The sequence below is a fragment of the Rosa chinensis genome, chromosome 4 (genome assembly GCF_002994745.2).
Source record: "Rosa chinensis cultivar Old Blush chromosome 4, RchiOBHm-V2, whole genome shotgun sequence".
Classification (NCBI taxonomy): Eukaryota; Viridiplantae; Streptophyta; class Magnoliopsida; order Rosales; family Rosaceae; genus Rosa; species Rosa chinensis.
Window position 1 is genome coordinate 29649996 of NC_037091.1, and position 72089 is coordinate 29722084.

General features: G+C 39.0%; 3 protein-coding genes across 4 annotated transcripts; 1 reads left to right on the forward strand and 2 right to left on the reverse strand.

The window, feature by feature from the left end:
- Positions 1-11466: 11466 nt before the first annotated feature.
- On the reverse strand, positions 11467-12108 carry LOC112199082. Its single transcript, XM_024340142.1, has one exon. The coding sequence runs from the start codon at positions 12106-12108 to the stop codon at positions 11467-11469; it is 642 nt and encodes a 213-aa protein (XP_024195910.1).
- A 9310-nt stretch (positions 12109-21418) lies between these two features.
- Positions 21419-27484, forward strand: LOC112198175 (PTI1-like tyrosine-protein kinase 3). 2 transcript variants are annotated; one of them, XM_024339245.2, is made up of 9 exons: positions 21421-21578; positions 21941-21965; positions 22744-22918; positions 23885-24138; positions 24243-24369; positions 24459-24732; positions 26560-26692; positions 26784-26870; positions 26995-27484. In XM_024339245.2, the coding sequence occupies exons 3-9, from the start codon at positions 22828-22830 to the stop codon at positions 27112-27114; spliced, it is 1086 nt and encodes a 361-aa protein (XP_024195013.1). In that variant the 5' UTR covers positions 21421-21578; positions 21941-21965; positions 22744-22827; the 3' UTR covers positions 27115-27484. The 2 variants fall into 2 exon arrangements, with proteins under 2 accessions (XP_024195012.1, XP_024195013.1); XM_024339244.2 differs by lacking the exon at positions 21941-21965 and having other exon boundaries at positions 21419-21578.
- Positions 27485-33204: 5720 nt separating this feature from the next.
- On the reverse strand, positions 33205-42038 carry LOC112200853. Its single transcript, XM_040518711.1, has 8 exons — positions 39869-42038; positions 39379-39495; positions 38130-38253; positions 34518-34819; positions 34373-34408; positions 34189-34239; positions 33910-33984; positions 33205-33519 (listed from the first exon to the last, which is right to left on the reverse strand). The coding sequence occupies exons 3-8, from the start codon at positions 38230-38232 to the stop codon at positions 33205-33207; spliced, it is 882 nt and encodes a 293-aa protein (XP_040374645.1). The 5' UTR covers positions 38233-38253; positions 39379-39495; positions 39869-42038.
- Positions 42039-72089: the final 30051 nt, after the last annotated feature.

A 72089-nucleotide genomic window follows, 5' to 3' on the forward strand; every position in this document is an offset into this window, starting at 1 on the left:
AGACTTCAAGCCTTCTTGGTTGAGCTCAAAGCAGCCTCGTCGATCGATCCTTGGTGGTTGTTTGGATCGATTCACGTGAAACCTTGTTCAACTCAGTTGGGATTACTGTTCACGGCTTGTGAGGTAGTTTTCGATCCCTTAAGCTTGTTTTCTGACTTCGAGCCAGTTATGAAAGTTCACAAGCATGTTTAGATGAAGCTTTTTGATGTTGGGAGTTTTGTGAGATAATGAGTTTTTGGCCGGCGGCGGTACACCACCGTCGGTGGTGGCGTTCCGGCGGTGTTCCAGCCACTTAAGGAACTGTTTTTGGTATTATATATGTTCTACTCGTTGATACGAGCGTTTTGATATATAATATGCAAATTTTGGAGTTCGTATGGAATTGTTATGATTTTTGCAGTTTCATACCGATCGATTATTCTATCCGTGACGATTTGAGCGTCCGATCGACTTGTGGTTTGGTCACATCGATCGTGGATGTATTCCAGAGACTTTGGGAGGTCTCGGATGTGGTTTCGCCTCGATTGGCGCCACTTTGGGGGATTTTAGTTCAAAACAGGGGTTTCAGACTTAAATTGGTTGTGAATCGTTACTGATTTGAGATCATTGGTGAATAGGTGCTTCTAAAAGGTGAATTGGACGAGTTGTTGGTGATAGTATTAGTTCGGTTTTGTATAGAAGACGCAGCGGGATTCTGAGGTGAGTAATCTCATGAAGTTCATTCACAAACGGGCTTACCTTTATCATTTTGAGAGTTATTTAGTTAACTGCAAACTATAGTTGATATTAGTAGGCATTCCTGAGCGGATGACTACATATAGATATATATTTACGTGAAATATATATGTTTTGGGTGGTTTGTGGATTTATGAAAACAATATGCATGAAATGATGCTTTTTATTGTTTTGGGGTGTGGCTTTTGGAAAACAAATAATTTGTGGAAATGATTGATTTCGATTTGTTTTGAAAAGCGTTGAGATTTGAGAAAAGCGTTGAGATTTGGGTATGAAAACAATATCCATGAATTGATGCTTTTTATTGTTTTGTGTTATGGCTTTTTCGGAAAACAATGATTATGGAAATGTTGATTTCGATTGTTTTCAAAAAACGTTGTGATTTGTGTAACATTTTGGGTCCAGTGCGACTCCTTTGATATTTTGCTCCAAGGGGCAGTGCGGCCCGAGGATCGAAGGTCTAAGACCTTGGGCAGAATCTCAGGTGACCACGTCTTTGGCCGGACGAGTGGTTACGTTTTCAGTTAGAGCTCTAGTCCGTCTGCCATATAGGTAATTCATGGGGTAACGGGAATTGGTTATTAATAACTCATGACATTACGTATTTTTAGGGAACAAGGTGTGAGTTGCTTCCTTATTAATGGTTTTTAAGGGGACAAGGTGTGAGTTATTTTCCTTATTAACGTTTCGATAGAAATCAAAGTGTGAGTTGCTTTCTATGGTACGCTTATGGTACAACTGATAGAATTCAAGGTGTGAGTTGTTTTCTATGTTTTATTGATAGAAATCAAGGTGTGAGTTGCTTTCTATGGTACGCTTATGGTACAACTGATAGAATTCAAGGTGTGAGTTGTTTTCTATGTTTTATTGATAGAAATCAAGGTGTGAGTTGCTTTCTATGGTACGCTTATGGTACAACCGATAGAATTCAAGGTGTGAGTTGTTTTCTATGTTTTAACTGATAGAATTCAAGTGTGGGTTGTTTTCTATGGTACGATTTTGGTACAAATGATAGGAACCAAGGAGTGAGTTGTTTTCTATGTTTCGATTTGAAAGGAAATTAAAGTGTGAGTTATTCTCCTTTATTTCGTGTTTTAAGGAATCAAAGTTTGAGTTGTTTTCCTCTTTTTGGCGTGAGTTGTGCATGTGTGTTTTGAGTTACTCATACGGGCTTGCAAAAGCTTACCGGGTTTGTTGTGTGGCAACCCGGTACACTATTCAAACGGTGTAGGGGTTAATCCTGCAGGTTAGGATAATCGAGGTTGAGGCAGCGAGCTAGCAGCTTTACGGTAGGAAACCATCTTTGTGACTTTACCGTTATTTGGACTTCCGTTGTAGTGAGCTCTGAGGAGCATTTACGTTTTATCTTGTTGTTGACAATTTAATTCGTAAGCTTGTGTAATATATAACTCTTTGGGGTGAGTGTATATTAACTTGAAAGTTTAGGGCATCAATATGTGTGTAAGTTAAGGGAAAAAGATTTCAGGTATTTTGTATTGGTGACTGAACGTCCACGCATGTATAATTATGAGATTATATATATCGATTTTCATGTGTAAAATCAGGGGTGTGACACTAATGGAGCTCCCGTGCTTTTTTTCCCCTGAAAGCCTATACATTCCATCCAGACTTTCAGACGGCCGAAACAAAGGGTTGCCTGAGATTACGCCATAAGGCCTAACCCAGGCTTGAGATTATACCATAAAGCCTAAAATTTAGAGGCTAAAGGCCATTTCATGAGGGGAAGATTTATGAAGAAGGAGAAAGAGAAGCAAGGACTGAAAGGCCATTTCTTGAATATTTCAGAAGATTTGTTGTGAGTATTCCCTGCCCCAAATACAACTATTATAGGGACTTCAGGCAAATCCCCACCCTTGGATGAAGCTCAATTTCAAAACCGATGTCAGTAAATTGAGATTAGTGATTCCAAATCTCAGGAAAAAGGGACTAAGTAGCATGTGAGGAGACCGAGCGGTTTTTGAGGAGTTAGCTATTATTAAGGGATTAGTAGCACGTGAGAAGACCGAACGGTTTTCGAGGAGGGTAGTCTATTTTTTGCGCAAACACGCCAAAGAAACTACTACTACTATACAAGGCTACAGAGGTTGGCCCGCGAAGCTCAATTTCAAGCAAAGTTCCTCTATGCGAAGGTTCGCCGCAATGGCACTAGCTTCGGCCTGAGTGACCGTTCTCTGACACGGGCCAGATTGCGGCCTATTTCTTCATAAGCAGCTAAAGGTTCATCGAGTTGGGCTTCTTCTGCAGCAATTGCATTATGAACAGAAGCTAAACGGGCTTGGAGGTCCTTGATCCGAAGTTTGAAGTCGGACCTTTGGATTTGTAGTTCCCGTAGGCTGATGTCTCGCTCATTTAAAATACCACACGGGAGATGTCCTACCAAGCTCATTCAGCAAAACGTTAATGGCACTAAATTGCCGCAGGGTCAATGCCTTCTCTTGGCAAAGATACCTTAGGGCTTCCAAGACTCGCGGGAGGACACCAAGCTCCAATACCTGAGGACCTAAATGTTAGTGAAGCACCATCTTAGCCTCATCCACAGCAAAAGAAGGAGTTACCTCCAACACCCTCATCATTCTCTCAAATCTGGTGGGAGGAGGAGGAGGCGGCGAAGGCGCCACAGGATCACGAACCACCAATGCAAAAGGGTGGACAACTTCCTCAGTTTCTTTATCTTCAACAAGTTGGTCTGTCCCTTCAGCCGCGGGAGAATCTGGGAACTCAACTCGCGGCTCACCATGGGCAAGTGGAGCAGATTCAAGCACAGAGCCCTCAGCTTCGACGGCTGTCTCATTTGTTCGCGAGACTCTGGGGGCACCACCACCGTCCGCATCATTTTCCATCTCTGGGGCGACTATCCTGCCGATAGGACCCTCAGCATTTGCAGCCACCTCCTCGGTACAAACAGAATCCTGGTCAGGTTCAGAAATGTCAAAGAGCGGGTTTGGATCTAAAGGGAAATGGAAAGCATTGGCCAACAGTGGCTTACCTCTCGAGTTGTCGGGTCAATATCTGGTACATGGTCACCAAGAGGAAGAGGCCCTGCTTCATTCACCTCTTGGACCTCTAGTACCTCGAGAATCTCTGTCGTCATCAGTTCCTCATAAAAGGCAGAAGCCTCATAGTGGCTTTCCACGCTTTCATGCTCCGGGGAGTCGTCATCGGAGATCGTTATTAGAATGGTAGAACCTTGCAGATACTCTATAGATGTGGGAGATGGAAGAGGCGCCACGAGGTTAGTTGATGCTTGAACTAGCAAGAGAGTTGGCTCTTCTATTGCGGCTGAAGATCCAGCTTCGCTTAGGTGAGAGGGATCAGTGGTTCTCTGACAGACCTGTCAAAAGATACATAGTGAAGATCCTGCCCATATTCTAAAATTTAAATAGGATAAGACGGGGCCAGAGTTTACCAATCGCATTCCCAGAGGTTCGTCATCTTCAAAACTCTCTTCGACGAATTGAGCTCAATCGCGTTTGCAAGCGAAGACAACAGTGGCCTGTACAAGAGAAGAATCATAACTCAAAAAGGGGGAAGCACCAAATATACAAGTTTGGGATCGTTCTTAACCAGATTACCTCAACGGAATCTTCATTATGAGAAGACTCTCCCTCAGGAGTCTCCTCTGCTATTACCTTTTGTTTCCAGGCCTGAACAGAGGTTGTCCCACTCCGGGTAGTTTGCTGCAAAACACACTCAGGAATAAGAGCGGGAAAATCAAGACAAGGAAAAGGAATGGTGAAGAAAGACAAAAACTTATTGTTGCCCTAGGCTCATGGACACGATGAGCGAGAAGGTAGAATAGGTCACGAGGGTTGTGCTGTAGGGTTGGAAAAGCGCACAAAAATCTCGCGGTCCTCTAGACTAGGACTACTCATGCCACGAAAGATCAGGATGAAGAGTTCGTCATGTGGCAGGTCCCAACAGTTCACGGACACCTCTTTCCACCATTCAGCATAATCATCGTCGACATCGTTAAGGGGGTACAACACTCTGACCCAAAGGGGAATCACTATCAAAGTAAACTGATTCTGAGAGGGGACAGACCAAGGCGGAGCTAATCTCCGCCAAGAGGTGTAGTAATTGGAAGAATCAACCAAAGGCCAGGGTACCAACTGGGCCAACCCAAATTGGCGAGCAAAGTGGTTAGGGGCATAGAACTTGTAACTTATGCAGTCAGTGGCAAGACGAATATCCAAGCAGGAGATGGCGCAACGAAAGGCCAGGAGGGCTCTTTCACTATGATCTCGTCTACTGGGCAGAAAGCCATCATCAAGGGGAGGAGGGAATCGCCTAGAAAGGACCATTTTTGGGTCCGGCATCTCTTTCAGCAAGTACAAGTAAATAAAACACTCGGAGTGGGGTGAAGCTCGATACCTTACGTTGCGGCAAAGCCATTTCCCCAAAAGGGAATCAACTGGAGGTTCCCTTGGAATATCACCTCAACAGAAGTAAGGGAAATAAATCTGCAGCCAAAACGCAAGGATCCAGAAAGGGCCACTAATGTCGGTATTGAAGGGGCGCATTAAGGCTCTATAAAGGGAGTGATATAATGCACCCAATACAGGTTGCCCAAGGCCAACGCAAATACCATTGTAGAGAGTAGTGGCCAGAGAATTCCAGGGCCCAGTAGGTTTGTTGGAAGAAGTGCAAAAGATAAATTTGGAAAGCCAGAATTCCAGGAATGCGATACCTCCTGTATGGTCACGCTGGGTGCAGTAACAGTTGCACCAGAATGAGTAGGATTTGCTGTGATGCCAACGACCAGCCATATCCATTCTCAAAGGAAATTGAATGCCATCAAACTGATCATGCACATAGGGGTCAAAGTCAATAGGCAACCCTGTGATGGTAAGAACATCCAGCAGAGTTATGCTCATCTGCCCAAACCGGAAATCGAATGTATTGCTGGAGGTGTTCCAGAAGCAAAGAGCGGCGGCTAGCGGTGCAGGGCTAGTATTATGGGGAAGACAGAAGCATAGATCGATGATTTGGGTAATACCCACCGCATCCCATCGGGCCAAATGTCTCGCTCGGACCTCCTGATACCAAACATTTTCCTCGGGAGTGATGGTAGGCCAGAGGCCCACTTTCCTCCTTAGTCCCCAACTGCTAAAATCACCGGGCACCTACCGAAGAGCCGCTATGGGACGGCGGATGGGAAGCCCATAATAGGCCATAGCATCATCTGGCAAACAATCGCGAGGTGTGGGTCCCAGACTCACTTGACTATCACCTCCACCAAAGCCCATCAGTCGACTTCTCTCCTCTCCGGTCTGACTTCTGCATAGAACACCCATGTTAGTCCGCCAGGTGAATGTAGCTTTCTCAATGATTTCATCTGCCTAATCGATAACGAATGGTTTCTTGGATGCCATTTCTAGGTCGCAGGGAACACTTCTCCATTACACCTTAATTTATAGCTCAGATATTTTTGGAGATTAATTTATTAGCTGGGCCAATGAATGGCTCTAGTTCACAATTAATTAATCATTAATTGCATCTGAGGCGGCAATGAAGAGATGGCATTGCACCTTTCCCTACAACCACAAGGCCAGCATAGTGGCCTGATGTTTTTTTTTTTTTAAACATGATTAAAACCCATGCGGTTTTAGATGTTAAAGTTGCAGCAAGTATGGTGGTTTCACTTGGTCACATATCATGATGTCGATAGCCATGATCCGATCATCCTCTTCAGCATAAGACTCGCGAAGGATTAAATGACAGCAAACAGTTTGCTATTCTGCATCTTATTTCACCAAGTACTGTAGGCCTTGATCAAACTTGATCTAGCCAGCGAAGCGGCTCCAACACCTACATTTGAGAAAATCAATAGAGTGCCAGCGAACAAGGCAGATACTTGCTGCTATACACATGGCGAAGCTACCACCAAGGAAGCGAAGGATCCTCATTCGTGACCAAAAGTAGTCTCCTTCGCATGGAGGGCACGCTAAAGTTCTAATCTCCTACAACTTGCCCAAGTTTCGCCAATTCATTGCATACCAGATATCAGATACATGGGGGGCAATAAAGTTGGCAAAGAAAGCGTCATTTCATGACAAAGGCAATTCAGATTGTGGCATTCAAGCTTTACGGCCTATTTAGAGGCCTATATGAAATCAGTCAAGTAATTTCAGTCAAGCCAATAAAAGTGGCTTTGGAGCAACAATATTATAAGAGCAGTGCTAATTCAAGACCTCTTTAGTCAAGATGAAGACTTTTGACTTCGAGGTCTGGGGGGCAATGTTTGAACCAAAAACGAGCATTTTGGCCTGACAAGGTGTGTCTTGGAGAAATTGAGCCAATATCAGTGGCTCAAGCTATATATATTGTCGACAAGTTCGAAATATATTATTTAGAGGCTAAATAAAGCCTACTTGCTGAATTATGGAAGATTATGCGAGCTGCAAGAAAATGAAATGATGGAAGCATGGAAATGAAAAGTCAACTTTAGCAAATTTTCCTACTTTGGCTAGGAGAAACCGAGCTAAACAAAGAAGGAAGGCGGCAGACTAACCAAACGAAATCGAAATGAGCTAAAACTCTCCAGATTAATTCTGGATATCCCAAGGATCATTTCTTATGAAGAGTGCTAGAGCTAGTTTTGAGTGGAAAGCCTTCAAACAATCAGTCCAATTTTCTGCATAAGCAAAACTGGAAAACTGGACCTGTAAGGAGTCCAGCAGCGTTTCCGGCCCAACCACATGGAATTAAGTTCTGAAATTTCACCACAATGATCTAAACTCATTATGGATCATTTGATATGAAGAAGTCGAAGGCCCATTCTGATTTCTTGGTGGAGATATAACTGAAGGAATAAAGGAGCAGAAAGTGACTCAAACCTAACAAATTCCATTAGTGTTTGAGCACTCAAACCTAACAAATTCCATTAGTGTTTAAGTGCTTAAACCTAACAATTCCATTAGTGTTTAAGCTATATCATTCCATTATGATATATTGGTGGCTCAAGCTATATATATTGTTTATGCAATGATATAGCTTGGTCAACACTAATGGAATGATATAGCTTAAACACTAATGGAATTATTAGGTTTAAGCACTTAAACACTAATGGAATTTGTTAGGTTTGAGTGCTCAAACACTAATGGAATTTGTTAGGCTTGAGTCACTTTCTGCTCCTTTATTCCTTCAGTTATAGCTCCACCAAGAAATCAGAATGGGCCTTCGACTTCTTCATATCAAATGATCCATAATGAGTGTAGATCATTGTGGTGAAATTTCAGAGCTTAATTCCATGTGGTTGGGCCGGAAACGCTGTTGGACTCCTTACAGGTCCAGTTTTTCAGTTTTGCTTATGTAGAAAATTGGACTGATTGTTTGAAGGCTTTCCACTCAGAACTAGCTCTGGCACTCTTCATAAGAAATGATCCTTGGGATGTCTGGAATTAATCTGGGTTTGTGGTCCCACAGGGCGTGCCAAAATGTTTGGCTCCAATTTTGCTGCAGCTTAGTTAACAGTCTCTTTTCTGCGCGGGCGTGCCAACACAGTTCGAGTGCGGTCGTTGGGGGTGTCCCTTGACCTGACTTCTTTTGAGCGACTGTAGACGAGGAGAGCACCAACCTCGTCGTGGGGGTCTTCTGTGCCTCGTGGTGGGGACTTTGTCTTGTGTCACCAAGTCGATACTCAACGTTGTAGGTTAAGCTGAGCGAAATCACCGGGAAGTAGTTGCCAAAGCATGACTTTAGCTTAGCTGGTTTGCGAGGGTGTTACCCTTGCTTAGCTGGTTCGGTAACCATTGTGGTCGCGGTACTACAGTAGGCTCCCGAGGAGACTAGGACTGAAGCAAGTTGACAGAGGGTTTGGTGATTGACACTGACAGTCGGCTTTTGAGAAGACTAGGACTGGAGTGTGATCACCGGTAAGAGAAAGAGAGGAGTTTCTCTTAGAGAGGGGTTGCTCTAGAGAGGCTTGGATAATCTTAGAGATTGTTGTTGAATTGTGTTTTTCTTATTACTTGTTGTAACCTCTATATATAGGCTACCAAGCCATAGTGGTTGGCCTTAAACAAATCATGATGGGTTAGATTTGAGCACTTAAACACTAATGAAATTTTTAGGTTTAAGCACTTAAACACTAATGGAATTTGTTAGGTTTGAGTGCTCAAACACTAATGGAATTTGTTAGGTTTGAGTCACTTTCTGCTCCTTTATTCCTTCAGTTAGATCTCCACCAAAAAATCAGAATGGGCCTTCGACTTCTTCATATCAAATGATCCATAATGAGTGTAGATCATTTTGGTAAAATTTCAGAGCTTAATTCCATGTGGTTGGGCCGGAAACGCTGCTGGACTCCTTACAGGTCCAGTTTTCCAGTTTTGCTTCTACAGAAAATTGGACTGATTGTTTGAAGGCTTTCCGCTCAAAACTAGCTCTGGCACTCTTCATAAGAAATGATCCTTGGGATGTCTAGCATTAATCTGGATAGTTTTAGCTCATTTGGATTTCATTTGGTTAGTCTTCCGCCCTTCCTGATTTGTTTAGCTCGGTTTCTCCTAGCCGAATTAGGAAAACGTGCTAAAGTTGACTTTTCATTTCCATGCTTCCATCATTTCATTTTTTTGCTGCTCGCATAATCTTCCATAATTCTGTAAGTAGGCTTTATTTAGCCTCTAAATAATATATTTCGAACTTGTCGACAATATATATAGCTTGAGCCACTGATATTGGCTTAATTTCTCCAAGACACGCCTTGTCAGGCCAAAATGCTCATTTTTGGTTCAAACAGTTATTCCTACCCCGAGGGAGACTTAAAATCAATACTGAAGGGGCATTTTGTCCCAACAGAGGCTGTGGTGGCGTTAGAGTTATTGTACGTGATGAGAGGGGTAGTTTCAAGGGTGCTTGGTCGAGATTTATACCTCATATGGAATTGGCTTATCAGGGGAAGCAGAGGCCTGCAGAGTAGGCTTACTATTAGTTGTTCACCAATGATGGAAGCATGTTGAAATTGAGAGCGACTGTGCGGTCTTGGTTGCTAACCATAATGGGGAGGATAACTCAGAGGTGAGTCAAATTCTTGATGATTGTAAGGACTATCTGCAGTTTTTTTATTCTTTTCGAATTCGACACATATATAGAGAAGCAAATAATGTAGCTCATAAGTTAGCTCTAGTCTAGATCATATTATGGATCTATCTTTATGTGAGGCCCCAGATGTTCTTCAGGATGTACTGTAACGCAACTATGCTTGCTCGGGGTTCAGGTACTACATCCCCCCAATGCAACAAAATATAAGTAATAATAATATGGGTGTGAGGATGAGCCTCCCAGCCTGACTAGGTTCCAAACCCTTTTTATCAAAAAAATAAATAAATAAATAATTGTACTAATAAATAATAAATATTAAAAAATAATACTATATAAAGAGAAAGAGAACAGAATTATTTTTCAAATTTCTCAATGAACAAAGAGAAACCTAAGGGGTCTCAATTTTTTTTTTTTTTAATTTTTGATCTTGAGGGAGGCTCCGTGGGGCAGGGAGGGTGGTTTGTTTAATTTAGGGTCTTATCCACACTTGTGGAAAGAAATAGCATCGAATCAACTTGATCTTGGTTTAAGGTCTCAAATTTAGCTAGTTGATGGATTTGCATGTCAAGTCTGGCTACACCATTTTGACGTGAATGAGTCTGTCTCCTTTAGGTGTAGTATGGTTTCTTACCTGGTTTGGGATGAATTGGTGTCTTTGAGTATTGTTTTGATCAATCTTGGTGAGCTATTGGTCTTTGTTTCCAACAAAATGATTGGGGTACCACTTTGGTAGATCGGTGTACCTAAATCTGGCGGGTTTTAGGGTCTGGTTCATAGACTTGTTTGGATTGGTTGTGGAGCTGTGTTCGACATCTTCCTTAAGGTGCGTGGGTAGATTGTAGCGCAAGGTTGGGCTGAGGCATGGTTAACTTTCTTTAACTTTTACTTACAACTTACTCTGTTTTGACTTACCAATCTGATACAGACAAAGTTGTTCTTATCGGCTCATGGTGGGCTGGAAAGGGAAGTAACTAAAAAGAGGAGTCATGCTATTGACGTAGATGGCGTTGTTGGTGGTGAAGGGGTAAACAAAATTTCGGCCTAATTGGATTTGGGCCATTACACCTGGGTTTATGGTCTAGGGGTATTTCCTTAACTATATTACCTTCTTTTGTTGTTTGGACTTTTAGTGTAGGCGTCTTGCCATATCACATGTATGCTCAAAGCCGATTCGGCCTAAGTTTTGGACCTTCTTGGGCCATTGGTGTTAAAAATTATATATTAATATCCAATTAAATATAAATAAAAATATAATTAATTATGACTTTTCAAATGAAAATGGTACTTGTCTTATTTCTAATATGTGTCTTTAGCAACAAGTGTGTTTGTCAAGAAAATAAGTTAACAGACAAAATTGGTTCACTTGGTGTTCTATATAAACTCATATTTATATCTCCTCAAAAACTAAGAAATCTAGACCTTCTTAAAGTTCCACAATAATGATAAATGAAGTAAAGTCGACAAGTCTTTTATATAAATTCAGTAGAAAAGACAAATCAAAATAAAAACTGAAAGAAGTTGCATTGGGTTTAAGATTAAATAGTTGCACCACACTAAGGAAACAAGAGAAATGCATATTGCTAACATGCTTAAGGATTTAAGTCACAATCGAGAATAAGGTTATTGCAATTTTTTTTTTTTTAAAAAAAAAACAAAACTTTCATTGAATTAGTGATGAATATCGCTTAAGATGACATCCCTTATAAATTCGAGAGCATACAAGAACCAAGAATGAGAGAGCTCTGAATGAAGAGTCGCACAAGCAAGATTATGAGACACATTGTTTGCTCGACACTTAACATGAGCTAGAGAAAACATAGGATAATTGCTAAACATTGCTCTGACTTCATCTACAACATAACCACAGATTGAAGCATCTTCATCCTCCGCATTGATAGTTTGGACCAGTTGTAAACAATCAAATTCAAACTGTACCTGTTCATGGTGCAGTGATATAGCGAACTGGACTGCACCTTGTAAGGCTAAAAGCTCAACCTGGAACGCGGAATTGGCATTATGTACCACCTTCATCAGAGCAGCCCGAAAGTCTCCCTTATGATCACGAAGGACACATGCCACTCCATCTTTCCTCTGATGATAACTATAGCTCCCATCAATATTGCATTTCAAAACATGCTTAGCCGGACTAGTCCACCTTTGAATCACCTTCATTCCTAGAATAGATGAGGCGTGTACAAGTTTGTATTCATTGAACCATCCCATCGTGGCAATCGCTATATCTGTTGGCAATCGTGGTTTCTCCTCCCACAAAGCCGCATTTCTATTAGTCCACAAGGCCCATAAGAACATCATGAACTTCTCAAATTGCTCCAATGATACTCAGTTAACACATTCCAACATCCATTCCTTGAAGATGAATATTGGTGTCACAGGACAAGCAATTTAGAGAGAAACCTCACCCAACAATGCCCGAGCTGTCTGACAATCTACTAGGACATGCCCTACTGATTCCAAAGGACAATCACACAATAAATACCCAGTTTCACCCTCATATCCCTTTGTTAATAATCTTTCTCGAGTCGGAAGAATGTTCTAGGAAGATCTCCAAACTCCAACAGCAACTTTCTTGGGAACTTTAGCCTTCTAGATTGTTTTCCATAAAGTTTGGAACTCATCCACCGGAGGGGGATAATTAACTCTATTATAGGCAATGTCTCGACCTACATAATATGCTGAATTTGTGGTGAAAATTCCTTTCTTATGTTGATGCCAGGCCACTTTATCTCTAGGAAGATGACTACTTATAGGAATAGATTTAATAAGGAGAGCTTCTGAAGGAGAAAAGAGCTCATCAATTAATCTATCATTCCATGCAACTGTCTGGTGGTCAATAAGCTCTAAGACAAAAATGTTAGGTCCATAATTACCTAGTAATTATTCCCCTAATCTTGCACTTTGGTTCAACCTTTATGTTTATTTATATAGATTTATTATGTTTTCCTTATCATGCTAGGAAAAGGTTGGAAATGCCCTAAAAACTCAACTTTAGCACATTTTCCTACTCCGTCTAGGAAAAACTGAGCTAGGCAAGGAATGAGGAGGGGCAGACTAACCAAATGAACTCTGAATAAGCTGAAACTATGTAGATCCATTCTAGAAATCCTGAAGATCATTTCTTATGGAGAGTGTAAGAGTTATTTCGGAGTGGAAGGCCCTCAAAAGATCGGTCCAATTTTTTTACTAAAGACGAAAACTGCAAAACCGGACCTGTATTGATTCCGGCAGCATTTCCGGCCAAACCACTATGAACTAAGCTCTGAAAATTTACCTGGATAATCTACACTCATGGATGAACATTTGGTATGAAGAAGAAAAAGGCCAATTCCGAACTCTCGGTGGAGATTCAATTGAAGGAAGAAAGGAAAAGAAAGTGCGCAAACAGACAAAAAAGAAGTCAACGGAGGTCAACGCCAGATTCCGGATATTTCCGGCCAAGTTGACCGACGAAGAAAATGTGTGGAGGACAAGGAAGAGCTGACTAGGGTTATAGACTTTAGGTGAGAAGACTTTAGGTCTAAGTTATTTTGAAATTCAAAATTTTGAAAGATGACAAGTGATCTCATTCTTACACCTTTGTCTCCCATTTATTACCTTGTTCCCTTACACAATGACCCTTCTACCTTACTTTTTCTCCTCCACCAAAATAGCTATAGGCTTTCTAGGTCATTTCTATGTGGAGTCAATAATTAGATCCACATTTTGTGCTTACAAATTTGTCCATCACATCTCACCATTGATTCCTTTTGATCTCCACCCTTGATTTGAATTTCCTTGGCCTTTAAATAGCCCATTCTCTCTCCCTAAAACCGTGCATCCCCTTGGCTCCCTCATTTTGGAGCATCAAAATCTCTCTTTTATTTAGTTTTAGGTTAGTTTTTCATACCTTGTACATAGTTCTTTGAGTTTTGTGTAAGAGAAAGGTGTGTAGCCACTTGGGTTTCACCAAAACCGAAGTTTCTACAAAATTTGATCAATCACTTCTCTTGTTTCTCACACATTCAAGCATTGTTCTTACTTTTTTCTTGAGATTTTGTGGATTTGTATAGTGATTTGGGTTCTAGAAACTAAAATCCCTATACTTTGAAGCATTTCTCTTCTCATGTAACATCTAGGAGGCAAGAGAGACATCTTGTGCTCATGGGTATATCACTTGTTCTCCACTCTTTGCTCTCTTTTATTTGTTATTTATGATGTTTGTGGCTTGTAATTGTGTAAATATGAGTTGTGAGTAGTTGAATTTGGGGCTAGGACTGTGCATAAAACAATGTAATCTTTATGTTCTTTGATGTTTATGCATGTTTTGAATCTTTTGGCTACTATACTTTCATGTATCTTTTGGCTACTATACTTTCATGTATCCTAAGAATTATCACCTAGAAGCATATTTTAAGAATTAATGAATCGGAAACATGAACTTGATAAACTCTTGATTCCGTGAACATGTGTAGCTAAATAGGTGGTGGCTTAGCTTATTCCTACGAGAAGAACTAAGTTGCTTCAATTTCTTACCTTGAAATTAAAGCATGATGTTGTGAGTTTAGGTTCCGGAAGAATTTAGGCTTACGGCACCATAGGCTATTTAGGATCCGAAAGATTTGAATGGTATAAAGGTTGTGTAATTTAGCTTTGCTTCAAAAGAGATTGTTAAATTGCATGACTAGTTGGTTTCTTGGTAGCTTCACCAAAGCACTAAGGGGAAATTTATCAAAGCATGTTGTTACATTAATTTGGGGTTATATTATGTGAGTGAGTAAGGTTAGGTGTGATGCTTAAGTCTCTATTTCTCTCTTATATCAAAGTCTCTATTTTTATTTGCTTACTTTATTTTTGTGCAACTTAATTTACTTCTTAATAATTAAAATCAACAAAGCCGATTCACCACTTTACCATTGTAAATATCATTATTGATAGTTTTGGCTTCCAAAGGGCCGAGACTATTAATTTGTAAAAAAATAGACTCGTATGTGTTTTCTAGGTTTTATTTTCGCGGTAGTCTAGCTTAGGGTAGAGTTATTCAATCTCTTGGGTACGATACTCTTACTTTTCCCCATTACTAAAACTTGACCTCCTAATCTTGGGAGTAGGGAACATCATCCATAAATTTGCATACACATTCATACTCAAGGATCTCCCCAACAAAAAACCTGTCCATGCAAGGGAGGTTGTGACCATGGTTGAAGGGAATACCTATCTGCCGGTAGCCATCGATGCTCTCATATTCGAATATTTTCCCCATTATCAACCATCCATCTTGTACCAACCTGTAAAACTGAACGCGCTTCAACAATACTGTGCCATGGAAAGGACAGCTGCTAACCTAGCTCTGATCCCAAAACTAGCCTTCTGGAAAGTACAAAGCCTTATAAATTTGAGCAATAAGTGATGTTGGATTTTTAAGTATCATCCACCCCTGTTTGGCAAGCATAGCCAAATTGAAAAGGTGTAAATCTTTAAATCCCATACCACCTTCATTCTTTGGGGTACAATCTCTCCCGAGACTGCTAATGTATCTTTTTTTGTGTATCAGAGTCGCCCCACCAAAACTGTGCACACAATTGATGGAGATCGTAGCACATGCTCTACGGAAGTAGGTAGCAATTCATAACATACATGGGAACTGCCTGTACCACTCAACAGTTTAGTACGCCAACTCACTACTTTCTTGGACAACTTTTCTTTCAGATACTCAAAAGCTTTCGTCTTTGATCTTCCCACATGAGTTGGAAGACCTAAATATCTTTCATGTTTATCCACTCATTCCACACCTAACACACTAGCTAATTGTTCTTGCCCCTGCATTTTGACATTCTAGGAAAAAGACACATTATTCTTGTTTAAATTCACCTGTTGGCCGGAAGTTGCTTCATATGTATGCAATATGTTTCGGACCTGCTGACATTCCTCCATGGTAGCCATTCCAAACAGAAAAGAATCATCTGTGATTCTGCGAACAATAAATGGTGTAATCTAGGCGCCGTGGGGGCTAGCAACACACATTGCAACCAATTCTATAGCACAAAATGTGAAATCAAAGAAGATAGCCCTTCTGCGCATAGAATAAACAAGTATGGGGATAGGGGATCTCCCTGGCGGATACCCCGGGAAGGCACCACATATCCCCGAGGCTCCCCATTAAAATTAAAAGAGTACCTGACTGTAGTAAGGCATGACATTACCAACTCCACCCATCTACTTGCAAACCCTAACTTAAGCAACATGAACTTGAGAAAATCCTATTCCAAACGATCATACTCTTTGCTAATATCCAGCTTCAAAGCAAAAGTACCTCACCTGCCCTTCGGTTAATATTCATCTAATGTGCCACCTCATTTGCTACCAAAGTGTTATCAAAGATCAACCTCCCCAGTACAAAGGCACTCTGTAAAGGTGAAATAATCTCACCCAATATTTTCTTCAACCTGTTTGCTAGAACTTTAGAACAAATACGATAAATGACATTACATAACACAATTGGCCTCACTGTGTCATATCCATTGGATTTTCAACCTTTGGAATAAGTGTAACATGTGTATAATTAATCTCACGAAGCACTGAACCTGACTGCAGAGCCTCCTTGACTGCAAGACACACATCCGGGCCTACTGTTTGCCAATAGTGTTGGTAAAAGAAGGGTGACATCCCATCCGAGCCAGTGCCTTAGATGGGTGCATCTGAAAAATTGCTTTCCGTATTTCTTCATCTGTATATGATGCTAGCAGCCATCTATTCATGACTTCTATTACCTTCGAGGAGACTGTATCCAGAATAATATTCATGGCAGCTTCATTTACCCCATGGGAGGTGAAGAGAATATTATAGTAGCTTGTAATCACTTCCTCAACTTCCTGTGGACTAGTCACCCACTGCCCGGACTCAGTATGTAATCCCTGGATAGCGTTACGGTGCTTTCTATTAGAAGCTCGTCGATGGAAATAAGTTGTGTTTCTATCCCTATCACTCAACCAATCAACTTTACTCCACTGTCTCCAATACATATCCTCCATGGTTTGCATTTCTTGAAACCTTGCCTGACATGTTTTCTTCTCTTCCACTTGTGCCACTGAAAAAGGCGCAGTAATTAAGAATTGCAACCTTTGCTGAATGGCCTGTAATTCTTCTCTACGATGGCAAAAAACTCCCTGTTGCCAAGCATGTAAGAACTTACTAGTATAGTTGATCTTAAGACACACTTGCTTCATAGGGTCATCCGTAACTGGATTCGCCCACCCCTTTGTAACAATAGCTACAGATGAATGGTTCTAGAAAAGGGAAACATAGTTTGTAAAGAGGCTGACCATAGACTTCTATCCAATTTCTCCTTAGTCTGATGATCCCACCATGTAAAAGGGCCACCCCAAAAACCCATGTTCATCAATGAACAATCATCCACAGCTGCACAAAACTCATTCATCTACGAAACCCTTCTTGAAGCCCTCCCAGTCTTTTCTCTGGAGTGTAAGATTTCGTTAAAATCTCCCACAATAATCCATGGTATATCCAATTCCGAGTGCAGCTGTCGCATCAAATTCCATGTAATATTGTGGCGAGTTGTAGAAGCATACCCATAGATTCCAGTAAATCTCCACCGATCCGGTGCACCTGGTGCTCCAATCCACGCATCAATGTGACGCGTAGAATAGTGATGGATATGAACTGGAACGTCATTCATCCATAACAACGCAAGACCTTGACTAAATTGTCCTTTCTCTCTCACCAAAGCATGATCAAACCCTATCTTCACTTTCAAGGTATCGATCTACTTTTTTTATCACACAAAACTTCTGCCAAAAAGACGAGTCGAGGCCTCTCATTTCGTATTACATCTAACAGATTCCGACGAGTAACCGAGTTAAAAATCCCATTACAATTCCAAACAAGGATCCGGTGAGCCATGCCAGCAGATCTAATCACACAGAGTGCCTCAAGACGAGGCTAAGGCACCACACGAAGGCCAGAGCGTCAGGTGGCGCTCTGCTAGATAGTAAGTGGTGGACTGCTAGATATTACAATTGACATTCAACCCAACCAACAATAGCAACTGAACAAAGGTGAACAAATTAAATGAGAATGCAATTATACGAAAGGATTAAGGAGAATACATAGCACCCAGCTCAGTCCCGAAATCCTCCTCAATCCTCGTGTACAATATCTGTAAAACCAATTGCAGTAGGGGTGAGCTTTCGTCATCGCTACTCAAACATCAACCTAAGGGTCATCATTTGGCCCGTGAGCCTAAAAGCCCATGGGCGCCCGCCAGGCCCAGTGGGCAAAAGCTCCGCCCGGCCCGTTATATGCCCATTAAAGCCCGCCCGAAAGCCCATTCAATTTTTGTATTAATATATTTTTATGTAGTTATATTGAACTAATTATTGCATTAGGCCATATGTTTTTTAATTTTGTATTTTATTTTGTTCAATCATTAACATATCATCATTTTTTCATAGCTTTTTATATTTTTTTAACAAAATAATATGACATATAAATATAATGGGCTCGGCCCTGCCCACCCAAAAAAGCCCGTAAGGCCCTGGGCCCATGGGCGGCCCTAGGCCCATGGGCGGCCCTGGGCCTTGATTTTTAAGAGAAGCCCGGCCCTGCCCGGCCTGAAAAATAAAAAAAAATATGTTTTGGCCCTGCCCGACCCGGCCCGAGACCATTAATTTTGGGCAGGGCAGGCGACCCCTACATCTACCCTACGTTTGAAAACAAGATAGTAATTGGTGCCATTTGAGTAAAATGAGTTAATAAAATAGAAAATATTTCTCAATGCGAAACCAAATACAAATGATAAGAGTACCTGGCTAAAATACCAAACCTGATGATCGATCTATATACTAGCCAACTACTACCTCACCGAAGATTTAAATCTTCAACAAAGGGTGAACAGTAGTGAGAGTGTCCATTTACACCATACCACCTAGATCTAGTGTCACACCTCAAATAATATCAGACACTATCCCATTTGTACAAACTTCCAGAGATTTATGGCACGTTTACTTACTTAGAATGAAAAATAATCATGAATCAGAGACAAGTGGAATGAGAGAAGAAATGAATCAGTATTGGTTTCGGAGTATTGATTCATAAACCCATCTCCTCCATTCGTAATCAAATTCCTGAATATTCAGGAATCGATTCCTGATAAATAGGTGGGACCTACACCTATTCTGATTCCTTCATGTGTTAGTAAACACAGGAAGTCTTTTACCCGGAATCATTTCGATTCCTTTATGCATGTGTTAGTAAACATAGGATCGTGTTTTTACTCCGTAATCATTTCATTCCATTCCAAGTAAGTAAACGTGCCCTTAGGGGATAGAAACTTAAGGAAATCGCTATGTCCCCTTCACTCTCAGGTCATCTCATTAAGTCAAGTGTTAAAATCACAAAACCATTTTCAATCATAAAAGAAATGCGGAAACCACTAACTAGGGTGAAGCCTCCATACCTCAATCATCTAGTAATGACGAACTCATTGATGTACATATCATATCACCTCCATTATCGGTCCTTCAGTGATAGGAGTTCAGAGCTTGCCCAGCGTCCTAATTACTAAATTTCGCAAATTATCAATCTCAAGATCCATTTTCTTGTAACCATTTCAAGGGTCTAAATGGTCGAAGCGTTTTGAAGAGTAGCAGTGATCATATCAAGAACTGAGATGAGATTGATATGAGTACTATAGAGTTACGTTCTAGATCTTTAAGAACTGATTGGACAAAACTAAAACTGATTTAGAGTTAATCAGAAGCTGAAACAGAAGGAACAGGGCAGGTTTGAAAAATTATATAAAATTCATCTCGAGTCCATTGCTCTCGAAATTTTCCAGAATCAAACTTAACATGCTATGGTACAACATGCTGAACTTTCATGCAAAACAGAGTTCGGGAAGTAGGAGAAAAATTGGACGCAAACAGACTGAATTGCTAGCTTTTTAAAATTCCAGTAGCGTGGATTCTCTTAAAACTCTCACCAAAGCTTAGTTTGAAGTCCAAATTATATGAAATCACTCTTAAGTCTTAACACAACCTTTTGGATGTCCAATTTGAAATAGTATCAACACAGATCAAATAGAAAACAGTTTGTGAGTAATTTATAAAAGAAAGATCCATAAGGTCAGTTTTCATAACTCAAATGAACTTTATCAATAACATTAACAATGTAAGAATATGTGTCCCGCTAGGAAACAAATAAGAGTATGAGATAACATCAGTTCAAAGGGTATGTATGATTCACAAGATTGATGAACTAAAAACTAATATGGAGATTGAACAAAGACAATGTGATATTGCATGAGATAAGCCAGCATACCGATAATCATTTTTGGCTCAAGATGAAAGATAATGCTCCGTGGGATTCAATATCAGTAGAAAAGCAATGGCCAATGCAAAAGAAAGCTGAATTTGAGAGAAACAAGAACATGCAAATAATATGGAAAGAGAATTTCTGTATGAACAGCCTTGGTTTTACCTTCATTGATAAACATCTAACCGTTGGATTTTCATGAAATTCAAGCACAGTATAGAAAACACAATTCCAAACAACTTTCATGAAGAAGTCGTGCTGAACTGAACATCAGAAGTTGCAGCTTCTAAGCCTCGAAGTTGGCTGACGGGAACAAGTTCTGTCAAAATTTCATCTTGTAACTCTCTCAATTTAGGTTTAATGGACCAGAAATTCAGCTGAGTTCTACCAAATCTTTCACTGAGTTTCTCAAGAGCTTTAACAGAGATAAGCAGGTCTGACATTGCAAGACAAGTGTGGTTCTGATGTCGACTCAGGTTTTCAAAGTGAACATGTGTTCAATGCGGTGGCTTCTTCTCCTCCACTTGATTTAACTAGTCTGCCTGATCCGACGCTCCAAAACACTCTTTAAGTTTCCATTCTTTACTTTATTTATATATTTATTTTTAGAATCCTACAAATTTACGATTGATACTAACGATAATCTATTTAAATTTGTCTAAAAGACACCTCTAATTCTGCGTGTAAATGGATAATACCAAACAGAGCTGATAAAATTTTCAATCTATAATCTATTCACAACAGCTGAATACAAATTTGAACAAACACAATCATTATTACTGTAATTTCGTAGCCCATTTGTCCAACCCAAAAGCCATAATTTTCTCTCCAAAAATCCAACAAAGAGAATAAAATCACGGCCATGGGCAAAGAAAATACATAATTTTTATGTGGTGTTTGCTTGCTTGAGAAAATTCCTAAAGGAGGAATACTTGAGTTGAATAGCTGCCTGCAATCAAAAATTCCCTTCTCCTTTTTTCCCACCGCCCAATCTCAACCTTTATGACAAAGTAGACACATCCAAATCATTGCACAAGAGTTGTTGCATTTTTGAAACAAATAAATAAATAATAAAAGTCAAAAAATAAAAAAAAAATTAGAAATTAGGAGAGGGGAGAGAGAGAGTGTGTTGCTAAAAATAAAATAGTTGAAAACAAGTATACATCCATCTACCCATCCTAAAGCTTTGTTGCGGCAAACGCCACAGTCCGCGTTGCCTCTCTGTCTCTCTTTTTCTTTTTCCTTTCTGTTTTTTTCTTTTCTCTTTTTTTTTTTTTTTTTTTTTCTCTCTCTGAGAAAACCACCGCACCCCAAAAACAAGTAAAGCAACAGCCAAAGCCAAAGCCCCTCCCAAATCCTACCTGTCCCTCCCCTCCTCCTTAACCAACCTCACAAACCCTAAAGAGAGAGAGAAAGACAGAGAGAGAGAGAACCAAATAGAGACACATTTACAGGTATCATTTTCATCCCCTCTTATATTTCCCTTCTCTATTTTTTTTTTATTTTTTTAATTTTCTTCTGTTGCATTGCGTTGTTGTATTGTTCCTTATTGCCTGCAAATTCGGTTTGGGATCTGGGGCTGAATTTCACCCCCCCTATTCGCTTTTTCTTCTTCTTCCTCTTTCGTTTTCATAATCCCCCAACTCTTCAATTCAATCTTCTCTCTGCAAAGAATCTTCCTTTTTATCTAAATTTAATTTTGGGGTTTGCTTTCTTCTTTTGTTAATTTGGAGAATTGGGATAATTTCGTTCCTGGGTTTGTGCTTTTCTTCCCTTAATTGATTCGTTTTGGTAAATTCGTGTTTATGGAGGGCAGAGACTGTCGTAGCCGTGGTTTAGTGGTAAGAATCATGGGTCTCTTTTTTTTTTTTGAAATGTATGATCTATATGAGAGGTCACGATTGTAATTTTTTTTTATTTCTGTGCAAAACCGATTGCTTTCTGTTGATCGTTTGCTATCTCGAAATGCCTTTGTATTGTTTGATGATACATTGTGAATTCCATTATGAAGCTGAGATTACACTAATAATTGCTAAGTTTGCACCGAATGAAAGAGACATTGTGTTTTCTGTTCAAATTCTATTGCAGCTCCACTGCTTTGTTCCGTTATGTCGTCGATTGGCAATATCCACATTCCTGTGTCTACTAGATTGTTTAAAATTACCCTCTGACAGTGAATGCTGTATTGTTTTTGGGCCGCAGATGTCTCACGTTGTGATAGCATTCTCAACTGCATTTTTTAGATGTTTTGGAAAAAGTGTCTTTTTTGTAGAGTATATAATTGCTGCATATTTAGAGTCAAAGCATGAAGAGAGAAATCCACTGTCTGACAAACTGTACCTGCCAGTTCTAGTAAACTTTCCAATTACTAAATGATACTGAGCGTATACAGAGCTTTCTCCCACTTTGGTGGTTCCATGAAGTCGTAATCTCTAGAGCCATACTGGAATCCATCTGAAAAAATAAAAAATGAGGATTATTAGAATTTCATTCTAGTTTTTGTTTATCTCGACTTGACCACTTTGCTACGATACTATCTCCAAACAAATGTTGCAATTATTGGTTTGCTCACTTTTATCTTTAGTTCTTTTATGATGTTGAATCTGTGGCACAATGCAGGCACATGCGCCTCCCCCTGGTTACTTTGTGAGACTTGAGAATACAAGCGCTGACGACGATTTTTATTTGAGGAAGAAAGTGAGGATGCGCAGGTGGCTTTGTTGTTCTTGTCACGTGGAGGAGTCTTATTCAGCACATGAAAATGAACACCTGAAGAGCCCAAGGAGTTATGATGGTAATTTTTCTTACCTTTCTATTTTTTCTTTTTTTTTTTGAAATCTGGCCTCTAATTGAATAAAAAAAGCAAAATCATAAGAAGCTGTGATAAGAGTTCCTAATGTTTTTAGTTATTTTAAAATCATGGTTATAGTGCTAAATTTATAATATGTCTTCTTTGAGCGATCATTAATTAAGTTTACTGTAGTTATTGTTTAAATTATCACTGCTTCCATAATGACAACCAACATATCATGAAAGTGGGTTCACATTCCAGTATAATGGTTTTACCCTGGCTACATCAGGCTAGCTTAATACCTGTCACTTGATACTATGCATACGGGTTAAGTTTTTACTCCAAATGGCAAACTGTGTAACGGATATGTGGCTTTTAAGTTTTGATCATGAGTAGGCAGAAACGAATCTGTGAATTAACTGAAGCCTGTGAAGATTAATGATGTTTAAGATCATCTAGTGTCATCTCAAATTTGAAAATCTTTTAAATTATCTTAAAACCTGCTATTGAAGTATGACAATTCAATACACAAGTTAGGTTCATAGGACTCTTCTACATTTCTATTTCAAAGCATGTTTCTGTTATCTGCTATCATTGTTTGGGCAGCAGTTTTTGTTTCCCTTCTGAGATTTGATCTTTTCATATGAGTTGTTGTATGGTATAGTCCAGTTGTTACTCAATTAATTTTTGAAGCTACTGATGGAGTAGCTTTTCTGTTGTGGGCGAATGCCTTTTATAAATATAATTCTCTTTCTGTCAATTATTTTTTAACTTGTTTTCTGTTATCTTCTATGATCATTTGAATTCACAACAAAGTAGGAAAAACATAGTAGTATTGTCCTGTATCTTTAGAGGACAATAGCTAACCAATACCTCTTTTTTCAGAATTTGGGCAATATTAGTTTATTCAGTACTTTTCTTTTCCTCTTCAAGTTGTACTTAGGTTTTTGTTCACCTTTTCCTTTTTAGGGAACAATAAGGGCACTAAGGTGACTGCTCCTTTGAAGCCTGATGTACAAAAGGCAGCACCACCTATTGAAGTCCCTCCATTGTCTCTGGAGGAGCTGAAAGAGAAGACTGACAATTTTGGATCTAAGTCACTGATCGGTGAAGGATCATATGGGAGAGTATACTATGCAAGCATGGATGATGGTAAAGCTGTTGCCGTCAAGAAGCTTGACGTTGCATCTGAGCCCGAGTCAAATGTTGAGTTTCTGACCCAGGTCTGTTTGCAAGTCTTTTTACTTGAAATATATTTGAAGCACAATTGGTTATTGGTTTGTGATTTATTAGTTTATCTGACTCAATCATGACATATTTTTTCAAGGTTTCCATGGTTTCTAGACTGAAGCACGACAATCTTGTTGAGCTGCTTGGTTACTGTGTTGAAGGAAGTCTGCGAGTGCTTGCGTATGAGTTTGCCACCATGGGATCTCTTCATGACATATTGCATGGTTTGCAATTTTTTCTCTTTAAATTTTACATCCAGGTTCACTTGATTTGAAAATTGTGTTCATTGATTTGAATGTGAATGGAATTATAGGCAGAAAGGGCGTTCAAGGGGCACAACCTGGTCCAACACTTGACTGGATGCAGCGTGTGAGAATTGCAGTTGATGCAGCCAGGGGGTTGGAATACTTGCATGAGAAGGTTCAACCTCCTATTATACATAGAGATATCAGATCTAGTAACGTGCTTCTCTTTGAAGATTTCAAAGCCAAGATAGCAGATTTTAATCTTTCGAATCAGGCTCCTGATATGGCTGCTCGTCTTCATTCCACTCGAGTTTTGGGAACTTTTGGTTATCATGCTCCAGAGTAACGTTCTGAAACTTGCTTTCTATATTTGTGTGGTTTTAACATATAGTTTATGGTGGTATGGTTTGAGCTGCATCTGCTGGTTCGTTTAGTTTAGACTGCTAGCTTCTGACATAGATTGCATTGTAAGAAGTGTTAGGTAGTATGTTCTACTTTTATTAACATGCGTCTAGATTACCTTATACCAGTCACATGCCTCGGATCTTCCTTCTTTTGTACAAATTCCAATTTTATCATTTGGCTCCTACATCTTCTCAACCCAGCAGCTACCTGAATTCACCAGGAACCTCCACCTCTTTCTCTCTCTCTCTCTTTCTTTCTCTTCCTCACTCCTAGGGTCCAGATTGCCGAAAATTTCGTGGACCTACCAGATCGGAGGTCAGCAACCTCTCTGCCCAGCTGCACTGCCGCACATTCACGATGTTAAAATCAGTTGCCCAGATCCACATAGAAATCTGGGTTTTGCTATTTGAATTGTTTGGCAAAATAGTCCCAAATATTTTAGGAAATTTTAGAAAGATGCCACCCAAATTGTTGGATAGTCGGTAAATAGCCAGTCATCTTTCAAAACAAGATGGTGGGATGCCCCTAAAACAAGTATTGCTATTCAGTGGCAGTCTACCAAGAATTGTGCAACATTTTGTAGAATGCCATTGGATAGTGGCCTTCCCAGATCGGTGTCGTGGTGCTATCCCAAGGTCGCTGTGTCAGATATTTTTAGAGTTGGTTGGCCAGCACCGGAAAAATGGGTGTTGGTTGGTGGCTCTGCAGTCTTCGGTTGTGGGTTGTGACTAGAATCCTTTTGTACTTTCATTTTGATTCATACTTCTCCCCTCTTTTTGAGAAACAATCAGATTACTGTGACAAATGCTGTCTAGAATAGACCTTGAACCAAATGAAGAAGAAAGATTTCTTTTAATTAAACTTATAGATCCTACTTTTCCTTGTAGTCTATGGCATTCATGGATATCTACCATTATCCATTTTGAAAGATTGAAACTAGTCATTGGAAAATAAAAATAAAAAACTTTGGTAGAAGTTATGTACAGAGTTTTTCTTATTGAAATTCCTATGGCTCATTTGGCTGAGTTGTCATACCTAAGAAAAGTTCAGAGCTAGATTTAATGAGTTCGAACAGTGAGCTACTGCGCCTCTAATAGGCGATTTGGTGGTAAAATGCATTTGGATTTAAGAATCTTTACATATGGGTGCATAACTACATGGTTTTATTATTTGCTGACCAATGACATTGATGCTTTTTTGGTTATAGAATTTATGGGAAAATGCATCTAGCTAATCTGGGAAGGAATCATGAAAACCTGTTGCAATTCTTTCCAGTATCAGTGTGTTTTTTAAATATATTTTTATAGGAAACAGGATACTTCTACTAAGAAAAAGGAAAAGAGTAGAAACTTTAGTGGCCAGCAGTCCTTAAAATTGTCTACCCTCGTCCCAACAAAAACATGAAACCACTACTTACAAACAGTCATTACGTAGACCAAATGAAGTATTTGATTTTTAAGTCTGATGACAAGTTGTTCTCAGTGACTTGTGTTGGTATACAGTTTTGTTACATTTTATTGATTGTGGATGTAATCGAAGACAAACTATATTAATTATGTGTAACACACTGTTCTGTCAACTACTTTGATCACTATGCACCGTGAGCAACTGTTTTGTAGCATTTTGATTATTGTAGAAGCACCTCTATTTGTAAATGCACTTCAGGACCACTTCCCATGTCATTAAATTCGTTTCTTTTGTCATCGAGGAGTGTAGATAGGTATGCATCATAGCTAATTTGGGATGTTTAACATTGTTTTGCAGGTATGCAATGACTGGTCAATTGACACAGAAGAGTGATGTCTACAGCTTTGGAGTAGTTCTTCTAGAGCTTCTGACTGGGAGGAAACCCGTCGATCATACAATGCCCCGTGGACAGCAGAGTCTTGTGACTTGGGTGAGTCTATCTGCTTGCTTCTTAGAAAAATATCAGGTTCTTTTCTGTTCTGCATTTCGTTTGACCTGACATACCCCCTCTTTTTGTGAAGGCTACTCCAAGATTGAGTGAAGATAAGGTTAAACAATGTGTAGATCCTAAGCTGAAGGGAGAATATCCTCCGAAAGGAGTCGCAAAGGTTATTTCTCTTGCTTAATGACAGACAGTCGCACATACTTGTCGTATTTAATACATGCTATGAGCATTGGTTTTGAGTTAACTTTAGCAGCTGACAATGAGTTTTCATTTTGTTGGTGATGCAGCTAGCAGCTGTGGCAGCTTTGTGTGTACAATATGAAGCTGAGTTCCGGCCAAATATGAGCATTGTTGTTAAGGCGCTACAACCGCTTCTAAAGCCACCTGCACCAGCTCCAGAGTCGTGAATCAAGTGCTTCCTTTGGACTTTCTGCATCCTTAATACATCTGGTTTCAATTGCCTGCAGATATCATCATAAGCTTTCAATATATATATTTTTTTATTTTTCGTATATGAGATCGGATATGATATGTAGGGTTGGTTTATTGTCATTGCTAAGTTCTTTGCTGCTGGAGCTGAATATTGGTAACAATTTTTTCAGTCATAAATTGATTTGAGGGTTGGGTTGTGAGGTGGATACATTTGTTACTGGATGTAGTGTGCTTGCTTTGACTTTTGTGTTTCAAAATGAGGTTATCACGTATGTTCTGTAATGTAAAATACAGAAATATAAAGCCCCGAAATAGGGCGAGTAAGATTGTGTATGTCTTTACCCAGCTGGATTGTTGCCCCGTTTTCTGTTAATCACTGCCACTTTTCAGCAATGCCTTGAAGCTTACGAAGTTTTGGTTTTGGTGATCGAGTTAAACTTGCAACTTTATTTTCTAAATTAATTGAAAAATCGTTGTGATAAAGTTCTAATTGCTTTTGATGAAATTTAACTAGGGTTATCATTCAGTCGGCTCAGTTCGTTTATAGGTAATATTAATTTTGGATTCTTGATTTTACCAACTTTAAAATAGATTTTCAGTTATATATGATCTTATCAAAGATCCATTTGGTCAGGATATAGTGTAGAACAAGTAATTGTAGCCTTGAGCAGTTTCTTGGTAACTTTCCAGTGTCCTTTCGATGCACATGGTTCCAAGTGAATGCTCCCTCTGCTTCATTCCTTGCGCTAGTTCATCTGTAGAATAAAGGAGGAAGATTTAATAAGATCTAAAATGCAAGATCATTTGTGATACACGTAATAAGTAGGGTCTTTGTCCATTTATCCCATTTCTAGGGATTTTCTATGGTTCCAAATCTGCCTCTATATAGTACATTTTTGAAATAGAAAAAAGCTCTTGAAAGAGAAGAAAGTGTTAGTTCCATATGTTTTATGGATATGACACGTTTACTTACCTGGAATGGAAAAATCATGAATCGAAGACAACTTAAATGAGACAAGGAACCGGTATGAGAATATTTCATTTCATTAAGTTGTTTACTCACCATATGGAATCAAAATAGGAATGCAACTTATTACAATTGATGTTATTTACTAATGTTCATGAATCGGAATTAAAACTCGTTCGATTACTAAAATACCCCATCTTATTACAAAAATAGATGGCAAAAACTTTAATTTTAATAGATATTTGAAGTACTGCCTTAGTTGGCGTTAGAAGTTTGTATAACATGAACTTCTATGAGAGCTTGAGGTATATGTATTACGTCCCCCTCAACGTGATTGAAATTTTAACATGGGCGTGGCGATGAACGTCACAGGTTAATTGGGTTCCAAACCCCTTATTCAAAAGAAAGAAGAAGATTAATCTCACAATAATGCAACTATAGAATTGATTCAATTGAGAGAAATATTATGATACTAAATCTTCACTTCAGAAAAATAAAAAACAATACCCTTTTGAGTTTTTTTCTTTCTTTCTTAAACATTAGGAAACTATTTTGAGTAAACTAAGATTAGGAAAAGTGATTTCGATTTTCATTTATTTTATTTTTCTAAGTAGTTAAACAAAATCAACTTTCAATTACAAATAAATAAATAAATACCCAAATTAAAATGTTAAAATTGTACCTAATTTTGCAATAGCCCGAGCATGGCCCGACATGAGCTCGACATGATATGGTCTTGGACCATGGGTCGAATCAGGCTTAACATTCAAGTAAATTAGCCAGCACGAGACCGAGCACAATAATAAATAGGCTAGCCCAAGCACAGCACAAATAGGCCCGCTTAAAATGGGTCGAGCCGTTTGCCACCTCTAGTCCCAAATGAAAGGTTAGGGTATTAATACATCTTATGCATAATTTAAATGTGGAAATTTGTCCTCAAAAAAGGAAATATTGAATGAATTGATCGTAAATTATAGATTTTATGATTTCTGTCTCCTTTAAAGAAGATACTAATTGTAAGGAAAATGGGAATTTCCATAACGACTACAAATCCCTCCGATGTAATTTGAGAATACAAACTTTTTTAGTACCCCAAAAATTTATCTTGATTAGAATCATTAACAGAAATAATAAAATGATTATGTTCATACATTCAACTAATTAAACGTAAACTAGACTTCTCGTCATAACCTACATGAGGGGCAGAGACTACAGTTTAGCGGCACTGCTAGGACAATTAAAAGAAAGGACTAGTCAAGTTGAGAAAGTGTTGATACCTGAAAAATCATACGACAAATTTTAAGGGTCCTTGACCCAAAACACCAAAATTGGACAAAATTATCCCACTTACCCCAGCAACAGATTTTTATTCTCACTTACACAGTTTATAATAAAATGACAATTTTGCCCTTCATAATTAAGAAATTACATCCACATCACTGTTTCCTCTCTCTCCACCCCACCGGCGCCCTCTCTCTCTCTTCTTTCTATTCATGCCACCACCAGCAACAAATTCTAGCACATCACTTTCAAATTAGCCACTTTCCCTTCCCTTACGTTTTCGACTATCAAAATTACGATCACAAAGTTTTATTCCCGCCAAGCTTCTAAGCTCCGCCGGAGCTCGCAGTGTTGCCGGTCAAAGAAATGGACCGTTGGAAACTTGGAGTTTGTTTGATTACAGGCAAAGAGTCCAGAGAAGCGGGAGATTCCGAGTTTGGAATGCAGCGACCGAACTCGGCGGAGCTTGGCGTCTTCGAGTGACGGTGGGATTGGTTTTGGGAAGCTAAGCTGAGCCATTCTAGGGCCGCCTCGGGCGCTGCAGAAATCTAATCTAAAAGACTCGGTGGATTGCGGAGCAGTTCCGACTTGGGCGCCTCAGAAATCGAATCTGATGGTGGAAATACACCTTTGGCTGATCACTTGTATGAGAAGGGTACCAGTACCTTTAGGGAAAGCTCTGTTCACTTTCTATCCTAAACTTAATTCCTATTTTATTTTCAAAGATAATCGACTTAATGATGATTCAAACTCTCAAAAAAATTTGGACTGCAAAATCATAGTTCATGTTTCTGGTAGGGTCTTCTGGCCTTTTTTTTTTAGATAAAATGGGGGCAGAAGGCTCTGAAGGAAAGAAAAAGAAAAAGAAAACATTCTATTGGAGGGCAATAAAAGTCTATTGGGGGGCAATAGAGGTCTGTTAAAGGTCTATTTGGGGGCAATAGATGTTTTTTTTTTTGGTCGGTAAAATAAACTTTCATTTAGAAGGATAAACTTACAATAAAGGCCTAGTCAACAGAGATTGGTTGTGACTGGTTGATGTACTTATTAGGTTGACCTGAAGAAGTACATGACCCAATCTCAATAAATCTTGATTTAGTCGGCATTCTAAAATAAACGATACAAAACCTAAGAAAAAGGCCGAAAAGATAAAAAGTACAGATGTTTTGAATTGATGTAATCTCCTCATTTTTTTCCTTAATCAAAGTTTTATTTGTCTAATTTTACGGAGATTCGTTCCCATTCCGGCTACCAAATGTTCTATTGGGGGGCAATAGACGTCTACTGGGGGCAATACATGGCTGATAGACGTCTATTAGGGGACAATAGATCATTAGAGCAATAGACGTCTATTGCCCTTCTATTGGGGGCAATAAACCTTTCCGGTGAGGTTTTCAGAAAAGTCCAGTGGGCAGCGGTCGGTGACCAGAATCCGACGAAAGTTGGCCTGAATCCGGCGACCGGTGACCTGGCTCCGACAAAGTCTCCTATAGTCTCTCTCTCTCTCTCTCTAAGTAACAAAGGGGTGAGGGTAAAGTGGTATTCAAAAATAAAAAATAAAAAAAATCTTAATGAGGTATTAGGGAAAACCTCCTTAGAGTGTTTTGGGTAAGAGAGAATTAAAAAAACTTAATGGGGTAAGTGGGAAAAAAATCTCTAGAAATTGGGTAAATGGACAAAAACCCAAATTAATATGTCATCACAACATAAACTAGCATAAACACGCAATTTGGATAAAATTCTATAATTTTATAGAATTTTATATTCATCTCTCGGCTTTAACCCGCCAAGCAAACGCACCCTAGATGTGGACCCAAGCCACATCCACGCATTTTTTGGGGCTTGCAGAAGTGGGTATGGTGTGGAAGGTTACAGAAACACATAACACTCGTTTATTGATTTAGGGTCGTTGGTGGTCTCGGTCTTGGGCCCGAGATCCTAGCCCGATAACTTGAATCAATAGTGACTTGGTGAATATGAGATTTGGGCTAACCTTTTTTTTCCTTAAAAACTCAAAAACCCAAAGAAAATAGACAGCCCAAGGCTCCCTTATCTTTCTTTTAGCTTCGTTTTCTTTCCCTGTAGCAGTCAGATACACAGCTCAAACCCAAATATCTTTGAGAAATATCAATTCCTCCTGTTAGCTGGCAAAGGAGAAACTTTCTAACCAGTAGAAGGATATCCTCTTCTTCCTTAAACGATGAGCTCGCAATTCTTGATCTTCCTCGTCAACCTCGTTTCATCACAGCAACAGAATCATTTACAAAGTGGGTGGAAGCCGTTCCTCTTTGCAAAGCCACAAGAGCTGCGGTGTGTAGCTTCATAAGGGTATACATTATTTGCAGACATGGGATCCCCCACAAGGTTATCACAGACAATGGAACCCCTTTTGTGAACCAAGATGTCAGCAAAATGCTCAAAAGATATGGGATCAAGCATCGCAAGTCTACTCCTTATTATCCTCAAGGAAATGGCCAGGCAGAAGCTACAAATAAGACATTACGAAGAATTTTGAGTAAGATGGTGTTCGAGTATGAGCAAGGATAAAGTACTCATCTTCCAGATGCCTTATGGTCCTACCACACGTCACCCAAAACTGCTACATGTTTCTCCCCTTACTCACTGGTGTATGGATCTGAAGCAGTTTTTACAGTAGAACTAGTAGTCCCAATAGCTAGAGTGCTGACAGTAAATGACACAGAATGGGATACGAAATCTTGCTCTTATTGGCGGCTCATAGACTTGGAAGCAACAGATGAACAAAGGCAGCAAGTTGAAGAAAAGACGGTGACATATCACAAGAGGGTTACTCAAGCCTACAACAGGACAGTCAGAAAGAACCTTTAAGGAAGGTGACCTTGTGCTTAGAACAGTCGGCTGGGTGAGAAAGCAAGTTTCAAGCCCTTCAAAGTTTGTACCTTAGTGGGAAGGGCCATTCATCATTAAAGGGTCTCACAGCAGTGGCTATTATGTGCTTGCCTCCATCGCCGATAGAATTCTCATAAGCCCCATTAATGGCAAATGGTTGAAACTCTACTATTGCTAATCCTGCAATTTCAGTTGTTTTATTTTCTACAAGAATTGCTTCTTCAGTACTTCAATTCCAGAGCTTTTGTGTAAACACACCACCATGGTGATGTTACTTCCAGCAAAGAAATGAAGAACTTATAAAAGAACATCTCTCTCATCCATCCTTCCTACACCTACAAAAGAAAAAATGCAAAGTCATGAGAGAATTTATCAAACCAAGGTTGCATTAGCAATGACAAAATCTCCATTCCAAGTCAAAAAAAAAAAAAAGGAGTTTGACAAGGTCATAAAGAAAAACTAATACAGGCCATGAGTTGCATGGCTTTGAAGAACCCAAGAAGATTCTAATACGCAAACCATGCTATCTGAGCTAATGCCATCACCAAGTCTAGTGCGTAAGTCTTCTTGCGCCTTTCCTAATTGCTGTTCAAGATGCGAAAGCTCTTTCCTCAACTTGGATACACCTTCCTCCATTTAACGAATCTCCCTGCAACTACTCTTTGATCCACTAAGCCTGAGCATGTAACCAAAGAAATTCCTAGTAGCTTGCTTCAAATGGTCAAGCATAAAGTCGACTTTGAGCCCCCAATCTATAATGTCACGGCATGCATCCCTCCAGATTAAAAAAGTCACCTCATTTTTCACTTCCTCAATCTCCATGCTATACAACACATAACCAAACTCCTCAATCAATTTTTGTTTCTGACAGGCACTCTCTCTTTGCAAACAAGCTAGAGAAGCTACCTCCATCGTACCTTTCATAAAACTTAGTGAGTGGAACCACAAACTATGAAGAAACTTTTCCACCCTCAAAAGAAGGTTGAATACTGCTCAGTGGGCGTGCAATATCGTCAATAGTGTCGCTCAAGCAATCCTCAATGTCAATATAAGCAATAAAATTTCTGAACCGTAGCTCCAAATCAGTTTTTAACACCCTTTCTGCTTTATCTAGGTTAGGAGCCAGAAAACAAGTTGAGGTAGTGCAAAACGGAGTCTCTCCACTAACCAAGTTTGCAGCAACAACGCTGCTGTCCCTCGGTGCTATCTCAAGGAGGTGGGGCTCAAATGATGTTCCTCCAATTTTCAACAAAACCAATCCATCCTATATAAAAAAAATAAAAAAATATATAAAAAATAAAAAATAAAAAGAGAGAGAAAGATTCATGAGAAACGCGCAGCAGGATTTGAACACAATATGCAAAACTCGCAACACAAAAAAAAAAACTTGATTATGTGGATTATGTCTATTTGTTCCCATACTCCACATAAACATGGAGGCTAAACACACTGCAGTCAACAACAATTTAGAACACTACATACTTGCTCATTATGGTTATTCTCGCAAAGGCCACCATCTGCAGCAAATTCTTTCACAAATCATCGACACCAATGTCCTAACAAGTCACATACAAGCAGAATGTCAAACAATGCAATACTAAACACACTGCAGTCAACACCAGATAATGCTATACCAATTCACAATTTTGCGCACCTGCTTGTTACGGTCATCCTCACAAGGACCAACATCTACTGCAGATTCCTTCATTAGAGCATTAGCACCAGCTACCTAACAAGTCACATGCAAGGGGAATGCTAAAAAAAAAAAAAAAAAACATGCAATAAGCCTTAGTCACGTATTCTACTAAGATTATAATCGTGATTCTCCATTGAGATAGCAGCATGAGCATTGTGTGAGGTAACAAATCAGCCTTTACACACCAAAAAAAAAAAATTCATGCAAGAGTACAAAAGCCCGAGTTTGATTAGATACTTGGCTATCACCGCAGTTATCCTCCTCCATCAAAGTTGCAGTTGGATTGTCCTGCAAAACAACAAATCATTTTGCAAGCACATACACCATACCAAAAGCAACTGCCAAGATCATATAACAACACGCAAAGAAGCAAATATCCTCACACAAAATTACACAAAATCCTCAAGCATGTACAACGCACCTGATCTTCATTATCCTCATGTTCAAGGGATTCAGCCTGTGAGGAAAGAAAGACAGCAAGAAAATCATACATCACGCAACCAAAAAAATAAAATAAAGCGAACGATAGAAGAAGAAGAAAAGAAGGTTATGCCAGAAAAAAGTACCTGGTTGCAGTCATCGTAGGTCTTTTCTTCAAAATTACCAGAATCATTCTCTTCATATATACTGACATTATCACCAAGGGGGCTACCCTTGCTGTCATCACTTTGCTCGTCACTAAGATCAATATAAACAGCACCTTTAACAGACGGCTTAGGGTAAGAAAAACTCATGTTGGCGACACGAGAACTGCTCCTAAGGACAACCGTTGAGGCATCATGTGTAACCTTTCTCTTAGTAGCTCTATTCGGCCTCGAGCTAGAAGCAGTTTTCCTTTTTCCATCAGCCAAGTTCGATGGCAATATCACTGTAACACCAAAGGCACTTTTGACTACTGGAGGAGGGATGCAATACTTTACCACCTTAGGTTTAAAGCGACCAACCTTCCCTTTTTTTTTTCTCTATTCTCGGAAGCCCTGACTTTGCCCTATGTTGCACACTTGTCACCCTCTAGATCTATTCTTGTAGCTATCAAGTCTACCTCAGAATCATCCCCACCTTTGCCACCCTTGAGGTGACCAACCACACGCTCTACACCATTCGAGTATACTTCAGTGTAGGTAAGGTTATGTCTAGACATGACACCCATAACGATATTACTATGGAGCAGCCTCTTGTTCTCGTTGGTAGCCTTTGGACACAACCTAGTACCACCAGTCTTCATAAACCTCCTGAACTCGCACTGCTGCAGCTCCCAAAATCTCAAGAATGTTAATGTATGAGAGTCAACACTGTCCTTTTTCCCAAGATTATCAGAAAGTATACCATTGTAAGAAATACCGTCTGTCTGAGTGAAATCCATGATGCAATCTCCAAGATGTCCACCGAAAGATAGATGCAATGGCATATCCTGATCGATACCAAACTGCCTCTTAACTTTATTAAGGGAATATATCTCCATCATAGGGTGAAAGAAATCACCCTACCCAGTATGGACTGCGCACTAGTGGCTAGGAGCAACTTGGTGGATCCCAAGAATGGTGATGAGTTACCTTCCGGATAGAAGAAATGAAGTACCTAGAAGCCATGAACACTAAAATACAGCCTGAAATTGAATTGTTCAACGTCATCTAGGATAGCAGGCCTAAATGCACCCTTCTTGACTTTTTTTTTGAACAATCTGCAACACAATGGGAATCCTACTAAATTGAAATCTCTTTTGCCCCCCTTTAGTTGGTGAGGAGACGCAGGGATTAGAGGTTCCACCGCCAAGCCTTTAAATCTCTCGCAGACAAACACTTGAAGGAAGAAGCTAGATGCTAAGCTAAAGAATCAATACCATACTACCTCACGAATTCCTTATCATCCTTTGAAATCTTGTCAAGCTTCTTGTATAGATGACTAAGGAAAATGGGAGCAAGCGAGGCACCAGCTGCTAACATAATGGCCAATGGGAAGACTTGCTGCTGCACATTCTCATAAGGGAAATCCACAAAGATAACCTACTCAACTAGTAAGCAAACATAGCTTCCACTCAGTAGCCAGAATCAAAACCTTCACCCTGCTTAAACTTGCCTTCATTAGTTGAACCCCAAAAATGTCTCACCCAATTGCAAAAACAAAACACTTCTTTGGAATTATAAGCACCTTTTGCCAAAATATGTAGCTTCTTCTTCTGCGCCCTATCCAACTCTATCTTGAAGGGATTACCGTCCCTAACAATCGAGATTCTCATGATATTGCAAATATCTTCCAAAGATGAGTAAATAACCACCAAGAGCAGACAAATGTGTGGGTTTCAAGACTCCATCTCCGTGCAACATGACGAAGACAAATGTCGTCTTTGTAAATCACACAAAAGCTAGAAATGGACAATGAAATCTTTATCCCTGCTCCAATAAGGGTCTCTTCAAACTCTTCTTGCTGTACCTCAAAGCTAACCCATTCTAGCTAACTTGCAGTGGTCCTTGCGGGATACCAAAAACATATAGGCATTGTAGGGTACTCTTCTTGCCCAATAAGCAACCTGGATATGAATTTTCTGGGCACTTTGTTTGTCCCAAGTCCATATCCAGGTTGTTTATTGAGCAAGGAAATTACCCTGCAGTGCCCATATGTTTTCGGTATCCCGCAAGGACCACTGCAGGTTGGCCAGAATGGGTTAGCTTTGAGGTACAACTGAGAAAAGTTTGAAGATACCCTTATTGGAGCTGGAATAAAGATTTCATTGTCCATTTCAGGCTTTTGTGAGATTTACAAAGACGACATTTTCCTTCGTCATGTCACACGGAGATGGAGTCTTGAGACCCACACGTTTGTCTGCTCTTGGGGGGAATTTACTCCTTCTTTGGAAGATGTTTGCAATACCATGAGAATCCTGATCGTTGGAGATGGTAATCCCTTCAAGATAGAGTTGGATAAGGCACAAAAGAAGAAGCTACAGATTCTGAGAAAATGTGCTTATAATTCCAAAGAAGTGTTTCGTTTTTGCAATTGGGTGAGACACTTTTGGGGTTCAACTAATGGAGGCAAGTTTAAGCGGGGTGAAGTTTTTTATTCTGGCTACCGGGTGGAAGCTATGTTTGCTTACTAGTTGAGTAGGTTATCTTTGTGGATTTCCCTTACGAGAATGTGCAGCAGCAAGTCTTCCCATTGGCCATTATGTTAGCAGCCGGTGCTTGTTTCTCGCTTGCTCCCATCTTCCTTAGTCATCTATACAAGAAGCTTGACAAGATTTCAAAGGATGATAGGGAATGTGCGGGGTAGTATGGTATTCATTCTTTCACATCTAGCTTCTTCCTTCAAGTGTTTGTCTGGGAGTGATTTAAAGGCTTAGTGGTGGAACCTCTAATCCCTGAGTCTTTTCACCAACTAAAGGGGGGGCAAAAGAGATTTCAATTTAGTAGGATTACTATTGTGTTATAGATGGTCAAAAGAAAAGTCAAGAAGGGTGCATTTAGGCCTGCTATCATAGATGACATTGGACATTTCAATTTCAGGCCGTATTTTAGTGCTCACGGCTTCCAGGTACTTTCTTTCTTCTATCCGGAAGGTAATTCATCACCATTCTTGGGATCCACCGAGGTGCTCCTAGCCATTAGTGCGCAGTCCATGCTGGCATATGGTGATTTCTTTGACTCTACGATGGAGATATATTCCCCTAATAGAGTTAAGAGGCAGTTTGGTATCCATCCAGATGTGCCATCACATCTATGTTTTGGTGGACATCTTGGGGATTGCATCATGGATTTCACTCGAACAGACGGTTTTTCTTGCAGTGGTATACTTTATGATAATTTTGCGAAAAAGGACAGTGTTGGCTCTCCTACGTTAACATTCTTGAGATTTTGAGAGCTGCAGCAGTGCAAGTTCAGAAGGTTTATTAAGACTGGTGGTACTAGGTTACATCTGAAGGCAAACAACGAGAACAAGAGGCTGCTCTGCAGTAATACCGTTATGGGTGTCATGTCTAGGCTTAACCTTATCTACACTGAAGTATAGTCGAATGGTGTAGAGCGTGTGGTTGGTACTTCAAGGGTGGCAAAGGTGGGGATGATTCTGAGGTAGACTTGACAGTTACAAGAATGGAGAAGGGTGACAAGTGTGCAACAAAAGGCAAAGTCAGGGCTTCCAAGAATAGTGCCTAGAAAATTCACGAGATGCCTCCTCTAAGCTACCTTCACAATCCCCTGTGGTGGAAGAAGATGTAAGACCATCATCCAGCGAGAAGTGGTGGTCACAGAGTTCAATAGGCTGGGAAGACTCGGGCGCTTGAGCCATTGCAAACAAAGGAAATTCCTCCTGCACAAAAAGAAGATGTAACACTTGTGAGCAATAGCGATTGGTTCTCTAGTACTGTCACACCCCAACTCAGTGATTTTTTTTTTTTTTTTGAGTTGAAGGTATGACTTGTACTAAAGAATAGAAACATAATAAAGAAAAATCGTAGTCCATTTGAATCAGATTTGAAGTACTGAAAGAAATAACCAAGTTGCCTTTCCAGCAAATTACTAATGCAAAAAGCTAAATTCATGGTGACATAAATCCTTTATATGAATTCCAAAAAGGAAAAGATTCATTTCATTTGAAACCTGGGGATGTCTAGTTTTGAAATGCTGGTGCCTCCAAGCATGATTGAATAGAAAGCTAGTAAAAAAATACCAAGAACATGACAGTGCTGCTGTCTTTAAAAAAATCATGCAACAGACCTGTAGCTTTGAAAAATCATAACTAATTCTAGGAAAATCATTTTCAATATATTCGAATTTTGAAATGATCTTTAAGATGTCTACTGCAAGTCTGCAACTTTTATGAAGACACTAACTTCAAATACCCAACCAAAATGTATAGTTTTCAGTAAAAAGGCAACTGCATCAAAAGCTCATAAACACAATTTTAGATTTGCAAACCTTTGTTCTACCTTGAATTTAGCCAATGAATTTTAAATATAAGAGCTGGAACATAATGAAACAAATCAAAGAACATAGAATCAATTAAAAGACATAACAGAATCAATGAACATAGCATGGATTATGGAGAAAAAAAAATTATAATACAACAAACACAATTATATGGATTACAGTACAAACTTTCTTGATAGTTCATTATTCCCACAGAAATTTCAAACCTATACTTCAAAGGCAAACTACAAACTGGCAACCTTTGCTCTTATTCTAGGAAACTAAACCAAACAAGTCTCACACTTCCTTCACATTAATCACAAGCTCTTCAAAAGGGAAAATTAAATTTCATATTCAGTACATGCAATATTTGATAGGGGTGAGCATCAATAGCTCAGTAGGAGGCTAACCAGTAACAATCAAAACAGTAACACATGGATGTATGCAATGCTATTTTCTGCTATTACCCTATTAACTCACATGCTAAGACACCAAGAGTCTACATGTCCCATACCATGTAATTTACCTTTTTGAGGTGACTGCAGATGAAATAACATATGAATTAACCCAAACCATGATTCCCTTTTTGCTAGTCATCTTACTTAATCTCGATCACCAAAATTGTACAGCTCTATTAGCCCACCTGAAATTTGATCCTTACAGATTAAGCTCAACTACACAAAAGAATACTCCCACATATTTCATTCCCATTCTATTCTATCAAAACCATGCCTCAGACTTCATGAACATGCTAATGAAACAATATGATAAACAACAGATAACACCCATTAACTCATCCATCAATCAAATTTCATAACTGAAATCACATATAGCAACACAGCAACCAAGCAAATTAAATAGAGGTTTCCCCAGATCCCCCTACCTTGTTTCGGAAGTTAGTTTATATTTCTCAGGTTCCTCCTTAGTCTCAAAATTTCTCCTTCTCTCACTCCTTTTTTTTTTTTTTTTTTTGTAAAAACAAATATAGGGAACTCAATAAAGAAAGTAGAACAAACCTGGATATTTATAGTGTATGGCAAAGAGGTCAGATTTTAATTCTAGATAAGCACAACAGAGAGTAGATTTGGATGCCAACACTATCAGCTTCCTCTATGTTTCGATAAGGACTGCCACCTCCTGGTTCTAGGTCTCCACCACATGCTTCTAGGGATCCACCTCTTGCTACTAGCTTTGATGAATCACAACTCTGGTAACTGACCCTCCAAGGCTCTTCAGCAACATCGACTTCTAAGATTAATCTTATATGGGTGGTCTATCGTAGTGGTCCTAATCCTTTACTTTAGGTGGAGTGGTGCTTGCAAAGAGAATCAAAATAGGGGAGGAAGACGATGAAGATAGCAGACAAGAAGATTTTGAGATTGGTTTGTCGTTAAACGACATCCAACATAAGTATAAATCAATTGGTCTTGGGCTTTTAAAATTGACTTGGGTTTTTAAAAAAAATAAAAAAAATAATAGGCTGGTCTAAAAATATAGAGATAGCATATATACTTATATATATCTAAACAACACGTCTTGGTGATGTGTGTGTATATATATTTATATTTATCACCCCATAAAACAATTATACATATACACACACCCATAATTAAGAATATAAATTAATACTCAAGCTAAAATAAAATATTCACTATATCTTTTTTTTTTTTTTTAAATATTATTAAAAGTATAGGTCGTCACAAGTACATGGTAACTCATATCCAGCAGCAACTAGTAGACAAAATGCCAAGCATAATCATACGTTAACAAAACATGCAACACCATGCCAAAATATGTCACATCACTATAATATGTCATGATAAATTCATCATTGATGCATTGCTTTCAAGAAAATTATAACAACCAAGCAAACACTGCCCCGCACACCGATGCATGCAACTGTTCTCCTCAATGCAAAATAGAACAGGAACAACAAGCCGTGCGAAGCCACAAGCAATCCAAAGCAAAGAACAAATCGCAATACACCAAAAAGGAATAATGGCAGTCAAGCAGTGCACAAGCCAAGCCAAGATGTGGCATGTGATATATCCTATTAAGTCAGCCCATGCAAGGAGAAAAAAAAAAGGGCAAGACGAACAGACGAAAAAATACTATTCTTGATCAACTCCAAGCATACAGCATACACATGCCTATTCCAAGCAATGCATGATACACATATTAAATGCCCAAGCTAAGGTCGCATACATTTTCCTTTTCGTAGTACCTACCTTATACACATGCACAATGCGTGCACACATGTATACACATGCAACAAAAAAAAAAAAAAAAAAAAAAAGGGAAGGTCAACCACAGTGATTCCAAGAAACTGAATCTATGAAAGAAAAGGGAAAAGATGTGTCATGCCTATGGGAAATCATAAATCCTTCTGCAAGAATATGTTGCAGCAACAAAAATAAATAAATAAATAAATAAAAAGGTGAGATGAATGGGCAATGGGACTGTGTTTTCAAGAGAAACTCTAAGCACACACTTATCCAACAATCTCAAGCAATATTTGACACACATAAACACTCAAGCCAAAACTGCATACCTCTCTATAATACATGCTTCACGGATATGATACATACATATACATGTGCATGCGTAAAGAGAGTTAGCTGCGGTGATTCTAAGGAAACTAAGTCCAAAAAAAAAAAGGATGCTATGCAGCGAAGCGCAACAACAAAATTAAGGATGACAAATTGGTGTTATAAAGTTCATTGCACCAGGGATCAGTTCAAATCAATTATGAAATCTTCTATAGAATTGCATCACAACTCATAACGTTTAAAGCAAGGATGCAGCTCGCCAAGCCAATATGTTCAGATAGCAAAAGCAGAAGCACAAATGAAGTCAATTAAAGGTCACAACAGAGGCAGAATGACCATAGGCAAATGACGAAAAAAAAAACACAGAGTTGATAATCGCAATTAGAGGAAGCTGAACACAAACAACAACAACAACAACAAAAAAGCAGCAAAGATTGATGCAATATTGAAATTCTCTCAGACCATCACAAGACATTCCAATCACCCATAACGCATCTGCACGCATAAGCCATTCAACATGGAAGAGTAAGAATTGCCCAATTCAATAAGTCCAAAGGATTCAAGATTACTTGAGATGAGAGGAATCACGCAATCAATGCCACTAGTTGAAGGAGGTGTAAGATTCTAGGCAACTCCCTAAAATAGAAGAAAAACTGCAATTCCCCGCAGTAAAAGGAGGAACGCAACGATTATACGCTGAAGGAAAAAAAAAAAAAAAAAAAGAGGAAAATTTTAGGGTTTCGAAAGAGAAGAAGGGAATACCTTGAATCCCAAAACTCATGGGTTCAACAATCTCTGGAATTTTTAGAAAACCCAAGCTTGAATTGTCAAGTAGAAAGCGAAGGACTCGACACTCTTTAAGCGGGAATAAGACACGAAATGCAATGTTGCTCAAAAGAAGAAGAGAAGAGAAGAGAAAAGAAATGAAAAAAAAAAAGTGGGTCTCTCACGCTGACTCACCTTAGAAAATACGAACTGGGCTGATTTTTCATTTTGATTATGTGGCTTGTTTCATGCTTCAAGCAATCCACATAATCAAGGGGGCTAATGTTGATACCTGAAAAATCATACGACAAATTAATATGTCGTCACAATATAAACTAGCATAAACACGCAATTTGGATAAAATTCTATAATTTTATAGACTTTTATATTCGTCTCTCGACTTTAACCCGCCAAGCAAACGCACCCTAGATGTGGACCCAAGCCACATCCATGCATTTTTTGGGGCTTGCAGAAGTGGGTATGGTGTGGAAGGTTACAGAAACACATAACACTCATCTATTGATTTAGAGTCGTTGGTGGTCTCAGTCTTGAGCCCGATATCCAAGCCCAATAACTTGAATCAATAGTGAATTGGTGAATATGAGATTTGGGCCCACCTATTTTTCCTTAAAAACTCAAAGCCCAAAGAAGACTCAAAACCCAAAGAAAATAGACAGCCCAGGCCTCCCTTATCTTTCTTTTAGCTTCGATTTCTTTCCCTGTAGCAGTCAGATACACAGCTCAAACCCAAATATTTTTGAGAAATATTGATTCCTCCTGTTAGCTGGCAAAGGAGAAACTTTCTAACTAGTAGAGGGATATCATTTTCTTCCTTAAACGATGAGCTCACAATTCTTGATCTTCCGATCCTCATTAACCTCATTCCAGGTTTTGTGCCACCGCAGCTGTTTCTGCTGCTACCTTTGTCAACCGCTACAATGACCTTCTCCTTTTCCCAAGACATGATTCTCAAGTAAGCCCCAGATTTTAGGGTAGAAATCCTATATGAGTTGAAGAATAAGTATTTTACCCAAAAAACTAAAGGCTCTGAGCCACCAGAACACCTACCAATTGAGCCTATCAAGGGAGAGACTTGGAACTGGAATGATCATCAAGCAAAACCCAGAAAACTTAGAAACACCTACAACAATCAAGCATTCAAACCTTCAAGCATAATCCCAGCTCTTAGCCATTTTCTCCCAAAACCTCCTTCAAACCCATTTTCCAGAAACCCAAATCCAAAAAACCCCCCAAATTCTCTCACCGCAATGTGTTTTTATGTCACACCCTGAACCCGGGTCAATTTTTTTAAATAATATTTTCCCGAAATCCGAGTTGTGAGTAAAAATAAAAATAAATGAATAGAAAATAAAATCGACACTTTGTTAATGGAATTGACTTCTCATTTCGATATAAGGATAAATCCAACTCAAGATCACTAAGAGTACTCACTTCCGGAATAATGATCTTACATATGCAAACCTCTAACTAACTCTAATTGCTTTTGATCACTAATCTTCATAGTTCTTGTGTTTAATAACTTGCAAGACTGTAGCTAAGGAGGAAGCTATTCCTCTTCAAACAAACGATAACCATACAGTCATCATATGGTATGCATGAATGCATGTTCTATTCCCGTTAATTCACACAGCAGAATAAATTGAGCGTACATGTCCCATACCATGTATTTTACCACAAAGGTGACTCAGAGCACTCAACTATATGAACTAACCCCCACCCAAAATCAATCCCCTAGCCCTCTTTTGTTAGTCATCTTGTCCATGCCCCTTTTGCCAGTCCCGAACTACCCTTTCCATCCCTATACTAATTGCACATTAAAAATGGGCATACTTGGGATCTGGTACCTGCTGAGGTTATAGACTCAACTACACAAAATATTATTTCAAACTTTCTTCTACCAATAGCATTACAGATATCACCATTGCCACCCTTATACTTCATATGTACTCAGTGGATGATGCATCAATTAATAATATATACTTCACAATGTAATTGCATCAAATATGCATTCATTCCATAACAAACATGTCAAGCAACATATATGCATACAATACAGTTGAGTAGAGGTTCCCCAAATCCCCCTACCTGGATTCCAAGCTATTGTATAGATACATGTTCCTGCATAAAAAGTAAATATTCAAGCACAATTCACATTTCCTATGCATAAGCACATAATTTATTTTAAACACAAAGCTATGATTCTGCCTTAAGAACAATCCTCAATATCGAGCTTATGTCTTAAGAAAATGGTACCTAAAATCTCAAGCCATTTAGATTTCATTTGAAGTGCTAATTGACCAACCAAAATGTCTTACAGATTTGTTGTGACGAAAAATAGATATGGGTAGCCAATTTCACAACGACATAAGTATCTCAAATGAATTTAGAAAATGGTGTCACAAGTTTTGTTGAAAAGATAAGAATATCTATGTTCAGTTTGTGGTCGACCTAAACAAGTTTGAATATAGATAACGTACTGTTCAAATGAAACAGAACAAACAGAAACATTGTGACAATTGCAGAGTTTCCTGATGCAGACCCTCAACTTCAAAAAATCATAATTTAATCTAGAAAAATTATTTTTATCAGATTCCAATTCTGAAATGATCTTCAAGATGTCTACTGAAACTTTTATGAAGACTATAACTTCAAATACCCAACCGAAACATACAGTTTTTGGTAAAAATAAAACTGGGTCAAAAACTCAGAAAAACTGATTTACAGAACGCAGACGTCTGTTTTTAGCCTCAAACTTAACCAATGAATTTTTAATGAAATTGTACGAAACTATAAAGATATCAAGCTTACATTATAAACTTTCAAGACATGGAAATGTTTCTAAAATGAAGGTCTAGATCAAAAGATATGGTTGCTCAAAGTTAACTAAATGATTATAATGCATAAACTTGTTCTAGCTTTCTCCAATGCCTACAAACTGGTGCATATAGGTTACTGCTCAGTCTAAGGTTGTTAAATTGGTGCATATAGGTTCTTTGATCACTCTAATCTCTTGTTGTTAAGTCAAAATAAGAATTCCAACCCAAACAGCAACCCAAGAATTTACTTAGGAAACCCACCTTAAGAAAGCCAACTTTCTTATCATCTTAATCTTTTTCTATGCTTGCATTCTGTTTGAAAATCACTTTAGTTATTAACTGTGGAAAACATTAAGCCAACTTAGATGAGAACTGAGTAAAAACACATTAGCAAAGTTCCATAGAAATAGAAATATATTTTAGAAACAAACCTTTGAATCCCAAATCTAATTCTCCGAAACTAATCTTCGTAATCATGCCTTCCCTTCTCTTTCTTCTACCTCTTTCCTTTCCTCTTCTTCCCTCTCTATTCTCACATATCCTTCTCTTTCTCCCAGTATCTCTTTTCTTTTGTTTCCTTTCCTTTCTGTTTATTTCTTTCTTTCTATTATACTCCTTTCTTTATATCTCCCTCACTCACGTTCTGTCGTTCTATTGCTCTCATTGTAGTGTGGATATGAATCAAGTAGATAGCTGTTATTTATACTAGTCAGGTTCTTAGCCATCAAGCAAAACAATTATAATAAAATCTGCATATAGATGTGTTTGTCAAAACCTATCACTTAATGACTTAATCACCAAGCACTATGAATTGATTGACATGAATGGTCTTATCTAGATATAACTTGATCATCAAGATCACATACTTACAATATACTAACATATAATAAAGATATATATTCCACGAGTAGGAGGTGTCAAAAGACTAATCACAGTCTAAGACCTTGAGCTTTTAGCTTCACCACCTCATGCTACAAGGAAACCTTCTCGCTGAACAAGAGCTAATGTGATTATAAGAATAGGTTTTGTACAACATTCTCAGTTCAACCTTAGTTAAAAGTTTTGATAGTAGGAGCTATTAAGGCATTGTCCTTAAATATTCTCACCTTAAGCTAAATATGCTCGATTATTAAAGCTACTCCATCTTGTTTATATATATTGGATTTGATTCTGCTACACTTATCTCTAACAAAAAATGTCTGCATACTTGAGCAGAATGATACATGAGCTTATTGACCAAGGCATATAAATATCAATTTGCAGCTGCTACATTAGAACTGATGACACTGTCGAAGATGTCTCATTTCCACTGCATACTAAAATATGATAACTTACATTTTGATTAACTAGTCTATTTTAAGCTATGCATCCTATGATTAGGACTCAAACATAAAAAGAGATTCATTGATTGTTATGAGGTCTCATCCGAAAATGTTTAAACCAATTAAGTAAAACTAGCTTCCTCACAAGTCTATATGTACTAGGTAATAGACTTCTCGAACACACACACACAAAAGCTAGTAAAGAAAATATTATCACACGATCTAATATATAATTAAAATTCCGTTACATTTTAGCTCCCACACCATGCCTCACACTGTCAAGCCTTATTTGATATCTAAATTACGCACCAGATTATCTCATTAACATCAAGTTATTGGGTTTATTTTGGCCTAATGCTGCTTAATTCAAAAGAACCCTCACAAAAAGATTGACATTATTGATAGCTAATTAAACTATATCATTCGAATAGTTCTTTGAGATTGTAAGGAGCAGTGCAATTGGGAGTTCCACTCCAGAATAGCCTAGCAAATTGTTGATTGACCCCTTTCTGTTGGATGAGCAGAGTCAAAAAAGACATATTCACTTGCAACCGGGCATAAATAATACTCTTTGGTACCTCTCTCGCCTCCACAACTGAAAATTCCTCTATATGGACCACTTCCACAACATGCTACCTTTCCCTCCTCAAAACCTTAGTTTTCCAAAATAGGATTACAATGAGCTAACCTCCTTAAAAAAAGAGAGCTCTGAATACATTTAATATAATGGTAATTAGATAGCTACTAGACCCCAATAACTGTCAGAGGTAATAGGCATATCATAAACTTAACAAACATATATATATATATATATATATATATATATATGATATGTAACTAAGAAAATGAAAATGTATCATATTTAGAAGAGTTATTTATCCTATCTCTCGGAAACTCATTATAGTAGGAAAGTGAGTATCTGAATCCCTTGAGTTCAGTCTGTAGCTTCTGAAGAAGTTTGGGAAGTGCTTTATTGTGGATTTCTACATACGGTGTATTCTCTTCAAAGCATTCACCTTTTTCTCCCTTCTCAAATGCTCTTCAGAATGGTAAACAACCAAGAGGATCAAGGCTAAAAAACCCAAAATTTCAGGACCTTTATTGTATATTTCTTGGCACATTGAAATTATTTACTCTATTATTAATTTATTATCAATTATCATTAGCAAGTACCATGTGTATAAAATGAGAAATTGAATTATTTATTTAGATTAATTTCAGTTTACTCCCCTGAGATTTGGAGGTGTCATCATTTCACCCCCCAAACTCTCAATTTCACTTTTTTACCCCTGAACTTTCTAATTTTTGTCTTCCATGCCCAATGTCTCATTTTCTGTCCAAATTGGACGTTAAGTCCGATAATGGGGCCCATTTTGAGGGCTAAAATGGTTAATTCAAAATTTAGAAAAAGGAAAAGAAAAAAAACAGTTTCGACCTCTCTCTCCCTAAAACCATTTCTCCTCCCACTGTCACCGTTGCATTCCATGCTCCGCTTACCACCACCGTGCCGGCAACGACCATGATCCATGAGCTCAGAAGATAAAGCATTGCCACTAGAACCAGCCTCGACATTCATTTAGTTGGGAAAACTGCTCCGAGACTGAACTTGCAGCATTCCCATCATAATCTCCAATTGCAAATTTGAGAATGAAAAGAAATGGAATCAGAAACAAAGACTCACGGATTGTCATTTTCATCATACTCAAGAAATGGAATAAGAAACAACAAATTTGCTAATTGCAACATTCCCAGTACGTCATTCACCAGAATCCTAATAAGTGAACGCTTAAAAGAACTGAACAATTATGAAGAGGGCATACAATCCCAAAAACTAAAGGCACACAATTTCCTAAAGGCTCAATCACTCGATTCACAGAAAACACAGTAGTAACAAAATCATAATCATTAGAAGATAGAGCTTTTTACAAATAACTACAATGGGCTATAGTTTATTACCACAAGCAAGATTCAAAATTTGTAACCCATGCGGTGATTACACCGTCTACACAAAAATAAAAGGGCACAGCAACTTCTAGTTAATTACGAAAATTGCCACAATCTTCTTTTATGTTTTCTCCCAAAACCTAACCCGTCCAATCCATTTCTCCCAAAATCAAAACCTTTCTTCCATTCTGGCGAAGAAAGAAGGCGAAACTAGGCCTCTCAAAACTCGGCGATGAGGGTCAACGATGAAGCTAGGAGGTTGGGCGACAAAGATAGGCGCGGGAGGCTGGGCAGAAAAGTTAGGCGTGGTGAGGCGAGGCAGAGAAGCTCGGTGCAGCGAAGCTAGGCGCGGCGAGACTAGGCTGGGATGCTAGGTGTGGAGAAGCCGGGGCTTGAAGACGGCGAGGCAGCGAAGCTAGTTGCAGAGAGGCTGGGCGGTAAAGTTAGGCGCGGTGCTGTGAGGGGAGGCGGCGAAGCTCGGTGCAGCGAACCTAGGGCTGGCGAGGTTGGGCTGGGATGTTAGGTGCGGAGAGGTTAGGGCTTGGAGGTCAGTTGCCTATTGAGGGTAAGCAGCTTAGATTAATGCCTTAAAGGTTAGTAACCTAAGAAATTTCTAGTTACTGAGGGTCAGTAGTTATAGCCTCTGATTTTTTGTGCTATTTTTGATGAATTTTGCAGATCTCTTTATCTCTTTTGCTCATGCTATCCATAAAAAGTTAGGGTTTCAAATGTCGGTTGATTATTTTAGTTTGTATACTAATTCTTGTGATTTGTTATCAAATTTATAGTCTTGGATTTGAGTTTATCATCTATTTAGTAGGTGAAAATTGAAGCACTGAGTGTTTTTTTGTCTTAGAGGTACATATATGGAACTAATCCTATTGAGGGTCAGTATCCTACTGAGAGTAATTTTTCTCCTTCTTTTTTTTTTTTATCTTTTGATAACGCTCTGTAACAATGATATTTTGACAATCATATCATCTTTCTTGAAGAATTATCAACCTTTATTCTGCTTTTTTATTTCATTCTTGTTGCTATTGATTTTCATTTTGATGTATAGACAACTTCTAGTTTTGGATAATATTTTGTTCTGGTCTTTTGTTTGTGACTAGGTTGTTTGCATTCTTATAGGCTATATATGTATGTTGAGTTGTGGAAGAATTTATAAACTTCAGTACATCTATGGAAAAAGCCAGCTTACTAATCCTATTGAGGGTTAGTAACCTATTAAGGGTCAGTAGTCTATTTGGGAACAATAGCCTATTGAGGATCAGTAGCGCCAATCACAAAGCCCAATTCTCTATAGAATTAGTTTGAAATAGTGAGTGGTATACGCTTGAGTGGAATGATGTAATGTAACTGAGTGCATGCTGCATTCATTGTGTTTTATGCAATCTTAGTAGTAATTTTCTGTACGGCAAGTTGGGTTTCCTATTTGAAATCTACATTGATGCAAAGGCATGCCTCTGTTTATGAATTTAGCTAGCTCAGCCAGATATATATAGTCATCTTGTCAATTCTTTGAATGTATTTCAATAGCTTCAGAATTTCATTAAAGCTGCTGATTTCTAGCATATGTATGTTTCATTGCTTTGACATGTGGGATGCATGATATGATTTCTTTATATTTCTTATCTTTGTACCTCATGATTGTGTATTGAGGAGGGTAAGTAGCCTATTGAGGGTCATTAACTTTAAATTTGATGCCATTTTATAAACATTCTAAGAAATTTATAAGTTACTGAGGGTCAATATACTTATTAAGGGTCAATAGCTATAGTTTTTGATACATTCCTTTGCTTTGTGTTCAAGCCTCTTAGCTTTGCTTGCTTTGGGTGAAACATGTGTGCAGCTTTGCTTGACTATTACTCAGTTCTGTTTGTATTCTAAGAAAAAGAGCTCATCTTGATTGAAATTTGAACATCTATACTAAAGATTTGATTTTTGAGTAGTTGGCTTGTGTTCCTTTTTTGTCCTCTATGTTTGGTGCAACATGTGTGACTAGTTTGTGATTGTTATGCTTGATGCTGTGTTTCTTTTTGTTTCCTTTTCTATCACAGCATAGATAGGATTAGATACATGGATAATGAATAAAGTACTGAGGGTCAGTATTTAATGAGTAAGCTACTGAGGGTCAATATTTTTTCATAAAGATGTTCTACTGAGGGTCAATATTTTTTCATAAAGATGTTCTACTGAGGGTCAATACTCATATTTTAGCATATCATGTATATAGATTAATCGCAATGGCAAAGCACTTGTGGAGGGGCAACAAGTACTCAAACGAAAGACAAAAGAGAAAGGCTGCTGCAATTAAAGAAGAGGATATACAACAACTGAAAGGAAGAAGACAAGAGCGTAGAGACCTAATTACATACAATATAAATTCAACTCGCATACATTCTGGCCTATCTTAGACTCCTACATAACAACAATCGAAAAGAAGATTAGGAAAGCTGAAGAAATTTTGGGGATTATATGTTCAGCTCTATTAGATGAGTGTTTAAAGTTATATGACTTCAAGTTGAACATTGTTGATCATGATCAAATTTTGAGCTTGTATATCCTATTATTCTACTTATATCTATCAGTTCTCTCAGCTTAAGCTGGAAACACTTGGTTACTGATCAATTCTCTATTTCATGTAATAGGTAGGAAGAGATTGATTTATGAGCAAAGAAAACTGAGCTTATTGACACATTCAACTATTCAGTATATGTAGATGTAGAATGCCTTATTAGCTAACAAATTGAACTCTAGAGAGAAACAATACAATCAAAGAAAAGAACAAAGATAAGAATGAAGTATTCTTCAGAATGATATTGAAGGTCAGTAATATTAAATCACACTAACTCTGCAAAGGTCAGTTTGGTAATTTACATGTTAATAGAAACCAATTCAAAAGTGGAAGGAAAAGGCCGCATGGGCTTAAGGCCTGCGCATGGATCAACAATAGTACCGCAAGGGATATGAAAAAAAAAAAGGTCAGCTAATGGTAATATATGTGCTGAAATTGTACCTAATGGTAATTTGCTATAGAAGATAACAAATGCAAAAAATCAAATTTATTGACGAACAAAACAAGGAAACCCAGTTCCAACCTTTCTATAATCCACAGAAAATCTCAGCGCAGAAATAACCAATATCAAAACCCAATAAACCAAATTCACAACCCACCAAAGAACAAAACCCCAGAAACCCAATCCCAAATCACCCAAAACAGATAAAACCCAGATGAGATTCTAGACTCCAGAGTCCAAATTGGCAAGCAAAAAACATTGATTAGCAATCAATCCTAGTAAAGATTCGAAATTGAAGAACAGAGCAGAACAGAAAAGATCGGCAATGCTTCCCTACGACTCAAACTCTCTTCTTACTTTTACTTATTGGCTTTCTGCAGAGATAAATAGAGAGACAGACCTGAACTTAACTAACCAACTCTAGAGTCTTCTAATTCATACGATTCTCCCAACACTTCCTACTCCTCTGGGTCTCTTTTACTTTTACTCACCTCAGATCGGAGATCGTTTTCAGCGACGATCGGACTTTGTACGAGGGGAAGAAGTAGGAGTTCTCAGTGACGAGCTTCTCGAGGTTGGAGATGGAGGCGGAGATTTGGCCGAGGAAGGGTTTGATGTGAGTGGGATCAGTGAGTCGGCACTGGGCGAGTTGGGAGTTGACGGAGGACTTGGAGATGGAGAAGCAGGAGAGGAAGGCGGAGGTGGACTCGAAGGAAGGGGAGGGGTCAGAGGAGTTGGTAGCGGCAAGGCGCGTGAGGGAGGTGGAGAGAGAGAGAGAGAGAGAGAGAGAGATAGATTTGGAGATGAAAGAGAAACCGAAAGTGAAGGAGAAAGGTTTTTTTTTTTTTTTTGGGTTTTTGTTTTTTTGCCTTGAAATGACCATTTTAGCCTCAAAGTGGGTCAAATAGTCAGACTTAACTTCCAATTTGGACGGAAAATGAGAAATTGGGCACGGAAGACAAAAATTGGAAAGTTCAGGGGGTAAAAAAGTGAAATTGAGAGTTTTTGGGGTGAAATGATGACACCCGCAAACCTCAAGGGAGTAAACTGAAATTAATCCTATTTATATTGGAGTACTAAAAGCTTACATTGACCACTGCAGTTATGTTGCCTAAAACCATTCCTACAAATTTCCTATGAGATTTTGTTTGAAGGATGCTGGAGTTAATTGTCACGAATATGTACGAGTAATCATTGCCTCCGGCCCTCCGACACTAAATAAGTAAACAGCTTTTGATATTAAAGTCTTGGCTTCTTCATCCCCTAAGTTCTTCCTCAATGATTCACCAACTTGCTCAAAATATGAAAGCTGAGAATTAAAGTCTATCACCTGAAACAAGGTACAGAGACCAAATAAACATTTTTTTAAGAAGTATAGACAAGTTTTATGAGATTTTTATATAGCCTTACACACGTATGGCTTTCTGAATGACAATTAATTAAGATCATTTACATGATTATAGAACAAGCTAATTGGAGAACCACATATATAGGTGCAACATCACACGTCACATACCAAACCGTGGCTAGTTTCAACCAAAGCACCAGCTCCTGCAGATGCAAAGTTTGCACCGTATGTAAATGGATGGTTGCCGGGTTGTAGATACGGTAGAATAGTAGGTAGTACGTTTTGCGTACTCAACTGTAACAACAAAATATTACGGTAAAGTTATTTTCACTCTCCAATTATATTCCTAAACTTTTATATGTAGTTGTAAAGTATATTGATGTTACCTATAAAATCTGTAATTAGAGGACCATCCGAAAATCTTCCCGTTGGATACTTAAAAAAGGTTTCACCATATGGTTGAAAATTTGCCCGCAGACTGGTGTTGATGTAGTTATTGTTTCCAGCATCAAATATTGAATCCCCGAAGATGAAAAGGGATGCATGCATGTTCCTTCAACGACGACCCACGCTCGTTGTGGCTTAGGGATGTGATGATGAGAAGGCTTGTACAGAAACCAAATTAAGATAAAGCTACAGAAGCTAGTGTTTGCCATTCAAGATACAATTAGGGCTGTCAATGGGTCGTGTCGGGTTGGGTTCGTGTCGGGTTAAGGTATTTGTCGTGTCACAAAATATAAACCCAAACCCAACCCATTTAATAATCGTGTCAAAAATTTAAACCCAAACCCAACCTATTTATTAAACGGGTTACCCGTTTCCAACCCGCTTAACCCATTTAATAAATAGGTAGTGTCTTGTTAGACAAAATGACTCATTTAAGTGTTAACAATGGAACCCATTTAACTAAAAAAATACATAAATTGATTAAATTCACTAAAAACTCTACATGACGAAGATTATAAATAATTTATAAACAATTAAATCCAATAATTAAAAAGCGAAATATTTCAAATTGTCTAATCTTATGAAGAAATACTCCGAACGTCCAAAATTTCAAGAAGACACAATCGGGTTATACGGGTTCACTTCGTGTTGGCGGGTTGACCCGTGGCCGACCCATTTATTAAATGGGTCATGGCGGGTTGACCCACCGCCGACCCACTTTTTAATCGTGCGGGTTCAACCCGCTTTATTTCGTGCGGGTTTCGAGTTGTGTTATCGGGTCGTGTCGGAATTGACAGCCCTAGATACAATAATGGAGAAATAGAGAGCAAATAGATGTATATTTCAAGTTATCTTATTCATCTCTCTTAAAGGTAATATATACTGGTTTACTGATGTACAATATAGGTAAGTATTATATTACAATGAATGCAATTAATTACAATATATTACAATGAATGCTGATTCTAATTACCATAAATAATAGGGAAAATGATTCGTATAGTACTTGACATTATAGAACTTTCGCATCTAAAGTTTCAAAAATATCAGAAAGGTACCTAAGGTTCAAACCTCGACAGAATAATCGTACTTGGAGCCATTAGCTCTGTTACAGAGGCTGCCAGCTGACATATTTTGAAGGGTATTTTAATACTTTTATGTTTGAATTCATAGGTGGTTCTAGTTGGACCTCCAAATTTAATATTTGGACCTCCAATTTTTTTCAGTTGTTAATTGACTTTGTCAACTTATATGAAAAGACAAATAAGGATAAAGAGAGAAAAATGAAAAATTAAGTAAGTAAATAAATAAATACTCTTCTTACCTCCTCCATCCAAATATAACATTCAATTTATTTTTTTTTCCCGATATTTCCTTATATTGCCTATATAGTTTTATAATTTACTTACTGTTGTAGAGAAACTGAAATTTAGAGGAAATCGTTGTATGTTCTCATTGATAATAAGGGCATCTTTATATAGAGGATTACAATGCATAGAATCTTAATTGTACAAGAAAAGGTAATCATACAATGAATGAATATCTCTAAGATATTCTCCGAGATTCTCTCTAATTAAAACCCTATTACCACAAGGTCAAGTAACCTAGAGTTTGAGCCAAACACAAATTAGGGTTTACTTGAACACTCCCCCTTGTGTTGCCCAAACGCAGTGCTTCTCTTGTTGCCTCGTTAAAAACCTTGCCGAGTAACAAAAACCCAGTGGGACAAAAATAACCTCGGTCGAAGGGGAAAAAGAGCACAACACACCCTTCACGTTTCGAGACCATACATGTAGACATCTCCCCCTGATGTCTGCATCTCCCCTTGATGACAACGGTCATGGGAGTTCGGACAGCTTCTGCAAAGGATGCTACCAACATGTTTCTCGAAAGTGGAATTTAGGCAATGACTTAGTGAGCAAGTCTACCACACTGTCCTCAGATCGAACCTAGTTCACTTTGATCTTGAGGAGAGTCTGTTGTTGCTGATTATGCTTGGTGTTGTCGCTTTTGATGTAGCCTTTGCTTCTTTATTCAAAACAAGCAGCATTATCTTAAATGCTTGTAGGCTCATCTGTGGTAGACTTCAAACCACAATTGTTCGAACATGTGTAACTATGGATCCAATCCATATACATTCACGAATCACTTCGTGAAGACCAATAATCTCTGCATTGTTCGAAGATATAGCTACTAGGGTCTGTTCTGTAGACCTCCAAGATATCATGGTCTTTACCCATGGTGAACACTTAACCAGTTTGGGAATGACCTTTGTATGGGTAAGAGAGATACCCAACATCAGCGAAACCTTCCAAAACACTTATGTCGTTTTGGGATGTGGATAGAGGAAGCAGGCCAGTGTTGGCGGCGTTCCTAGTGTGTGATGGGTCCGAATCCATCAGCTCTCTATAGGGACAGAACAAGCCCATATCAATCGTACATCTCAAGTATCAAAAGATATCTTTTACACCAATCCAATGGCATCACGTTGGCGTAGAGATATATCTTAGCTAACAAGTTCATGGCAAATGAGATGTCTGATCCTGTGCATTGAGCTAAGTACAATAATGCGCCTATTGTACTCAAGTAAGGCATTTCTGCCTCTAGCACATCTTCGTCATCATCCTTCAGATGAAAAGGGTCCTTTTCATGATCAAGACTACGGACGATCATGGGGGTGCTTGAAGGTTTGACCTTGTCAAAATGCCTAAGCATCTATCGACACGATGCTCAAGTTCCAAACTGAGACATGATCGTGTTCTCCCAGAATCCTTCATCTCAAAATCGGATTTCAAGTGTTCAGCGGTTTCCCTTAACTCTTTAAGAGCTTCTAATGAAGATCATGTCCAACATGAACCGCAATGGAATCCGAAACTTGTTATGGAAACGCGTGGGCATATCCCTTCCCAATCAAGTAGTCATTTTAGTGAGCGTTTCAACCTCTTTGTAAACGTGCTCCGTGGTCTAGAGCCACTTGACTTGGGTAAATGAAGTTCACCATAAACCTTCATGTATATTCCGTATCTAGATCCCTATATAGAGATACGTAGTGACCACATTTGTAAGCTGCATGTTCAGTTATTCGGAAACTACCAAACTGACAGGGTAGTGGAGTGCAATGACATCCATTACAAGAGAATATGTCTCATCATAGTCGATTTCAGGACGTTTTATGAGAAGCCTTGCGCCATAAGGCGAGATTACCATCTCTTTTTCTCACTACGCTTTCTAACGAAGACCCATTAGTCAACAGGTTTTATGTTAGGAGGTTTTGGCATTACTAGCTTGAAAATCTTCCTCTTCCTTAGAGAATCTATCTTAACCTGGATCACACCTTTCCATTTAGGCCAAATCTCTCTACGTTGGCATTCATTCATCAACGGAGTGTGGTTCGATATCATCTGACTCAACAAACACATGCGTAACGAGATGCGCAACTACATCATCAATTATGATGGATTTTCTATCCCACGTCTCATGTACACTAGTGTAATTTTCATAGAGCTCTATATTCTCATGAATAGGTTCTGACGTTGAGGTGTCCCCCAACGATAACCATAACCCGGAAGATTCTCATGAGACGGATTTTGAGTCTTGATGATCAAAAGATTGGAATGTGTCAAAGTATCCTTCAAACTCACGGCACTCCCACGCATCCTAGCTTGGGCCATGGCCTATAACGCCAGGGTGCCACTCTCTTTGGCGTTGGCGCCATGCCTACCTCCGTGTAGGGCGGCGCTACATCCTCTCGTAGGAATGTACTTCCTTGCAGGCATGTTTGCAGCATATTTGTGTGATCTCATCACTTTAACAGGGATCCAGATGAGACATAGTGGGGACAGGCCACGACAATTCCTGTCGTTCCTGTTGAACATCCGTGTTCTTATCTCCCCCTAACGATGGGAAGACTGTCTCATCAAAGAGACAACCGGCAAATCTAGCGGTAATGAGATTGCCTAGCAAGGGCATTAAGTGGCGGACGATTGTTGGAGTCTCAAATCCAACGTAGTTGCCCATTCGTCTATAAGGACCTATCATAGTGCGTTGTGGCGGCGCAATTGGCACATAAATGGCTCACTCAAATGTGCGTAAGTACGATACTCTTACCCAGTCACTAGCTGTAACGCAAAGGTAGATTGAGTGGCGGTAGGTCGTAGACGAATTAGCGTAGCTGCATGGGATATTGCATCACCCAAACCGGATATAAGGAAATTGGTGCGCATTACCAATGTCCGAGCTACCATCGTAGTCGTTTCCGCGAGACCATTTGGGTGTGTTCATGGGAATATAATGTCCAACATTTGTCCCAATGCAATAACCATCGAAAGTCTTTGATGTAAAGTCTCTAGCATGGTCAAGTCCAATTGACGGAATAGGATGATCCGGGGAGTGAGCCCGTTGTCATATGATATGTGCTAGGAGTGTTGTGAAGACCCGAAATTCTCAGTTAAATGTTTTGTAATTCGATGTTTGTTAATTGTATGATATATGAATTTTGGGCATGATTCGTATGTGGTTGTGTGAGAAATTTGGTTTCGAATGAGTTTATATTCGAAACAAACGTTAATTAGGGGGGGTCACTAGAATCGACTTTTTGTACGTACGGAATTTGGGAAAACTTCCTTCACGAAAGTTGTAGAGCTCGTCGATACGAGTTCGTGCATATGTGGAACGCAAGAATCAGAGTTCGTACGAAGAAGTTATCGCGTTTGGAAACATTTCCATTTTGGGTATATATACCTAGCTATTTTTGGAAATTTCCAAAAATAGCTAGGGTTTCCATTTTGGTAGCCACGCGCAGTTTCTCTCTCCCGAGCCCGAGCCGAAAATAGAGCTTTCCTTCTCTGGCTCCGTTCTCCCTCCTCCGGCCACCAAACCACACCAAACCACTTCCTTTAGGTTCGCCTCGACCTTGCGCAGCTGCCGGTGGCAGCCTTGCGCCGCCTCGTGGCCTGTAGCGGCGGCGGGAGCACGGTTTCGGTTTGAGCCCGTTTTGAGTTCAACGTCGATTTCTCCTTGTACCGGCCACCAAAACTCGAGTTTCTTGGCTTGTTGAACTCACCTCAACCTCCTGATCAAGCTCCAAGAAGGACAGCACCTGAAGTGAAGGTTTTCTAGTTCGTCAGAGCTCTCGCCGGTTTCTGGAAAATTTCCAGCCAAACCGGACTGTTTGAGGTATTTTCGATCACTTGCATTCATTTTCTGACTTCGAGCTAGTTATGAAAGTTGCTCAAAATGATTAAACGAAGAGGAAAAGCTTGGCCCCGACACCATAGGCGGTGGTCGGCGGCGGCTCTGCCTCTAATTCCGGCGACCATTTCCGGCCACCTCAAGGGCATTTTCTGCCCATTTTTGTGTTCTACATGTCGATACGATCATTTCAACATACAACACTTAAAATTTGGATATCGTATGATTTAGTTATGAATTTTACGATTTCGATCATTCGGTTTGTGATCCGTGAGGATCAGGCCGTCCAATCGACTTGTAGTTCTGTTATGATAATCGTAGGACTGTTTTGATGACTTAGGGTGGTCACGGGTGAAGATCCGACCGTTGGATCTTCGTATAAGTGCATTTCTTGAATTGTGCATTAAGTTAAATATCGTTTTGATTAGGTGTTTGACGGATTTGTTAGCGGACGATTGTGAATCGTATTTTTGAGCTGTAAGAAGACGCAGCGGGAGTTTAGAGGTGAGTAAATCTCACGTGGTTCATTTACGAACCGAATTTCATTATTTACATTTAATTGCTATGTGTGAAAAATGGTTTTGAGAAAATGAGTTTTTAAATATATAAAAAATGAATTTCACGGTTTTCTGACGTGTGATCTATAGTTGGTATTAGTGGTCATTCCTGAGTGGATGATTACGTATATATATATTTACGTGAATATATATTGATTGGTGTGACATTGAGGTGTGGAATTGTGATAACATGATTTTAATATGTTGATAAATGATTTTATTATGTTGTTAATATTTTGATAAATGTTGGTGATAAGCATGTTGATTTTGTGAGTTAATAGAAGGTAGAGAATGTAGGATTCCGAGGATCGAATGGTCCAAGGATCTTTGGTTAATGATAACCGGAGTGTATGTGTTCTGAGGACAGGGAGGTCCAAAGTTCGACCGTTAAATAATAACGGGGATATATTGTTCTGAGGACATGAAATAGTCCAAAGTTCGCGGGTTACTGAGTTAACCTGGAGGTGCCGTTACTTGACCCTAGGCCAAGGTGTCAGAGGTAACGAGGCGGTTAGAGCTCTAACGTGGTGCCAAAGTGGCAATAGTTGTGATTAGGTGCCAAAGTGGCGATAGTTGTGATTAGGTGCCAAAGTGGCGAGAGTTGTGATTTGGTGATTTTGGAAATGTGTTCCATGTTGTTTCCTGTGTGTCGGATTGATATTTCTTTGTGGATGTTGAGATTGTTGGTTGTTTACTTGAGTTAATTAAAGGACTTGTGATTTATTAAATCAATCGTTCATTTCTTATTTACTCACGAGCTTTGCAAAAAGCTTACCGGGTTTTGTGTTGTTGCAATCCTGGTACACTATTCAAACGGTGTAGAGGATAATCCTGCAGGTCAGGATAATCAGGGTGGAGAGCGAGCTGAGTAGAGCAGCGGGGTTGACGTCAGCACTTAACCTATTTTAGTGTGTTGTAGACTCTTTTGAGCGTAACTTTTATTAATGGTGGTATTGTAATATTTGACTCGAGAGATAGTTTGCTACGAGGTTTGTATTATGGTTTGTGAGATGTTGGTTTTTGAAAAAAATTTCAGGACGTTATTTGTTTAGTTGTAAACTTGTAATCATGTTTCGGATTTGAATTTACTATTCAAAATTCGGGGTGTGACAAGTGTAGCATAAGCAGCATTTATAGATGGACAATGGCACAACACGTGACCAGCGTGTTTGCGTGTCAACCAACATCATGAAATATTTAAGTGTCCGCAAGTTGGTTGAATCAATCCACAGAAGCCCCATGGATTCTATGTAAGAACAGAATGAGTATGTTCATTTCCTTTGCATAGGACGGTCTTAGTCCTAATTTCCCTAAGGAACGGGCTTTGTAAAACGAGCGAGAGGCTTTAGAAGCAACCAATGAGAATTTTGGTTAGGACTAAGCGTCTGAAATGCTATTTGAAGCAAGTTGGTGATTGCAGCATCACCTGAGGCACCATCACCATGATGGATGCCATCCATGGCATTATGGATAAGGACTGCGCCAGCCCTAGGCTGGTGGTGGACGGAGGCGGTGCCTTAGGCAGCAACGTCGGTCACACTTAGTCCAGGAATCAACTTTTGATCCATGCTTCATTTTGCTTGAGAGAAAAGATGTTCATGTGAAGTCTTTAGTAGACGGATCATCATATCATGACCAGGATGACCTATCCTGTCGTGACAAAGCCAATATGTGTATAAATCCAAGAGATCTTCTCCCATAACTTCATTGGATTTAAGAGCTCGAATAGTGACATAGAGTCCACTAGAGAGACACATAAACTTCTCTAAGATGCGCCTTTGTTCGAAATCATTAGAGGTATTGCAAAGGAACTCATTTCCGTTCTCTACATGCATTTTCGCATGGAATCCGTTGGCTACTCATAGGTGCAATTTTCCCTATGAGCGTAGAGAGTTTTTGCGACAATAATCAAGGTGCCTTTTAGCAAGGGGAACTTGGGCTATTCCATGTCCTTGAATTAATACTGATGGCCCAGCCATCGTAGTCACAAAGTCATATGCTCAGAATCAAAATGGAGTCATAATGAAAAAACTCAAAATTTTATTCATAAGCCAACAGAGTTACATCATTGTCTCTTTGACCAAAGAAAATCTAATCCAAAATGCTAGCTAATGCAAAACAATGGTAGTCGTCTAACTTCTTTCGGTAATTCCAAAATAAATGTGACCAGGTGAGTAGAGAGATGTCGGTGGAGCAAGGCTCGCTTAAGTATCACTAATCTCATAACCTTCCTAGACATCACACTTACTTTGGGTGAGCCTACTTTGAAGAAAGACCAAGCCATTGGCATTTACTACAAAGTATATGGCAATTGCCTATTACATCTCTTGGAAAAATAAAGACTTAAACAAAATTGACGATCTATTGATCCCAACCAGATTTGTAGTCTTCAACCCTTCACTCTAGATCATCTTCTTGATCTTCTTGTTCCACATAGTGAGCTTCTCTTGCTTCACATTATGCTTTGTAGGTGGTGACAAGTTCTTCACGAGCTCTACAAATGTGTGCCCAATGATCAGACACTCCACATCAAGAACATACATCTCTTTGCTCAAACTCCATTGATTGAGGTGCTTTGAAAGCGTCATTTAGATGGCTATTAGTGTTGGTGGCGCCACCAACATGGCCAGAGGCGTTGCCTCCCTCTCTCTTTCCACGTTGACCTCTTCGGTTCCGTGCTCGCCTATTTTGGCGGTTACCTTCCCAAGTAGAGCGATTATATGGACCAGAACGTCCAAATGTATCCCTAAGATTAGGGTTTCGCTCTTGGCGCCCTCTCTTTGGGGCGCGATTATAATTGGGTTCCGGAATATGCTCTGTTCCTACGGATCTCGAATTATAATTCTTCACAAGGATGCTGTCATGCTTTTCAGCGACATTCATAGCTCCAATGAGCTCATGAATCCTTGTGATCTGTCCTGCAGTAACATCAATTCGATAGTTCTTAGCAACCATCAATGCAGAGACAGGGAAGGTAGAGAGAGTCTTCTCAATCAACATCGCATCTGTGATCTCTTTACCACAGAATTCCATTAAGGATTTAATGCGAAGTGCTTCCGAGTTGTAGTCAAGAACTGACTTGAAATCACATAAGCGGAGGCTATGCCATCTCACTTCTAGGTCAGGAAGCAGGGAGTCACGGACGTTGCCAAATCTATCTTCGAATGAGACCAATAGCCTTCTATGGTCTTCTTCATTCATACACTCGTACTGGAGCGAATCATCCATATGACGAGTCATTAGGATGATGGCTTTCGCCTTATTTGCCTCTAAGGCTGCTCTATTTGCTTCCAAAGCTTGAGCTTGCTCAACAGTTAGCACGTCCTGGCTTGGCTCGAGAATCGTATCCAAGATTCCATCGACCTTGAGATGCTAGCGGATATCACGAACCCACCTGTGATATTCAGAGCGAGTTGTTCCCAATGGAGCAAAGTCCAATTTGTTCAGGTTACTCATCCTGAAAGAGAACAAGAAATTAGGGTTAGTTTCGGAGCGAAAAAGGCTACCACGAAAACAAATAAAATTTCTGAGCGTAGTCGCTTCCAAGAAATTAGGAATTTCCGAGCGTAGTCGCTTCCAAGAAATTCGATTCCAAGAGGGGTTGGATTAGATCGAAACAATGATGTATGCGGTCGATCGTTTTCTTCTCAACAAACTCTAAGTTTGGAGGACTCTACAAGCTCCAAGCTTGGAGTAAGCACGAACCCCCATAGTTTGGCTTTTTGGTCTCCCCTATGAAGAAGAAAGGGGGGTAGAAGAAGGGATGTTGGAAGTCCCCGATAAAAAGAAGAGAAAGTAATAAAAACTTCAAAAACAGGAAGTTTTAGAAAAGTTTACCTTGAAAAATTGCCGGAAATCTTGACCAGAAAAAGTCACAGGAAAAGTTGCCGGAAAAGGGTTGACCGTAGGTGCTGACGTGGCGTCTGATGCTGACGTGGCAGGCTGACTGGACGCTGACGTGGCAGGGCTGACGTCAGCGGCTTGGGCTGCAGCTTGGACTCCTGGGCTGCGGCTTGGGCTTCTGGGCTTCTGCTTGGGCTCCTGGGTTGCGGCTCGGACTCGGCTTGGGCCTCTGGGCTGCAGCTTCTCCTTCCTCCCCTTTTTTTTTTTCCTTTTCCTTTTGTCGGTTTTTTTGCCGGACTTTCAGTCGGCCGGTTTAGCAAGGTTTTGGCCGGTTTTTGTGATATGTCTTCCGGTTGCTAAATCTTCAAGTTGAGGAGCTTCTTGTGACACAATTTGGTGGAAATTGGAGGTCTGGAAGTTGGTGAACCGGTGGAATATTTGCGACGAGATGTATGAAGCTTCTGGTGGCTGGTTCGGTAGGTTTCTGGCCGGTTCTTGGGGTGGGGCCGCCGGTTCTGGACTCTTGGGATCAAGTTCTTCAAGTTGTGAGGTGGAGGTAAAAAAGTCTTCAAGGTTTTGTATTCGGATTCAAGGTTTTTTGCTTCTTGAATCAGGGTTTGGCTATTTGTTTCAGGGTTAGGGCTTCGTGCTGATAACATGTTGTAGAGAAACTGAAATTGAGAGGAAATCGCTGTATGTTCTCATTGATAATAGGGGCCTCTTTATATAGAGGATTACAATGCATAGAAGCTTAATTGTACAAGGAAAGGTAATCATACAATGAATGAATATCTCTAAGATTTTCTCCGAGATTCTCTCTAATTAAAACCCTATTACCACAAGGTTAAGTAACCTAGAGTTTGGGCCAAACACAAATTAGGGTTTACTTGAACACTTACAACAATTAAGTAAAAATAATAATTTCTATACAAGGCCTATCATTTATTATAAAGGTAAATTCAAAACAATCTGATTTGGAATTTTCTTAAAGTAAATTAATTGAATATTATGATATAGTTATTACTCGATCTTCCAACCCAATACCCTTGAAATCATTCTTTTAGCAAATTCAACGGGGTTCCAACAACATTTCAAGATCGAGAACCAACCATCTGATTAATTTTAGTGGATGAGAGACTTACTCATAAGAGAGCAATGTCATATAATTTTGATTCATTTTTCTTCCTGTGGTTAAATATAGAGATAAAAAGTAGAATAACAGATTGTTATATCTCATGTTCAAGGGCATTTTGATAAAAATAAGGAGGTTTACTTAGCTTTTCAAGTATTCTAAAAGTAAATTAGAGGTGTACTAAGTATGAGAGGTCCAAATAGCAAATTTGAGGGTCCAACTAGAACCACCCTTAATTCATTCTTCTTTTTCTTTTTCCCTACTTTCTTCTGTTGCTTCACTGCTCAGTCTAATCTCTCTCTATTCTATTCTTCTGATCTGATCTGGCCGGTCTTGGTGATCTTGCCTCATATCAAGCACCTCGTTTTCAACTCATTTTCAAAACAATCAACATTGATAGAATTGAGATTTCAGGCTTTTTTTTTTATGGTGATCTGGGTTTTTGTGGAAGAAAGAGGATGATAACTCGTAATTGGGATTGGGTGAGGAAGAAGCGAGGACGAAAAGAGAGGAATTGAGCTTTGCGTTTTAATCTGGGTTTGTTACTTCAGATAATCAAACTGGATTTTGTTCATAACTGGTCATAACCAAAAAACAAAAATCTTCACACAGGTACAACTCAATCTATGGCTGTTCTTGACATTTCTGTATCTTTCTTTATTGATCTGGTAAAGTTTCCTAGAATATTTCACTGTGATAGCTCATCAGTTCTTCCTTGTTCTCTAGTTCAATATCCTATAATGCAAATTTCGTTTCAAGCACTAATTAATGTGAAAATTGAAGGCGTCAACTCAGATCTCCTCATTTCACAGAAGTTCATGACTGCATCTTCGAAACACTGGTTCTGGTCAAGCCAAAGGTCAGAGAGTTCCATGAGATTAAGTCTTTGTCTACCATGAGCCTGAAAACTGAACAGGCTTCATCTATAGCACCACATTTAGCATACATATCTACAAGCCCATTCTCTATTGCAACCTCGCTGTGAATCAAGTCAGTCGCAATTACATATACATGACCAAGGTTCTGAAAAACACTAAGCGCTAGTAGGGCAGTGACACAAGGACTAGAGCCTAGAGGCCTAGACAGGAGCGGTTTTTATTTTTATATTATTTTATGACATAAAATGAATTAATAATAATATTTAAAGTCCTATAATTAATTAAAAATAATTAAAATAAGTAAAAAAATATACGTACATGAACTTATGAGCCTGCTGATAGAAGAAGCATGTGTTTTTGACATGATCAAATGAATGTGATAAGACTTTCCTACTTTTTAGCTATCCAAGAGGCCGAGACCAACTTCCAAGAAAAGAAAAAGGCCAAGAGCAATAAACCCATATCTCTCATCGATGTCCTTCTTTATCTGAAACACATAATGAAATGGGGGAGAAACAAATCAAATGGTGGAAACAACGACCCAGATGGCTCATCACCACCATCGTCACCATAGACCCACTCTTCCATTACAAACACAACCAGTGAATCGAGGAGAGAGAGACGACAAGTCAGTAGCGAGTTTAATCGAAATCGAGGAGCGATGTGCAGCAAGAGAGAGTGATCTACCACTGTACAACGGTACAAGTGTCATCAAGTCGTTAACCGTGGACGCGAGATCGACAGGCTGAGAGAGAGAGAGAGACGGCAATATGTTTTGTGTCAAGATGTGTTCTGGGTTTCGACGTTCAGATTGGGTTTTTGGTTTTGACAAGAAAAGGAAATATATCAGTGCACCGCCCTGTGCCTAACGCCCAGTTCAAGTAGCCTAAATAGCCTAGGCTACCGTCGAATCTTCGAACGCCTATCTCAACCTAGTACATAATCGGGGCGGTGTGGGTACTCTTAGCTCCTAGGCGGTCGCATTTTAGAACACTAATACTCCTAAATCTAGGGAGGCCTAGGAGTCCGTTCTTTTGAACATTTTAATAAAGCTGCTCTGGCTAAGTTAGGTTGGAGAATTTTAACTGATCCTCACAATTGGTGGGTATAACTAGTTAACGCCAAGTATCTAAGAAAATTTTCCTTTTTGATTGTCATAAAGAGGCAGAATTCTTCTTTAGCTTGGCGTGGCATTTTAGACTCAAGAGACCTTCTCGCCTCTGGTGTAAGATGGTCAATTGGTGACGGTCAGAAAATTAACTTTTGGCTATTCAACATGCCTTTTCCTTTTTCTTTGCTCAATTTTATACTTGAAGATAGGAGAACTCTCATTGATACCTCTAAAACTGTTGCTGATTATATTTTTAATTCTCAATGGAATGCTGCTAAACTGTCTATTGTATTACCTCCGGATACTGCTGACAGAATTCTTCAGATCCCTTTACCTTTCTTTCCTTTCCCAGATCAAATGTTTTGGGGTGTAACTGGTTCTTGTCACTTTTCTATCAAATTTTTTTCTACTCTTCTTGTACAATATAGAACTGCACATTCGAAACCTAAACTTCTGCTCAAACTGTGGAAACAAACGTATTCCACCCAAAATTAAAGTTTTGGCTTGGCAGCTCATTAGAGGCAGATTACGCACTCGAGATCATATCTTTACAAACCAGCCAATTGATCGTAATTGCACGCTTTGTGGTTTATGCACTAAATCCCAAGATCATTTGTTTTTATCTTATCAGGTTGCTAGAAGTGTTTGGCTCACTACTTTTCCAAACCTACAATTACAAACTTGGCAGGTTACTTTTTTGGATTGGCTAGAATTGCTTGCCTCTCACAGAGATTTTGTAGAGTATGATTACTTTAGCATTGCTATTGTTATTGCTTATTATTTATGGAAAACCAGGAATTGTTCAAGTAAATCCAGAATATGTGTCTGGCCCAAACTCTAGGTTACTTGACCTAGTTGTAATAGGGTTTTGAATTAGAGATATTCTCGGACATATTCATAGATATCCGATTAATTGTACGATTATCTTTCCTTTACAACTCTGATTCTATGTCTTGTAATCCTCTATATAAAGAGGCCTCTATTATCAATGAAAGTATGACTCAATTCTTTCCCAATTCAGTTATCCTTAAACATGTTATTAGCATGAAGCCCTAACCCTGAAACAAATAGCCAAACCCTAATTCAAAAAGCTAAAACCCTAAATTCGAATACAAAAGTAACAAAACCTTGAAGCCTTTTCTGCCTCCACCTCACACCTTGAAGCCCTCCATATCAGGAGTTTAGAACTAGCAGGAAACCTACCGAACCGGCCACCGGAAGCTCCAAACTACCTGTAGCAAATACTCAACCGGTTCACCACCTTCTGGACCTCCAATTGCTACCAAGTTTTTCCAGCGGTAGCATCTTGATCTCATGATCCGGGAACTTTATTTTTTTCCCGGAAATGGCCTTAAAGATTCTGAACCGGCCACTAAAAGCAGCTGCACCGTTGAACGGCTAGAGAGAAGAAGAAAAAAAAAAGGGAAAGGAAAAGAAGGTAGCCCAGAAGCCCAGAGATTTTATTGTTTTCGTGGTAGTTTTTTTTTTTTTTCGCTCCGAAACTAATCCTAATTTCTTGTTCTCTTTTAGGATGAGTAACCTGAACAAACTGGACTTCGATTCATTGGGAACAACTGGCTCTGGTTATCATAAATGGGTTCGTGATGTCCGCCAGCATCTCAAGGCCAATGGAATCTTGGATACGATTCTCGAGACAAGCTAGGACGTGCTAACTGTTGAGCAAGCTCAAGCTTTGGAAGCAAATAGAGCAGCCTTGGAGGCAAATAAGGCGAAAGTCATCATCTTAATGACTCGTCATATGGATAATTCGCTCCAGTACGAGTATATGAATGAAGAAGACCCAAGAAGGTTGTGGATCTCACTCGATGAAAGATTTGGCAATGTCCGTAACTCCCTGCGTCCTGACCTAGAAGTGAGATGACATAGCCTCCGCTTCTGTGATTTCAAGTCAGTTCTTGATTACAACTTGAAAGCACTTCGCATTAAATCCTTGATGGAATTCTATGGAAAAGATATCACAGATGCGATGTTGATTGAGAGGACTCTCTCTACCTTCCCCGTCTCTGCTTTGATGGTTGCAAAGACCTATCGAATCGATGTTACTATAGGACGGATCACAAGGTTTCATGAGCTCATTGGAGCTATGAATGTTGCTGAAAAGCATGACAACATCCTTGTGAAGAACTATAATTTGATACCCGTGGGAATATAGCATATTCCGGAGTCCAATTATAGTCGCGCCCCTAAGGGAGGGCGCCAAGAGAGAAACCCTAAATCTAGGGACAATTCTGGACGTTCTGGTCCATATTCTCGCTTTAAGGAGGAAGATAACCGCCAAAATAGGCGGACACGTAACCGAAGAAGTCAACGTGGAAAGAGAGAGAGAGAGAGAGAGAGAGAGAGAGAGAGAGAGAGAGGCAACTCCTCTGGCCATGTCTGCCACCAATACTAAAAGCTATCCTAATAACGCTTTCAAAGAGCCTCAATTAATGGAGTCTGAGCACAGAGATGTATGTTCCAATGTGGAGTGTCCGGTCATTGGGCACACATTTGTAGAGCTCATGGAAATATTGTCACCGCCTATAAAGCATATTGTGAAGCAAGAGAAGTTCACTACGTGGAACAAGAAGATCAAGAAAATGATCTAGAGTGAAGGGTTGAAGACTTCAAATCTGGCTGGGATCAATAGATCGCCAATTCTGTCTAAGTCTTTATTTTTCCAAGAGATGTAATAGGCAATTGCCATTGGTAAGAGTATTTTAATGGGACGTTTTAAGTGTTATTTCCTCATATTTACTTTGTTATTTCCTTAAATAAATTCTTTTGGTTTAGGAAAGTTTCTATTTCCTATTTTTAGAAAATTTCCATTTCTTATTTGTAGAAAGTCTATATTTTCCATTTTTAGTAAGTTTCTATTTTTAGTAATAGTTTCTATTTTCAGGTCATTGGAGCAAACAAGCTGAAATGAGCTCAAGAGAGGAAAGAGGAGCTAGTCAACATTGGAGGGAGCTAAGATAAGACATAAAAGGCTGCATAAATGAGCTGAAATGAAGAAATGAAGTTTTCCTATTTCAACCAGGAAATCCTGTTCAGAAGAGGAAACTTTGTCAAGCAAGACTCCTGAGCCAACCAGAAAGCATGATTGAAATAATAAAAGGGAAATGACGTTGAGAGAAGATTCCTGGAGGCACGAGGAGACTATAAGGCTTGAAGATGACGCAAGGAGGCCCAAGATCCTTCTAGACTATTGTGGATTTCGGCAAATGGATAAAAACCCATTGGAATTAGGGTTTGTGACGCATGAGAGATATTCTTGGAGGATTTTTATGTTTTTCCCTGAAATACAAAGAGAAAATGGGTGGAGACAACGTGAAAATCAAGAAGAAAATCAAAGATTACGTTGGAGATTTTCTAGGGAGAGTTTTAAGGAAAGATGAAGTGTGTGCAACAAGAAAAAGGTCCAAAACAAGGGAACGAATAGTCTACATTCGTTCCCTACTTTCTCTCAAGATATTTTGGCCGAAAATAAGATAGAAAATCAGAATATATTTATGGAAATTCGGCAACAATATATTAGGGACTTATTTTGAAGACTTTTGATTGGTTGGACAACACAATAGGGCTTACATGGCAATTTGTGATTGGTTGGAGTTATGTGTCATTTTCAGATAATTCCTTGGGAAAATAATAGAAGATTCATGAAACTTGGAGAGCACTTTGCCGTCCCCTATATATACTCCCCTATAGCTTGATGTTAGATACACATTCTGTCATACAGAAAATACTTCCATAACTTCAGAAAGCTCTCTCCCTCTCTCCATTCTCTAGTTGCAAGTTATGCGTTTTCAAGCAAGAAGAGGAAGAAGAAGAAGGAGCCATGAAGACATAGCCTCCATCAGCCACCTTGAAGACTTGCTTCCAAGATTCAAGAGTCCAACGTTCAAGCTCTCCATCTCCATCTCCACTCATGGTGTAATTCGATTTTTTTCCTTGTAACCTTTTGGTTTTCCTTGTTTGAATTCGTAGGAACTTGTTTCTAGTTAACAATAATGTTTAGGGCAAAGTTTAAGCCCAATTTCTATGTTTGAATAAAGATTTCGAATTCCATAATTGTGATTCTAAGTTGCTTATGTGAGTTTGTTCGATTGAATTTGCTTGATAGAAATCTTTTATATGTTTATCTTATATGGGTCGACACTTACAGGATTTGCATGTAATTAGTGCTAGATTTAGGTTAACAATTCACCTAATAGTTTTGTGAACCTATTCCATAAGTAGTAAAGGCTTTGGACAAAGGTCGAATTCAATTGAAGATGATTGCAAATAGATGAACTTATTCATACTAGGTTGCAAATAGATGAACTTATTCATACTAGGTTGTGCACTTAAGTTGATAACCTTTCTCTATGCTTCTTGCGTTGGACATGTATTGATTAGCTAGCTTTCTAGACTTTGATTGCATGTTTAATAGGATTGATCTAGGTGCTTTCACTTAGGTTAATTAGTAAAGGAAAGTAAAATATGGGAAATCATTTGCTTCGAATGTTTCACATGATCAACTTCTTTCTCATGACTTAGATGATCAATTATAGGGTTTGAATCAAATTTGATTACATGGAATTGGTTTTGATCTTTGTTTCTTACGTTTCATTCTTGTACATGTGTTTTTATATTTTCCTTCTTTTTATTTTAATTTTCGAAAATCCTAAGTCTATAATCCCGCTTTGGTTTTGTTATTTTGTATATATACTTTATTTTATTTTTGTAAATATTATACTTTGTGTTTATTTTATTATTATTTTTTTTTTTACAATGACAGGTGTACCCTCAATCCCCAGTTAGAACTATCCATATTTACCATATACTAACGATGACATTTTCAGAGTTAAATTGCGTGCTTGCTTTTAGGTGTGTCAGCCATATACTTTGTAGCGAATGTCATTGGTTTAGTTTTTCTTCACATAAGCTCATCCAAAATGAGTATGATGTCTAGGAAGGTTTTGAGATAAGTGGTACTTAAGTGAGTTTTGCTCCACCAACATCTCTCTACTCACCTAGTCATATTTATTTTGGAGTTACCGAAAGAAGTCAAATGACTACCTTTGTTTTGCATTAGCTAGCATTTGGATTAGATTCTCCTAATGGTTAAGAGACAATGATGTACTCCGTTGGCTTATAAATAAAATTTTGAGTTCTTTTCATTATGACTCCATTCTGATTTTGAGCATATTACTTTGTGACTACGATGGCTGGGCCATTAATATTAATTCAAGGACATGGAATAGCCCAAGTTTCCCTTGCCCAATGACAACTTGATTACTATCACAGAAACGCTCTACGCTCTTAAGGTAAACCACACCTATGAATAGCTAACAGATTCCATGCGAAAACGCATGTAGAGAACGGAAATGAGTTCCTTTGCAATACCTCTAACGATTGCGAACAAAGACGCATCTTAGCGGACTCTATGTCACTATTCAAGCTATTAAATCTAATAAAGTTATGAGAGAAGATTTCTTAGATTTAGACACATATTGGCTTTGTCACGACATGATATGTCATCCTGGTCATGATAAGATGATCCGTCTACTAAAAACTTCACACAGATATCCATTCTCTCGAGTGAAATGAAGCATGAATCAAAAGTTGATTTCTAGACTCAGTGTGACTGCCGTCGTTGCCTCTGGCACCGCCTCCGTCCACCACCAGCCTAGGGTTGGCACATTCCCTATCCGTGATGCCATGGATGGCGTCCATCATGGTGATGGCGCTCTAGGTGATGCTGCAATCACCGACTTTGCTTCAAATAGCGTTTCAGACGCTCAAGTCCAACCAAAATCCTCATTGGTTGCTTCTAAAGCCTCTCGCTCTTTTTACAAAGCCTGTTCTTTAGGGAAATTAGACTGAGATAGTCCTATGCAAAGGATATGAAAATACTCATTCTGTTCTTACATAGAGTCTGTGGGGATTATGTGGACTAGTTTAACCAACTTGCGGACGTTTAAATATCTCATGATGTTGGCTAACAAGCAAACACGTTGGTCACGTGTTGTTCATTGTCCACTTGTAATGTTGCTTATGCTACACTCCTAGCACATATCATATGACAACGGGCTCACTCCCCGGATCATCCTATTCAGTCAATTGGATTTGACGATGCTAGAGAGTTTACATCAAATACTTTTGATGGTTATTGCAATGGAACTGATGTTTGACATCATATTCTCATAAACACACCCAAATGGTCTCGCGGAAACAACTACGATTGTAGCCCAGATATTGGTAATGCGCACTAATCTCCTTATATTCGCTTAAGGTGATGCAATATTGCAT

Bases quoted from the DNA above. Each gene is read 5' to 3' on its own strand.
- LOC112200853 (XM_040518711.1), bottom strand. From the start codon at position 38,232: ATGGCTCAAGCGCCCGAGTCTTCCCAGCCTATTGAACTCTGTGACCAC. The intron at 34,820-38,129 runs GTAGCTTAGAGG...TTGGTGTTACAG, and splicing joins CACCACAGGGGATTGTGAAG to TGATATTGCCATCGAACTTG. The intron at 33,985-34,188 runs GTATCTAATCAA...GTGACTTGTTAG, and splicing joins ATAACTGCGGTGATAGCCAA to GTAGCTGGTGCTAATGCTCT.
- LOC112198175 (XM_024339244.2), top strand. From the start codon at position 22,828: ATGCGCAGGTGGCTTTGTTGTTCTTGTCACGTGGAGGAGTCTTATTCA. The intron at 24,139-24,242 runs GTCTGTTTGCAA...TATTTTTTCAAG, and splicing joins ATGTTGAGTTTCTGACCCAG to GTTTCCATGGTTTCTAGACT. The intron at 24,733-26,559 runs GTAACGTTCTGA...ATTGTTTTGCAG, and splicing joins TTTGGTTATCATGCTCCAGA to GTATGCAATGACTGGTCAAT.
- LOC112199082 (XM_024340142.1), bottom strand. From the start codon at position 12,108: ATGTTCTTATGGGCCTTGTGGACTAATAGAAATGCGGCTTTGTGGGAG.